The sequence below is a fragment of the Coregonus lavaretus genome (genome assembly GCF_964263955.1).
Source record: "Coregonus lavaretus genome assembly, chromosome: 16".
Lineage (NCBI taxonomy): Eukaryota > Metazoa > Chordata > Actinopteri > Salmoniformes > Salmonidae > Coregonus > Coregonus lavaretus.
The window spans coordinates 33781808-33853896 of record NC_140003.1 but is presented as its reverse complement, the minus strand read 5'-3'; the positions used below and the strand labels follow the sequence as shown (position 1 = coordinate 33853896).

At 43.9% G+C, this 72089-nt stretch overlaps 3 protein-coding genes across 3 annotated transcripts; 2 read left to right on the top strand and 1 right to left on the bottom strand.

Moving 5' to 3' along the window:
* Positions 1–36498: 36498 nt before the first annotated feature.
* LOC311143759 (F-box-like/WD repeat-containing protein TBL1X) lies at positions 36499–49399 on the top strand. The gene is made up of 14 exons (XM_084179637.1): positions 36499–36629; positions 39106–39251; positions 42376–42595; positions 43544–43676; positions 43857–43998; positions 44132–44195; positions 44304–44401; positions 44526–44586; positions 44697–44818; positions 45026–45100; positions 45243–45370; positions 46366–46531; positions 46812–46913; positions 47156–49399. The coding sequence occupies exons 1-14, from the start codon at positions 36572–36574 to the stop codon at positions 47180–47182; spliced, it is 1542 nt and encodes a 513-aa protein (XP_084035763.1). The 5' UTR covers positions 36499–36571; the 3' UTR covers positions 47183–49399.
* A 249-nt stretch (positions 49400–49648) lies between these two features.
* LOC311143455 (G-protein coupled receptor 143-like) lies at positions 49649–59722 on the bottom strand (the record flags this gene model as incomplete). The annotated part of the gene is made up of 9 exons (XM_084179272.1): positions 49649–50669; positions 52226–52493; positions 52654–52771; positions 53539–53647; positions 53991–54100; positions 54753–54845; positions 56122–56216; positions 57643–57752; positions 59464–59722. The coding sequence occupies 9 exons, from the start codon at positions 59720–59722 to the stop codon at positions 50566–50568; spliced, it is 1266 nt and encodes a 421-aa protein (XP_084035398.1). The 3' UTR covers positions 49649–50565.
* Positions 59723–62017: 2295 nt separating this feature from the next.
* Positions 62018–70988, top strand: LOC311143804 (ankyrin repeat and SOCS box protein 5-like; the record flags this gene model as incomplete). Its single annotated transcript, XM_084179684.1, has 5 exons — positions 62018–62086; positions 62809–62959; positions 68766–68900; positions 70340–70534; positions 70791–70988. 5 exons carry the CDS (start codon positions 62018–62020, stop codon positions 70916–70918), a joined length of 678 nt encoding a protein of 225 aa, XP_084035810.1. The 3' UTR covers positions 70919–70988.
* Between the last annotated feature and the right edge of the window lie 1101 nt (positions 70989–72089).

Here is a 72089-nt window from a genome sequence, read left to right as displayed (position 1 = left end):
TAAATCTGGCTCACCTTCCCATTTTCGCTTCTTGTTTTCCCCAAACTTTGTGTATGGTCTCAGACAGTACTATAGCCATTGTATGGTCTCAGACAGTACTATAGCCATTGCATGATATTCTATAGCCTATTCCACATAAAACAGCCAATTGACAAAAGAAAAAGACAGTTCCAATGCCTCCCATACAGAGAAAGACAAGAACATACAAGCAATACTGCTTTTATCGCTACAGGTGATCCCTTCTTCATCTAAGCATGTCATGATTGCACATTGACAATGTCTCTGAGATGATATTGAGATGTTGTATAAAGCTGCTCAAAAGCCAAACATAACAATGTCTCAAGGCATCATGAGTGCTAACACCTGGGATGACATCATTACAACAGATATACATCCATTTTCCAAGTGGAGACAAGTACGGCTGAAGTGGGGCCATTGAAAACACTGACACTGCAGTATATTAAATTGAATAACTGGTTACATCTAGAGCCAAGTCCCGAAATATCTCTCATTCTCGCGGTGGCGGTTTTATTTCCTACCACCAGGGGGAATCATTTGAGCGAATATATCTGGACTATTTTAAATATGCATTTATGACTCTGTTATCGAGTCCTTGCCAATATTACATACTTTAATCTTGGTTTATTGTACACCTTTTGCCATTGATGAAATGAGTGTATTTTTCACATGGCCAGATATTTAACCATGATAGTTATGGTGTTCTAATGAACTACTGGAGTATGCCACAATTTCAGTCTTATGAAATGACTACACTGGTCCCTCTCAATTTTGTACAGTAGCCTTTGTTTGTAATTCTAGAGTCTAGACTATGGACTCAATCGACAGTATGTATTCACAAGACTTTCCCGCATTCCCTGTGATAATATGTATCCTCTATAAGAGGTCGGAAAAACTGTTAAGTGTGGAAGACTTCTAAACATAGATGCCCTTGGAATATTGTTCTGACATTCACCACCACCTCCCTAAACAATCCTGCATTGTGCAGTACTGTAGGTACTGATATCAGTGGGCTGCTATTCTCAACTCTTTAAAGAGAACCATCGTGCTCTCCAAGAAGCTTGGCTGGTGCGTAAAACCCGCAAATTCAGAAAAACAAAGAGGTGTAATGGGTTCGCACTCAAAAAATATGTCACATAACATATTTTTGACATTGGTAAGCGAACCCATTACATCTCTTTGTCTGCTATTCTCAACTCTACCATCTCTACAAGGTTCCCAAAGTGGACAGTTCTATTAAGTTACTTTCCAATAACTGATCAATGTTCTTTAATGTGCTCAGTGTATTTTGATTGATGTGTGAGAGTCCCTGTGAGGCAGTTGGTCAGGTAATAAACTCCCTGTTTATTATTTTGCTGGGTGGGTTAACCTTGACTTTCCACTCTGTCTCTTTGCAATACCGTTAACGTGAGGTTACTGAACCCTCCATTCATTGAATATAACATTGAAAAGAAATGAACTTAGAAAAAAATAACAATTTTTCTGTACAGTATTAATGAACGTGAGGGGTACTATCAGAGCTGATGGGAACGAATGGCGCAGCGGTCTCAGTGCTTGAGGCGTCACTACAGACCCCCTGGTTCGATTCCAGACTGTATCACAACCGCCCGTGATTGGGAGTCCCATATGGCTGTGCACAATTGGCAAAGCGTCGTCCGGTGTAGGCTGTCATTGTAAATAAGAATTTGTTCTTAACTGACTTGCCTAGTTAAATAAAATAAATAAAAAAGATACAGTAGAGCGAAGGCATTTAGTGGCAACTAGATGGCAATGTTGCCGCATACAAACATGTGGGTGCTGAGTCCTCTGCTTGTTTAGTGGTTTGTTTTATTTGTAATAATTATTTCCAGGAGATGATCCAGCATTCATTCCAAACAATGGAGAATTCATTTTGTTTTTCTCGTCTGAGGAACATAATTATCAAAATTACATATATAATGGAAAATAGAACAGGTCTTTGATTCTTAATTTGTTTTGTTCTCTCTCTTTCTCTCTCTCACACACAAACACACACGTGCTCGCACCATTTGTATAATGGTTTTATTACCTATTTTGCTATATGATGTAATGACAGAACAATGCCAATCACTCTAATCTCACCTGGTAAAATATCTTTAGGAAGGGCCTCATATGAATGACCTTTATCATGACGTGATAAATACTGCTTGCTCTTTGCTCCAGTCCACATTACACAACACCTTTCCTCTGCCACATGCAAAACTCCCTGGCCCATAGCTCCTATACACGCAGTTGTAAATGAGAACTTGTTCACAACTGGCTTAACTGGTTAAATAAAGGTGAAATAAAATAAAAAATATTTAAAAAATGTGTCTTTATAGGGACTAGGGCAGCTCAGTAATTAAGTAGACCCAATGCATACAAACAATCCCATTAGTAAAGCCAGGTGATAGTTTGGGGTGATGGCTCACTCGGCTGTATTACTACTTTCATTGGCTGGCTGGGCTGAGTGGATGGCCCCATTACACAGCAAAATGCTGATATGACAAAGCACCAGGCTGAATCCACTGATTGCACAGCGGTAACTAGGCTATAGCCGACATGCCCCATCCTTCAAACAAACAATACATTGTCACTGTTAGACCACATCTCTAGTGAGATTTCTGTATAAATAACATTTTGTTTTAGATGTATCCAGGCTGTGAGGTGACGACCATGAACCATCTGGAGCATTTAGTGTCCCATTGGGGAGTGCTGTGGAAGTTATAAACTAGACATTTAATGTTAGTATGTGGTTTGCTTTAATTTTTTACCAAAATATGCAATTGATCTTACAAGGAGTTCTGTTTTATTGTCTGAACAGTGTGATGATGTAGAAATACAGTATCACCAAGGTCTATTAGCTTAGTAAAATAATTTTCCATTAAATGAAAAGCTTTTGGTCTTCTCAAAGGTGTTAGATTACATTGCGGTAATACACATTGGTTTTAATTATAAAGTGATAGATTAACAACTGAGCAAAAATGAGGGCAAACGATGGACGCTGGCAGCGGGGTCCGGGTGGAACGAGTGGGCCCTGATCAACCATTTCCGGTGCCATCTGTGGGAGGACGTCTGACGGGAGCTAGCCTGCCGAGACACCATGTTGTCCTTCAACAAACTGGTGGACATGGCCATTCGTTTGGACAACCTGCTGGCAGCCAGAGGACGTCCTGGTAGGGGTCTTCCCGTTTCCACCCCGGATGACTCGGATCCCGAGCCGATGGAGCTGGGTGGAGCCGCCGGCCGAGAGAGCGGAGGAGGACAGCAACAGTGCCACTCTGGTGGCACGAAGGGACAATACACCACACGTCGTAGTCAACGTTCTTTTGGGCCGGGAGGCGGCAGGCAGGGCACTCTCGCATCACCCCAGGTATCAAACACCCACACTCGTTCAGAGCCCTCTGCTGCGCACTGTAAAATACACATCTCCTTTCTTGAGCACATGGTAGTTCCCCAGTGTAAGGCGCTAGTCGATTCAGGCGCAGCTGGGAACTTTATGGACAGGGCATTCGCACACCGTATAGGCATTCTATTGATTCCCCGATCCATTCCACGCCCCATCAGAGCACTTGATAATCAACCATTAGGGTCAGGGTTGGTTAAGGAAGTTACTGCACCAGTCATGTCACACCCTGGCGCTGGGACTCTATATGTTGAGCCAGGGTGTGTTCGTTCTATGTGGTGTATTCTATGTTGGGAGTTCTAGTGTGTTTATTTCTATGTTGGCCTGAGTGACTCCCAATCAGAGGCAACGAGTGTCAGCTGTGGCTGGTTGTCTCTGATTGGGAGCCATATTTAAACTGTCTGTTTTTCCCTTTGTGTTTGTGGGTTCTTGTTCCGTGTTGGTCTATGTTACCTAGGACGTTACGAGTCGTTTGTTGTTTTTGTTTACTGTCCGTGTTTATCGCTAATGATAAATAAACATGTTCGTTCATCACGCTGCGCCTTGGTCCTCCTCTCTTAAAGACGTTCGTGACAGAAGAACCCACCATACAAGGACCAAGCAGCGTGTCCAGGAGCAGGCAGACTGGACATGGGAGGAAGCGCCGGGAAAGGAGATGGAGAGGTTGGCGATGGCCCAGGTGGGCAAATCGTGGTCCTGGGAGGACATGCTCGGGGGCAAAGGGCCATGGGCTAGGATTAAGGCCCTGGCGAGAGAGGAGCAGCGGCGTCAGCAGTGTCATCGTCGGACGGACGAGAGGCAACCCCAAAAAATGTTTAGGGGGGGGCACACGGCATGGGCGGCTGGGCAGCAGGAGGCTGCCACAGGGCGATTTGGAGAGGAGGCCACCGGGTTTGGGGGGCCAGAAGGCAGGTTGGCGGAGCCTGGATGGAGAGCGGAACCAACTTCCCGTACTCAGGCATGGCAGCATGGGACTGGGCAGGTTCCGCGGTATGCGGAGCGGCGTTCTGTGCCACGAGTGGTCCGACATAGTCCTGTACGTCCTGTGCGAGCACCCCGCACGTGTTGTGCGAAGGTGGGCATGCAGCCAGGACGGAGTGTGCCGGCTCAGCGCTCGTGGCCTCCAGTGCCTCTCCTCGGTCCCGGATATCCTGCGCCAGTGTCACGTGCTGTTATGCCAGTACGGGTACACAGCCCTGTACGTCCTGTGCTGATGCCTCACACAGAGTGTGTGAGGGTAGGCATTCAGCCAGGACGGGTTGTGGCAGCTCTTCACTCCAGGTCTCCTATCCGTCTCCACAGCCCGGCCCGGCCTGTCCCTGCTCCTCGCACCAAGCCTACGGTGTGCGTCGCCAGCCCGGTCCGGCCTGTCCCTGCTCCTCGCACCAAGCCTACGGTGTGCGTCGCCAGCCCGGTCCGGCCTGTCCCTGCTCCACGCACCAAGCCTACGGTGTGCGTCGCCAGCCCGGTCCGGCCTGTCCCTGCTCCACGCACCAAGCCTACGGTGTGCGTCGCCAGCCCGGTCCGGCCTGTCCCTGCTCCACGCACCAAGCCTACGGTGTGCGTCGCCAGCCCGGTCCGGCCTGTCCCTGCTCCTCGCACCAAGCCTACGGTGTGCGTCGCCAGCCCGGTCCGGCCTGTCCCTGCTCCTCGCACCAAGCCTACGGTGTGCGTCGCCAGCCCGGTCCGGCCTGTTCCTACTCCACGCACCAAGCCAGGGGTGCGCATCGTCAGCCCGGTCCGGCCCGTTCCTACTCCACGCACCAAGCCAGGGGTGCGAGTCGTCAGCCCGGTCCGGCCCGTTCCGGCTCCACGCACCAAGCCAGGGGTGCGCGTCGTCAGTCCAGCACAACCCGTGCCTGGGTCACCGGTGCCTGGTAAGGTACCGGTCAACTGCTCCACTACGGAGCTGAAGCTAACCGCTCCTGCTACGTCCAGTTCAGCTCCAGCCAGCGGGGCCAGACCGGACCAGGGGCGCTATGGGGGGTTTATTGGAGGGTGGTGGGCAAGGCCGGAGCCAGAACCGCCGCCGAGGAGGAATGCCCACCCAGCCCTCCCCTGTTTTGCTCTAGTTGAGGCGCGGTCGCAGTCCGCGCCTTTAGGGGGGGGTACTGTCACACCCTGGCGCTGGGACTCTATATGTTGAGCCAGGGTGTGTTCGTTCTATGTGGTGTATTCTATGTTGGGAGTTCTAGTGTGTTTATTTCTATGTTGGCCTGAGTGACTCCCAATCAGAGGCAACGAGTGTCAGCTGTGGCTGGTTGTCTCTGATTGGGAGCCATATTTAAACTGTCTGTTTTTCCCTTTGTGTTTGTGGGTTCTTGTTCCGTGTTGGTCTATGTTACCTAGGACGTTACGAGTCGTTTGTTGTTTTTGTTTACTGTCCGTGTTTATCGCTAATGATAAATAAACATGTTCGTTCATCACGCTGCGCCTTGGTCCTCCTCTCTTAACGACGTTCGTGACAAGTCACCATGATTACCCAGGAGACTCTTTGTGAGCAGGTTACTTTTTCCATTATTGAGTCTCCTGGTTTCCCTGTGGTATTAGGTATCCCTTGGCTAGCACTCCACAACCCCACCTTCTCATGGCCGCAGAGGGTTCTCACAGGGTGGTCGCTAGAGTGTCAGGGTAGGTGTCTAGGTGTTTCCGTTGGTGCAACCACGGTGGGAAGTCCAGACAGTACCTCCACCGTGCGCATTCCCCCTGAATACCTCGATCTGGCGCAAGCGTTCTCTAAAACGCAGGCGACTAAATTACCACCTCATCGGGCGGGGGATTGCGCGATAAACCTCCGGGTAGACGCTGTACCTCCCAGGAGTCATATATACCCCATATCACAGAGTCCCTGCGCCAGGGCTATATACGTCCCTCCACTTCACCTGCCTCCTCGAGTTCCTTCTTTGTGAAGAAGAAGGACGGAGGTCTGCGCCCATGCATTGATTATCGACCACTGAACAAGGAGACGATAAGATTTAGTTATCCTCTCCCCGGCATTCCTTCAGTGATTGAATCAATGCATGGGGCGTGCTTCTTCACCAAATTAGATCTCAGGAGTGCATACAACCTGGTGCGTATCTGAGAGGGAGATGAGTGGAAGACAGCATTCAGCACAACCACGGGGCATTATGAATACCTGGTGATGCCCTATGGTTTGATGAATGCTCCCTCAGTTTTCCAGTCCTTTGTGAGCGAGGTGTTTCGGGACATGCTTGGTTGTGGCGTAGTGGTCTACATCGATGACATCCTGGTGTATTCCGCTACGCGCGCCGAGCATGTGTTCCTGATTCGCAAGGTGCTGGCCCGACTGTTGGAAAATGACCTTTATGCTAAGGCAGAGAAGTGTATGTTTTTCCAGCAGTCCGTCTCCTTCCTTGGATACCGCATTTCCACCTCAGGTGTGGAGATGGAGTGAGATCACATTTCAGCCGTGTGTAATTGGCCGATTCCAACCACGGTTAAGGAGGTGCAGCACTTCCTTGGCTTTGCCAACTATTATCAGAGGTTTATCCGGGGCTTTGGCAAGGTCGCAGCTCCCATTACCTCCCTGTTGAAGGGTGGGCCGTCCCGGCTCCGCTGGTCTGCTGAGGCTGACCTGGCCTTCAGCAAACTGCGGGGTCTGTTCTCCTCAGCCCCAGTACTGGCCCACCCCGATCCATCACTACCGTTCGTAGTGGAGGTGGATGCGTCCGAGGTTGGGATAGAAGCTGTCCTGTCTCAACGCTTGGGTACGCCACCCAAGCTGGAGGCATTGGCTCGAGGGGGCAAAACACCCTTTCCTCGTCTGGACGGACCACCGTAACCTGGAGTACATCCGGGCAGCGAGGAGGCTGAATCCTCGCCAGGCCAGGTGGGCCCTATTCTTCACCCGGTTTGATATCACTCTATCATACATCCCGGGTACGAAGAACGTGAAGGCAGACGCGCTGTCCCGGCTGTATGACACAGAGGAGAGGCCCAGAGACAACACTCCCATACTGCGGGCCTCCTGCATTGTGGCGCCGGTAGTATGGGCGATGGACGCGGATATAGAGCAGGCATTATGCACGGATCCCTCTCCACCTCAGTGTCCAGATGGGCTTCAGTACGTGCCTGCTCTTATCCGTGATCGTCTGCTCTACTGGGCACACACGTCACCCTCCTCTGGTCACCCAGGTATCGGCCGTACAGTGCGCTGCCTGACCGGAAAATACTGGTGGCCTACCTTGGCTGAGGACGTGAGGGTGTATGTCTCCTCCTGCTCAGTGTGCGCCCAGAGTAAGGCACCTAGGCACCTCCCAGCAGGTAAGTTACAACCTTTACCAGTTCCACAACGACCATGGTCTCACCTAAGTGTTGATTTTCTAACTGATCTTCCCCTCTCCCAAGGTAACACCACCATCCTGGTCTTGTGGAACGCTTTTCTAAAGCCTGCTGCCTCCTTCCTCTGCCCGGTTTACACACGTCTTCCGGCACTACGGGGTACCAGAGGATATAGTGTCTGACCGAGGTCCCCAGTTCACGTCCAAGGTCTGAAAGGCGTTCATGGAATGTCTGGGTGGTTTCGGTCAGCCTGACCTCTGAGTAATGGGCAGGTGGAACGGGTAAATCAGGACGTGGGTAGGTTCCTGCGGTCCTACTGCCAGGACCGGCCGGGGGAGTGGTCGGTGTTCTTGCCATGGGCAGAATATGCGCAGAACACTCTCCGCCACTCCTCCACTAACCTAACGCCTTTCCAGTGTATTCTAGGTTACCAACCGGTTCTGGCACCGTGGCACCAGACCCAGACTGAGGCTCCTGCGGTGGATGACTGGTTTCGGCGCGCAGAGGAGATGTGGGATGCTGCCCACGTTCACCTCCAACGCGCCGTGCGTCGTCAGAAGGCCAACGCTGACTGCCACTGCAGTGAGGCCCCCGTCTTTGTACCGGGGGATCGGGTCTGGCTCTCGACCCGGAATCTGCCCCACCGCCTGCCCTGCTGGAAGCTAAGCCCGCAGTTTGTGGGGCCGTTCAAAGTCCTGAGGAGAGTCAACGAGGTCACTTATAGGTTCCCCCTGATTACCGTATTAACCCCTCGTTTCATGTGTCTCTCCTCAGGTCGGTGGTAGCTGGTCCGCTCCAGGAGTCTGAGGTGCGGGAGGTCCCTCCACCTCCTCTGGATATCGAGGGGGCCCTGGCGTACTCTGTCTGTTCCATCCTGGATTCGAGGCGTCGGGTGGGGGGCCTTCAGTACCTCGTGGAGTGGGAGGGGTACGGTCCGGAGGAACAGTGCTGGGTTCCGGTGAGGGATATCCTCGATCCCTCCATGTTACGGGATTTCCACCGTCGCCATCCGGCTCACCCTGCTCCGCGTCCTCCTGGCCGTCCCCGAGGCTTGGGTCGGCGCGCTGCTGGAGCCGCGCGTCAAGGGGGGGGTACTGTCACGACTTCTGCCGAGGCTGCCTCCCCTCCTTGTTCGGGCAGGTTTCGGCATTCGGCGTCACTGGCTTACTAGCTACTGCCGATCCATTTGTCTTGTCTTCAATCACACACACCTGGTCCTTATTCCCTCATTAGTCATGGTATACGTGTTCCCTCTGCTTCCTTGTCTGTGTGGGTGAATGTTTGTTTGTTTGTGGAGGTTAGTGAAGCTCGGTGGAGCTTGTGTATTGTGTATCGATGGGAGTATTTTCCAGTGCGCCTGTTTTGTGCCCTGGAGTGTGTTTGACGCATTTCTGCGTAAACCTGTATTTTGCGGATTAAAGCCTGTTATTCTGTGATTTACCCTCCTGTGCCTGACTCCTTCATCACCACCTCATCACACCCTGTACAGTGAGGGAATAAAGTATTTGATCCCCTGCTGATTTTGTACGTTTGCCCACTGACAAAGACATGATCAGTCTATAATTTTAGTGGTAGGTTTATTTGAACAGTGAGAGACAGAATAACAACAAAAAAATCCAGAAAAACGCATGTCGAAAATGTCTGAATTGATTTGCATTTTAATGAGGGAAATAAGTATTTGACCCCCTCTCAATCAGAATGATTTCTGGCTCCCAGGTGTCTTTTATACAGGTAACGAGCTGAGATTAGGAGCACACTCTTAAAGGAAGTGCTCCTAATCTCAGTTTGTTACCTGTATAAAAGACACCTGTCCACAGAAGCAATCAATCAATCTGATTCCAAACTCTCCACCATGGCCAAGACCAAAGAGCTCTCCAAGGATGTCAGGGACAAGATTGTAGACCTACACAAGGCTGGAATGGGCTACAAGACCATCGCCAAGCAGCTTGGTGAGAAGGTGACAACAGTTGGTGCGATTATTCGCAAATGGAAGAAACACAAAAGACCTGTCAATCTCCCTCGGCCTGGGGCTCCATGCAAGATCTAACCTCGTGGAGTTGCAATGATCATGAGAACGGTGAGGAATCAGCCCAGAACTGCACGGGAGGATCTTGTCAATGATCTCAAGGCAGCTGGGACCATAGTCACCAAGAAAACAATTGGTAACACACTACGCCGTGAAGGACTGAAATCCTGCAGCGCCCGCAAGGTCCCCCTGCTCAAAAAATCACATATACAGGGCCGTCTGAAGTTTGCCAATGAACATCTGAATGATTCAGAGGAGAACTGGGTGAAAGTGTTGTGGTCAGATGAGACCAAAATCGAGCTCTTTGGCATCAACTCAACTCGCCGTGTTTGGAGGAGGAGGAATGCTGCCTATGACCCCAAGAACACCATTCCCACCGTCAAACATGGAGGTGGAAACATTATGCTTTGGGGGTGTTTTTCTGCTAAGGGGACAGGACAACTTCACCGCATCAAAGGGACGATGGACGGGGCCATGTACCGTCAAATCTTGGGTGAGAACCTCCTTCCCTCAGCCAGGGCATTGAAAATGGGTTGTGGATGGGTATTCCAGCATGACAATGACCCAAAACACACGGCCAAGGCAACAAAGGAGTGGCTCAAGAAGAAGCACATTAAGGTCCTGGAGTGGCCTAGCCAGTCTCCAGACCTTAATCCCATAGAAAATAAGTGGAGAGAGCTGAAGGTTCGAGTTGCCAAACGTCAGCCTCGAAACCTTAATGACTTGGAGAAGATCTGCAAAGAAGAGTGGAACAAAATCCCTCCTGAGATGTGTGCAAACCTGGTGGCCAACTACAAGAAACGTCTGACCTCTGATTGCCAACAAGGGTTTTGCCACCAAGTACTAAGTCATGTTTTGCAGAGGGGTCAAATACTTATTTCCCTCATTAAAATGCAAATCAATTTATAACATTTTTGACATGCGTTTTTCTGGATTTTTTTGTTGTTATTCTGTCTCTCACTGTTCAAATAAATCTACCATGAAAATTATAGACTGATCATTTCTTTGTCAGTGGGCAAACGTACAAAATCAGCAGGGGATCAAATACTTTTTTCCCCTCACTGTATATAGCCTCGCTATTGTTATTTTTACTGCTGCTCTTTATTTATTTGTTACTTTTATTTTGTATTATTTTATATTGTATTATTTTTTGGTATTCTTACTTAAAACTGCATTGTTGGTTAAAGGCTTGTAAGTAAGCATTTCACTGTAAGGTCTACACCTGTTGTTTTCGGCGCATGTGACAAATAAAATTTGATTTGAAAAGGATCTTTAATATTGACATTTTAGTAATTTAGCAGACACGCTTATCCAGAGCGACTTACAGTAGTGAGTGCATACATTTTCATACTGGTCCCCTACGGGAATCGAACCCACAACCCTGGTGATGCAAGTGACATGCTCTACCAAGTGAGTCACACGGGACTATAATATTAATTTAGATTACATTCTAAAAGCTTTCATATGTTTACTTTCCTGCAAGAGTATGTATATAAAATAAATGTTCACGTTTACTATAAATGAGAGTTGTAACAGTCAATAACATTATAATTATTGGGGTTCATTTTGCGTTTCGGACATTTTCTTAACAAAAAAATATTGAGCGGTATTAGATGGGCCTTGATTATGTGTAAACATATTGCAGTTTGGATACAGATTGTTCTAGTAATAGAGACAAATCAAGATTGATTTTCTATAAGAGAACTAACTTCTCAATCATGAAAGGAATCAAGTTGCTTCTCATCCTCAGATATTCCCTGTATAGTCTATTGCACATTCCCAGTACATTAGAATATAAAACCTCCGAGAGACATCAACTGTCATGTCATTCTGTAGCACTTACTGTTTGAGTACTTGGAGGAGGAAGGAAGAGATGGAAGGGGGAGAGGAGAAGCAGCAGGATCCACAGGTCATCAACCCTTGACCCCTGACCTCAGCCCTTGAATCTCTGGCATATGTCTGCTTGTCACACCTCTCCTTTCCCCTCCCTCCCACCGGAATCTGACTATAGCTGAGAAAGAATGCACTGCAGTAACCCTTTAAGAAGCATTCCTCAACGTGTGAACTGCCCCTCCCTCCCTTCAGGCTATGTTCAACCACTACACCCAACCCGAGCACTTCGTTCTGCCACCTCTGGTCTCTTGGCCCTCCCACCCCTTTCATGAACACTCACACTTGACTTTTCCCCCTCTTACTAGCTCCGACTTTGCTGATAGCTACTTTATTGAGGAAAAATGTACTTACTATGACTGTGATATGTGGTTGTCTCACCTATCTATTTTAAGATTAATGCACTAACTGTAAGTCGCTCTGGATAAGTGTGTCTGCTAAATGACTCAAATGTAATGTAAAATGTGAACATGGTAATATATTTCCTCCAGATAAACATCTCAGCAGACATCATAGATCTACGTGAGAAGGTCAAATACAGTACACATTTGCAGCAAAAAGTGTAGTCATATAAAAAGTATATTCCCTCTGAGAAGTGAAATTTCACAAAGGTAAACACTCAAACCCTGTGGCTGAAAATAGCTTTATTTTTCTTGTATGCTGTGTTGCTCTGTCTGGAAAATGGGTCTGTATGACATAACAGCACCATAGAAACCCTCATGCGTCTCTCGCCTGTGCGGCTGCTTGCAGTGGGGGATGGGAAGGACGGAAGTGGGGGGAGGGGTGGTACAGTGTTACTGAGTACACAAAGCCTTCCCTCACTCACACGGACGCGCTCACAGAGGCATACACATAGGCGCCGACTCGCACACACACCCTAACACAAACACACAGATGCGAGCGCACACAAACACGTGCATAAACACTAGCACACACACAATCAATCAATCCAATTTTATTGGTCACATACACAAATTTAGCAGATGTTATTGCGGGTGTAGCGAAATGCTTGTGTTCCTAGCTCCAACAGTGCAGTAATATCTAACAATTCACAACAATACACAAATCTAAAAGTAAAATAATGGAATTAAGAAATATATAAATATGAGGACACACACACCCACACATACACAGTAGGCTTCTGTGTTGGTGGGTGGATTGTCTTGGCCCTGCAAGATTGACTCACACTCTGCCTGTGCTCATATTCTCTTTATGGCATGAATAAAGCATGAGGGCTCGGGAGCTAAATCCAATATGTCGATGGGTACTGCAGCACAGTGAGTAACAGAGACACAGCTGGATAAAGCCCTGCTACAGGCTATGCTTCCCAGACCTAATAACAGCCCAACAAGAGTAGTGTGACTATCGGCACCCTTCCCCCACATCAACATATTACCATCCCCACTCTGTGCTGTCTAGAAAGGTCATGTGACCCTCATCAGTCTCCCGGGTTGGGGGAGGGGAAGCAGATTGAACCTGTTCTTTGTTAGGAGGTCAGCCCCAGCTCCATGGCAGGAAGAGTTCTTACCACACATACACTAATAGCCGTACACTTACAGGCTACAAATGAAGCCCAGTTCAAATAATTAACATAGGCCCTACTTCAGAGCAGAAAACACTAGCCACACTGGCCATGTGTCTCAGAACACAAAATCACCAGAGGCCTGGAAAGTGTGGTTACAAGTGCATATTGGAAAAGGCCATGTTTTCGCCAGTTTGACCCCCTAAATAAGGGGGTAATATTGCAATAAGACAATGTGATTATGTTGAATATGATCAAACCCTTGAATCTGTTTCTACAGCCAATATATATAATTAATCAGAATAAAGTAGAAAATAGATTGCTTTTACCATAAAATCAATTGCAGAGGGAAGGAGAAAGCTACATCCTACATCCAAGGATGCAGCAACTTTACTTTCAAGAATGATTTATATAGTTTGATGTAAAACTATATAATGTATTCGGATGGTTTTACTGTCACAGTTACATCTTAATTGATCTAAATTCCATTGAAATTCAATTTTGACTATGAATGATGCTTTTGATATACAGTTACATTTAGCAGTTCTGAATCCACATTTTACTAGGCTACAGTAGTACACAGTCGGTATCACTATCATTGGTGAAATACATTGTGGAAACGGTGACAGTGATTACTAAAGTACTATGCAATACTATGTAATAAGAGTTAATAACAATGTTATTACATAGGTATGCGTCTGCTAAATAATGTAAATGTAAATGTTTGAATCTATTGCTATCTTTTTCAAACGTGCGCATGGTACTCTGACCTACTGTATGATGATGAATTGCATAATTCTTTAGTGTTTTGTGCGCAAATATTCATGCTCATACGGTAACCAAAGGAATGTGTCACACCAATGTAAAGCAGTAACGATGTCAACTTGTTATTTACTTTCCAAATCTGAATGACTGAGCAAGGCGAAAGGAGAATTAATCAACCACTATGTGACCCTACAGGCGAAAAATACAGAACAGTGGGGGAGGGGAATCAACTCAGAGGCCAGATACATCATGCCAGGATTACTACTGTAGCCCATTTACCAGATCCAACCAACCCAAGGTCTTTGGCATTTGTGCATTAGAAACATTAGTAATTTTCTAACAAAGCTAAGATTACAATGATTGCAATTCTTCAAGCTTGGAATTCTGATCCACTTCAAATATATATTACAGTGTATCTTATTCTTGATTGATGTAGATGTTTAATCAAACAACATAATTTTACCATATAAAGTGATACATAGGCCTACTTTAAAATAATATCACACAATATGTTTTGTAAGGGTAACAATATAATTAATCAATAATCATTGTTATCACTCAATTTATATTTGTCTTTTAAAATAGTAAAATGCAATGTAAAAATGACAAGCAGGCTTCCAAAGACAATACATGAATCTAGCTACAATGCTCTTTGGTTGTAGTTTTGCAGTGGCCATGTTTTGAGACCACATGTAGCCTACATGTACAAGAAATTAACTTGAGGCAATAAGGGCTAATAACCATACTTTTTAAATGGCACAATAGAGGAAATCATTGAAGAGAGGTCAAACAATGCCATTCACGTGCATTATAATTCACATGCATTAGAATTGACTCTATCTATAAAGAACATGACTTGTAGGCAAAATAACAACATCATGGTCATTTAGTTACAATTTAGGCTACTGGAAGGAATTTAATGTTTTGAATAAGCAGGTTCAAGGTCAGGTGCTGATTTTTTCATTGTAGGTCACGACAGTCTCTCTCTATCTCTCTCTCACCCCTCTTTCTCTATGCCGATGAGTGCTTGCTGCTGTCTCTTTACGTTCTATTCTCAGAAACGCTGAAAACTCAATTGCATACATCCCCTGCTTTAGACCTCACGCTTCTTTAAACTTTACATGCCACACAATCAATCGCCAGGAATAGATATTTTAGACCGTTTCTGTTACCTTCGGAACGCTGTTACAGATAGCACCGGTGGTCAGAACTTGAAGTATGATAAGCAAAATGGGAGGAAAGTCGTCGCTTGCTTATTGAGTTGCAGGCTCTCCTTGAGGAAGTGGAAGAGGTGGCGGCAACACTACGAGCTCACTCTCTGAGAAAGGTAAGTTAGAACTTTTGTTCAAGTTTCATTAATTGTAACATTGTATTTCCATGAATGATACATTGTTGCATGTAAATACTTGCTGAACTGAATAACACTGTTTATTATGACACGTTTACTGGATCACGCTCTTTACATGTGTAGAAATGTCTCCCTAATGAACATTTTTATTTCTTAGTTAATAGTAGTCTAATTTAAACGTTGCCTTTTATTTTAACATAATACTTTAACTATTGTATATTTGGACATAAATAAAATTCTCTTTTGAGTTACAGTACATCAAATGTAGCAACTTTTGGTGGGAGTTGTTTCCCTCCTGAGTTATAACCCTGACTTTTAGATGAAAGAGTAAATGAAAAAGAACACTTATGATGCCACTTAACATACTCAAACTGAAAAATAAACTGTAATATTGGCCACATTTAAAAGGTATTGCCCATGCTGATAGTTAGGAAGCGCAGGAGTGGGGGGAGGGGAAGTAGAGTCAACTCCACCAGACAGACATTGGTTTCATAGTAGCCTAGCCTGCTGACCGGGTTACTTGTTGTTACATTATCAGTAAGAATTGTGACATTTAGCCCATGTATAAAAGCAACATTCACCCTCCAGCCCATTCAATAAATTAGTTAAAATTCTAATTTGGCATTAGATGTTAGAGTTGGTGTATTTCCTTATGTTTACACATGAAATTAGATTAGTCTTTCTAGCTATGACTGTGCTTTCTGAATGTTATTGGCGAAGCTTGTGGATAGGTCACTGGGAGGCTTGAAAGAGGCATCATCACATGGAATGTAGCCTAGGCTTATCCCACTGGGAAAAACCGGTTGAATCAACGTTGTTTCAGTCAATTTTTCACGCAACCTTTAACCTAAATCTAATGTCATGGTGACATTTTTTTGTTGACTTCACGTTAGTTGACAACTCAACCAAATGTAAATAAAAAATAAACATTTAACTGACGTCTGTGCCCAGTGGGATGGCACCACCTCTATCACCTGTTGATCTGGTCTCTAACTGTGATTTTTCTAGTTCTAGGTCCTTACTTTAGACACAGAACACCGTGATATAAATACTATTTAGGCTCTATGTTAACGTAAAGTCATTTCCATCCTCCCACTTACATGTATGGGATAATGTGCAATCATATAAAACTTGACAACACCCACCAACATTCTTCAATGTATGGCAAGAGTTTACCAGTACAGTGACACTGGAATTATCGTGCTCTAACTCCTATGATGATCCTCCATTACCAAGGAATCTAAACTAATAAAGGTATAGAATACCAACAACAAAAACAGAGCTAGTAGTGCCTGTGTCCACTGGTTTGGTTGTAGAGTGAAACCAAATGAAAGCCATAAGAACAACTGGTTTAGTGCCATCTATTAAAAGAACAATGGGGGTTTATTATAGCTTAATTGCTGGTCCTGGATGACTCAAGGATTTTCCATTTGTGGAAATCTACATGCTATTAGAGAGTGGTAATTTAGAAAGCCATTAGTAAGCTATGACTGTGAACCTTGGCCCCATTTTGGAGATGGAGTGGAATCAGTGGTAACAGCAACGCTAAGCCTTAATGCAGCATTTCCCGAACTCTGTGCACTTTTTCTTTCTCCCCTAACACTACACAGCTGATTCAAATGATCAACGCTTAATGATTAGTTGATGATTTGAGTCAGCTGTGTAGTGCTGGGCAAAAACACAAACATGCATCCTTTAGGGTCCCGAGGACCGAGTTTGGGAAAACCTGCAATGATATTGTCAAGACTTTGAATTGGTTTATGCCTCAGTGAACATTCTGTTCTGGGAAATTATATAGTTGTTTTTCTACCGATGAGCTGTGTTTCAGAAGACCCAGATTGTTTACACTTGAATGTCTCAGCTTTCTAGGGGGCCTAGATGGATAATATTGTTGGCCATGTGTTTGTATGTCTATTGAAGGTTCAGTGATCTGATTTGGCCTTTGGCTTTAGTGGTGAGTGGTGACTGTGTGTGTTCAGGTTAGAAATGAGTACCAGGGCGATGATAGTTTATAAAAAATAAATACAAAATTGTTCACATACAATGTGTTGTTTTACAGCAGGGTAGGCAACCCTGGTCCTGGAGTGCCGCAGGCCCTTCATGTTTTTCATTGAACTGACCTGGAAGATCAGGTGTGTTGAATTTAGGCAATCACTGAACTGATCAATTAGCTCAGTTGGTCAGGGCTGCGAACGTAATTGAATGGAAGCTGTACTGTACTAAACGACCAGTTGAAAAACGGGGAAGGGTTGGGTTGTGGGTTCAGAATGCACCGCTGCCCTTTAAATATGTCACTCGTTGCGTCAAGCCACACCCCGGCACACCCACTGAACGGCGCAAACGTATCTCAAAGTCTGTTCAATAATGTTTTGGGAAAATGTGTCATTCAGTACAAACCGTTCCGCAATGTAGCAAATGTTCAAGCGAACTGAATGCACCCCTTGTTTAGGGCCGGCCTAGTTAGAACAAAACCCTGCAGTACCTGAGGCACTCCAGGAACAGGGTTGCCTACCCCTAGCCATAGTAGTACGGCGCTCCTGGAGCAAATTAGGGTCCTTTTTAATTTTTTTATACCTTGTCTGCTCAGGTATTCGAGCCAGCGACCTTTCACTGGACCAATGCTCTAACCGCTAGGCTACCTACCGCCCTTTCAGATGGTCTCTTTGCCCTCAGTCAGGTTGTAGTCTTTTTTTAATATTACAGTTTTCATTTTTCAAATAGACATGTTTTACATACAACAAAGACATTAATTGACTGAAAAAATCAAGTAGCGTAAAACAGAAAAGGTAACCTATTTCCCTCCATGAACCAATAACACAACCCTACCAGTCTCCAATGTCCCACTATAGGCTAATGGCCATTTAGACATTCTCCTTCAGTCAGTAGTTTGTTTTATTTGGGTATACATTTGTTATTTAGATAGATTTGTGAAAGTTACCCCTTTGTGCAGGAGATGAAGAGATGTTACAAATAGAGGGTGTTTTGTGTGGAACTCCCATTTGTTCACAGCAGTGCTTCAATTCCCATTCACCAGCAGTACCTGAAGTTAGCCCCAGATACAGAAACCCCATGTGACAACAACCGCTCTCGAACTATGCATTTGTCCAAATATTTATGCAGCAATATTTATTTCTAATAGAACATGGGAGGAGACATGGCAGGCAAAAGGGGCTTACGGTTCACGTGGGCCACCAGCCAGTTGGCATGCCAATACTTTACTCAGAAATAACACCCATTGTATTACAGCCTTGTTCAAGACTACATCTATTTATTTGGGATCTGGGGTGGTTGTGTTTGTTGTTGTGTCTGGCTGTGCCCTCATGACTTTATAATTGTGTTTATGCCATACATGTAAAGACAAGTTGGAGGCCTGTCGAGAGTGTACTGGAGGCCACAACCGAAACCTCAGTGTACATGTTGTTACGGCTACTGCTCGCTGCAGCTGCAAATCAATCTCTATTCTCAGACCTACACTGTAATCATTGCTAGTGCCCTTGTTTGAATTGTATAGATTCCAGACAGACCCCATTCTGCTCCTTTATAAAGCAGAACAGTAATTGAGGCATGTCTAATCAGCTGTCCTATGAATTGTGTAACACAGGAAATAGTGGTGTCATGTTTGTGACGTGCCATTAAAAAGGATAGCGAGAGATTCTAAGTGAGGGAAGTACAGGAGAATACACATTCACCTTTAAACCCTTAGGCCTACTGTTTATTGAAAGTTGTAAAAATAAAAGTAATTGTGAAAATAATGATGTAGATTTATCTGATGGTTCAGCCAATTTTTTCCATTTATGATTTCACAATATCACAGTGTAATTGGGGGTCATTTACTGGGAACCCATCAAACAACATCAGAAAGGAATTCCCAATACGTGTGACAATGAGTTGTGAAGTTGTTTTTAGTTTGACAAAGAAAACCTGTAGTGCGTCCCTTCTCTGGAGTTCTATTGCTGTATTTCTTCCGGAGAATATTTTGTTTGTTGTGAATATTAACTGTTGAATCATTAGCCTACTGTAAGTCAGCTGTTCGGCATGGCTACCACTAGTGGGGAAAACAATCAATACAGTTACACATCGCAATATTATATCGATATTTGACTCCAAGCATCGATTTGTTAAAATAATATATACATTTATATTTTTTGCTAGATATCATTTGCCAGCGCTAGTCAGCTTTACCTGGACCAAAACTCCGGTATTTTTCATCCTATAGCTTGGCCTCAATATTATTTTTTTATAGTGAACCAACGTGTTTTGACTGATCAAAACTCATTTTCTCATGCACAGGTAAGATTGGCATTCCTGAAACATTATTTTGTTGAAATTGTATTTTATCTCTGAGAAATTAAGCTAATTGGTTGCATCCAAATTGGCCATGTAAATATATAGGATTCAGATAATACCAAACTTCTTCCTACCAATGAGTAAGAAATGAGGAATCCCCCACCCCCCATGCTAATCGCACCCCAACAACCAGTATACATTATCAGTTCACTGTTTGACAAGAGGTATGAAGCTGCAGGTTGTAGTATTGTTTCTCCATACTGTGTAATGTATTCCCTGTGAATCTGGTGATTTGTTTTTTTTCCCCTGTTCAGAGAAATTAGTAATTTAAGTCGCTTGCATAATTTACCATAATGTAGTGTGAAAGTACCAGGTTTTGACCACTAGTTTTGGCATAGGATGTGGCGGGTCTGTGGGTGGCTTTTGACATTTTGGGGGGGATTCCTCGTCTTACTCATTGGTAGGAAGAAGTTTGGTCCAAATCGGAAGTTGGGTACTATATTTATTGAAACGATTTCAGAACAATCTGAGATGGTGGGTGTCGAAATCCTCTTTCTTGTGCTTTCTGTGGTGGAACGACCCAGTATCGAATTGCAATATATATAGAATCGTGAGAATTGCAATGCATATCGTATTGGTACCTAACACGCAAACCACACCGGCCGTGTTGTGTACACATACAGTTGAAGTCTGAAGTTTACATAAACCTTAGCCAAATACATTTAAACTCAGTTTTTCACAATTCCTGACATTTAATCCTAGTAAAGATTCCCTGTCTTAGTTCAGTTAGGATCACCACTTTATTTTAAGAATGTGAAATGTCAGAATAATAGTAGAGAGAATGATTTATTTCAGCTTTTATTTATTCCATCACATTCCCAGTGGGTCAGAAGTTTACATACACTCAATTAGTATTTGATAACATTGCCTTTAAATAGTTTAACTTGGGTCAAACGTTTCAGGTAGCCTTCCACAAGCTTCCCACAATAAGTTGGGTGAATTTTGGCCCATTCCTCGTGACAGAGCTGGTGTAACTGAGTCAGGTTTGTAGGCCTCCTTGCTCGCACACGCTTTTTCAGTTCTGCCCTACAAATTGTCTATAGGATTGAGGTCAGGGCTTTGTGATGGCCACTCCAATACCTTGACTTTGTTGTCCTTAAGCCATTTTGCCACAACTTTGGAAGTATGCTTGGGGTCATTGTCCATTTGGAAGACCCATTTGCGACCAAGCTTTAACTTCCTGACTGATGTCTTGAGATGTTGCTTCAATATATCCACATAATTTTCCTTCCTCATGATGCCATCTATTTTGTGAATTGCACCTGTCGCTCCTGCAGCAAAGCACCCCCACAGCATGATGCTACCACCCCCATGCTTCACGGTTGGGATGGTGTTCTTCGGGTTACAAGCAACCCCCTTTTTCCTCCAAACATAACGATGGTCATTATGGCCAAACAGTTCTATTTTTGTTTCATCAGACCAGAGGACATTTCTCCAAAAAGTACGATCTTTGTCCCCATGTGCAGTTGCAAACCGTAGTCTGTCTTTTTATGGCGGTTTTGGAGCAGTGGCTTCTTCCTTGCTGAGCGGCCTTTCAGGTTATATCGATATAGGACTTGTTTTACTGTGCATATAGATACTTTTGTACCTGTTTCCTCCAGCATCTTCACAAGGTCCTTTGCTGTTGTTCTGGGATTGATTTGCACTTTTTGCACCAAAGTACGTTCATCTCTAGTAGACAGAACGCGTCTCCTTCCAGAGCGGTATGACTGCTGCGTGGTCCCATGGTGTTTATACTTGCGTACTATTGTTTGTACAGATGAATGTGGTACCTTCATGCATTTGGAAATTGCTCCCAAGGATGAACCAGACTTGGAGGTCTACAATTTCTTTTTGGCTGATTTCTTTTGATTTTCCCATGATGTCAAGCAAAGAGGCACTGAGTTTGAAGGTAGGCCTTGAAATACATCCACAGCTACACCTCCAATTGACTCAAATGATGTCAATTAGCCTATCAGAAGCTTCTAAAGCCATGACATCATTTTCTGGAATTTTCCAAGCTGTTTAAAGGCACAGTCAGCTTAGTGTATGTAAACTTCTGACCCACTGGAATTGTGATACAGTGAATTATAAGTGAAATAATCTGTCTGTAAAGAATTGTTGGAAAAATTACTTGTGTAATGCACAAAGTAGATGTCCTAACCGACTTGCCAAAACGATAGTTTGTTAACAAGACATTTGTGGAGTGGTTGAAAAACGAGTTTTAATGACTCCAACCTAAGTGTATGTAAACTTCGACTTCAACTGTACATTTATTCAATCATTTCACCCACACCGCTTGCGTGAACGAGCGTCTGCGTAGCCAAGTCCTGATATCCGTATTGGATATCAGGAAGATACAAACTCACGTGGATGCTTGAAAGACAAACGAGGCGAGATTAATAGCAGATAATTAACTTAAAAACAAACTAGGTTTCCCTTTATATCTGTGGATTAATCGTTGGTGTAGAGAAACACCTGATTTTGTATGACTCTGGGCCAAAATTCTACAAAGAACTAGCCAAAAAGAGGACCATATGCATGTCAGGTAAAATAACAACTCAATGTTCATCTCCCAAGACAAACTAGCTAGCAACAGCTAGCTAAATGTCCAATAATGTTTCATGTATGTTTCGACCTGCCCCGAAAAACTTGTAGTGTACATGCTGACTGCGTGTCTGCGCCATCGTGCGCATGTTGATTTACAGTTGATTTTGGTATTTTAACCTGCGTGTCATGATCGTGTCTGGTGGGGAAATCAACATGCGCACGATGGCGCAGACACGCAGTCAGCATGTACACTACCAGTCAAAGGTTTGGACACACCTACTCATTCAAGGGTTTTTCTTTATTTTTACTATTTTCTACATTGTAGAATAATAGTGAAGACATCAAAACTATGAAATAACATGTACGGAATCATGTAGTAACCAAAAAAGTGTTAAACAATTCAAAATATATTTTATATTTGAGATTCTTCAAATAGCCACCCTTTGCCTTGATGACAGCTTTGCAAACTCTTGGCATTGAAGAGTACCGTTAACCAAAGTCGAAACAGTATATCTTTTTCTAGAAATGGGACATATGGTCACGGCAGTTAAAATAAAATAACACTGAAGTTAATCATTAATGGTGGTAGTTGTAAAGACTTCTGCTGCTCGCAGTATGTTTGTGTGGGCCATCTGTCTTGTCAGGTGTGCAGCCTTGACCATGGCCTCTCTCTGTTCAGGTTATCTGGTTTCCAGGATAACCCTGTCCATGAATATTGGCTCTTAGAACACAGCTCTGGAATGGATACCAAACCAACAAGTATAGGATGCCAGCGAAAGATTGATGTCTGCCTTAGCCTTTATCTCTGCCATTTACTGCCGTTTGTACTTTGCAACACTCACCCATACGCTGTCATAGTGATACCACTGTCTGGAGGTTCTAAGAGGTTGACTAACACACTGTGACAAGTAATGCAGACTTTGGCTTGGGTGGTACACCGTATATACTGTATACCGGGGTATTTTGAAATACCAACACTATGATTTTCAATACCTATTTGGCACCCTACGACACTTCTTATAAGTTAATTATCTAAAATGTGAAAAATAAATTATCTCCAGCTCAGGGCTCAAGCTAAGAATTTGGTTTTCTAACTTGCTAGTAGCTAAGTAGCTAGCTTAACTTTGCAATAATTTTGCTTGACATACATTTTAAAGTGAAATTCTGAGTCTCAGCATCAGTTTGTTACCGTGGAATAGCCTAGGTGGCACTGAATTATATTGGTGTCAGTTTTCATGGTTGAAAATGCTTGACATTTAATTTTCTATTCTCTTAATCAGTATTTGTAAATATAGAGAGTTAATTGAATCAAGCTATTGGCGCCGTACAATCAATACAATCAATAGCCTACTCATGGACTGAGGTTTCTGTTGTCAATCATTAGAATCATGGAGATGTGTAGTGTAGAACAGGCTGGTTCTGTCAGACAGCTCCTTCTCTATTGAATGTTTGGGGGATATGATAGACACTGCAGTGAGGAATTTCTTCTCTGTTGTCATATCTGCATGCATGGATTTACATGCTATGAAATAGTTTAAGCTTGTGATATACAGTAGCCTGGATGGTATGGTTGGCTGTCATTATATAGCCAAGCCATCTTACATTGAAACTTTAACTTGAAGGGCCTATTAAGAAATATTGGGTTCTACTTTGTCTTCAGTTAAAAAAAGTATTATAATAAAAAAATAAAAAAATCGAAATAAAAGACGCCTGGCTTGCTTTGTTACCCAATATATTGAATGAACTAAGTTGGAGAGAGGTGGCTGCATTAGTTTGGTAATTAATTAATGTGTTGCAGTGAGAATTACTGAGCACAGATTGAGAAATATCTATTCTCTGTTCAACCAGCCCCCACAGTCCACTCCGCAGAGTCTTAGATCCACACAGCCCATATAGAGGATGATGGATACAAATTACAAGGGTTATTCCACAACGCTGTAATTGCACTGGTGGTTCTGCTGTCGGAACCATTCTACTATTCTTGATCGTCCTCGGTTTCTCTGGTAAATGCGCCAGATTTGTTTTTATTGTCACCGGTAGACCTATACCTATATGTAGATTTTCACATAATTCACATCTTGTCATAAGGTGAATGATAATGGAAAGGAGACGTAATCAACATTTTAAAATAAATAGATTTGGTAGACAGTTTCATTATTTTGACCTCCCCAGCCACATTATAATTAGTAGAAGAAGTGTAAACTCTAACATAACTATTAGCTAGAAAGGTAACTCCAAATACATTTTCGCAAAGAGCAGCTGTTTAAACAAAGGTTAGCCATGTGTTGGCAAAAATATATGTCCAAGTCAAGAAAGCTTACTTGCAGCCAGTGGCACTTGCCTCACTGGTGCTTTTTCAAAGCATATGTCAGATAATCCAGTGAGTATAATTTGCTCAATATTAGGCGTTGAGAAACAAAGTGGACATCATTAGAAAGAAGATATTCTTCTCTTTTTTACTGTAGGTATGTAATTCAAAAGGTGTTTATTCTGTTGTTGCTAGCAATATTCATAACATTTAAATAAAAAAATATAAAATCCACTTAAATATACATTTTTGCAGACCCCCGGTTGAATACCCATGGTGTAGTGGATCATAGGTCGTGCTCATAATGGTAAGTCATGATGAAGCCCTTCAATTAGCCTAAGTATCTTATCCCTTTCATACTAAGATGTTTTCCCACCAACTATACCATACCGGCAACATTTTTCCGCCTTTTCCTTATCTGAAAGGTATTGCCTGTTGTTACGTTCCCCAGCAAGAAAACCAAAAATGTCGCTCAAACAGAAGGGGAACTAACAAAGAGTCACTGACCACAACCAAGACTAAACAGGTGGGGTTTTAGGAGGGGTTCTGAAAGACATTCATTGGGGTGTCTATTGAACGTTGACTAGCAACAACAACTGGGACCTAAAAGACACCTATCATGAGTGCACACTAAATTGGGCCAAGAAGAGGCAAACAAAAGAAAAACCCACACCAAACATAGACAGGAAGCAAACCAAAAAGGTGTAGCAAAATTAAATCAGGGAAATTGGATAAAGGATTTGTTTGTCTAGAAATCAAAAATAGGGAGCGCCAACTAAAGGTGTTAACCCTCCGCGTCAAGACAACTAGAGCGCTGGGCCAGCTACTCTTAAATATCACCTGGGCCAGCACAGGTGAAACACCTTCCCACTAACGAGATGGCAACCAGCACAGGTGTAACACATACTGACTAATGAGGTGAGACCAATCGGTGCACCCTACGTGCTAATGAGCTATACGTGCTAAAGTCCAACCTCAAAACATAAATTACATGGAAAAACCAAAAACCTGTAACAATCAAATCCGAAACCTTTATTTCCGCCTAACGACCTAGTAATCATTTAGGTACATTTCTGCCTATGGGTGAGTAGGAAACGTAGCTGTAATGCTGAGGCGGTATTGGCACGCAATACGCTCTTAAACTCTTGATGGTTGCTAGGCAGTACCAGTTAACCATCCTCCTGCCAGTTCTAAACTTTGGGAGGCATGTCTCTTCTCCCATCTCTTCACATAGCCCACCACTAAGCATGCACTGTTTTCTTAACCACAACAGGATGGATCCATAAAGAGTTACTGTGGGAATAAATATCACTGAATGATGAAAATATTGGAATAAAGTAGGCTAATGCTATTGAAGGCATGTATCAAATTGTTGCTTACTGAAACTCCCAAAGTCATCCAATCATTGTAAAAAATTTGAAGCATGTGGTCAACTAGATAATTTCAGCACCATTTTGATTGGGACAGCGCCACCGCGCTGCTTTGAGACCAGCATGGGGACTTGTCTTGATAAATCAATTGTCCGATTTTTGTTTTCACTGAATCTTTGTTTGGATATTGGTTAGGCTATAATTAGGCTGGGGAAATGTTAGCTAAGTTGAGGTGAATGCTGTTCACGATCATCTTGTCTAGTTGGCTCATTTATTAGAACATTTTAAAATCAAATCAAATCAAATTTTATTTGCCACATGCGCCGAATACAACAGGTGTAGACATTACCGTGAAATGCTTACTTACAGCCCTTAACCAACAATGCATTTATTTCTTAATAAAAAAGTAAAGTTAAACAACAGTTTTGAGAAAAAAAGAGCAGAAGTAAAATAAAATAACAGTAGGGAGGCTATATACAGGGGGGTCCCCGCACATTGACTCTGTACCGGTGCCCCCGCACATTGACTCTGTACCGGTGCCCCCGCACATTGACTCTGTACCGGTGCCCCCGCACATTGACTCTGTACCGGTACCCCCGCACATTGACTCTGTACCAGTGCCCCCACACATTGACTCTGTACCAGTGCCCCCGCACATTGACTCTGTACCGGTACCCCCCGCACATTGACTCTGTACCGGTGCCCCCCGCACATTGACTCTGTACCGGTACCCCCCGCACATTGACTCTGTACCGGTACCCCCTGCACATTGACTCTGTACCGGTACCCCCTGTATATAGCCTCCCTACTGTTATTTTATTTTACTGCTGCTCTTTAATTATTAGCTATTTTTAATTTTTGACGTATCTATTTTTTGTTTTGTTTACTGCATTGTTGGTTAAGGGCTTGTAAGTAAGCATTTCACTGTAAGGTCTACACCTGTTGTATTCGGCGCATGTGGCAAATACAATTTGATTTGATTTGAATGTGTTTTGTTTACAGGCAAAATACTGTAAATCCTATGTGAAAGCAGTGTCTGTGTCTATCCCATGTATTCTCCAGGGAACCCTAGAATAAAGGTTATAGATGACTCAGGGATATGGCGTTAGATGTGTCCATCCATCTGATTGGCTGGCAACACTGTACATAACCCTTGAGACAACTGGCTCCCATGTTATTTGCCATTTTGTCATGTCATTTGTGAATTATATAATGATAATAAAAATGTAGGGCATACATGCTGAATTGATGTCAATGGTCGATATGCATGAAAGTTCAAGCGAGGCGTGTGCATGGGTTCTATCTGGTCCTGTGTGATGGTGGTGGTGTAGGACGGGGCAGAACTGGGGGAAAAGTTAGTCACCGGATCAGTAGTTGAAAAGCCGCTAGCTGCAATGATGCTTTGATATTGCTATTCACTGTAGTACTCAATAAATGACTCCCTGATGTGGACCTACTACAGTGAGGGAAAAAAGTATTTGATCCCCTGCTGATTTTGTACGTTTGCCCACTGACAAAGAAATGATCAGTCTATAATTTTAATGGTAGATTTATTTGAACAGTGAGAGACAGAATAACAACAACAAAATCCAGAAAAACGCATGTCAAAAATGTTATAAATTGATTTGCATTTTAATGAGGGAAATAAGTATTTGACCCCTCTGCAAAACATTACTTAGTACTTGGTGGCAAAACCCTTGTTGGCAATCACAGGGGTCAGATGTTTCTTGTAGTTGGCCACCAGGTTTGCACACATCTCAGGAGGGATTTTGTTCCACTCCTCTTTGCAGATCTTCTCCAAGTCATTAAGGTTTCGAGGCTGACGTTTGGCAACTCGAACCTTCAGCTCCCTCCACAGATTTTCTATGGGATTAAGGTCTGGAAACTGGCTAGGCCACTCCAGGACCTTAATGTGCTTCTTCTTGAGCCACTCCTTTGTTGCCTTGGCTGTGTGTTTTGGGTCATTGTCATGCTGGAATACCCATCCACGACCCATTTTCAATGCCCTGGCTGAGGGAAGGAGGTTCTCACCCAAGATTTGACGGTACATGGCCCCGTCCATCATCCCTTTGATGCAGTGAAGTTGTCCTGTCCCCTTAGCAGAAAAACACCCCCAAAGCATAATGTTTCCACCTCCATGTTTGACGGTGGGGATGGTGTTCTTGGGGTCATAGGCAGCATTCCTCCTCCTCCAAACACGGCGAGTTGAGTTGATGCCAAAGAGCTCGATTTTGGTCTCATCTGACCACAACACTTTCACCCAGTTCTCCTCTGAATCATTCAGATGTTCATTGGCAAACTTCAGACGGCCCTGTATATGTGATTTCTTGAGCAGGGAGACCTTGCAGGCGCTGGAGGATTTCAGTCCTTCACGGCGTAGTGTGTTACCAATTGTTTTCTTGGTGACTATGGTCCCAGCTGCCTTGAGATCATTGACAAGATCCTCCCGTGTAGTTCTGGGCTGATTCCTCACCGTTCTCGTGATCATTGCAACTCCACGAGGTGAGATCTTGCATGGAGCCCCAGGCCGAGGGAGATTGACAGGTCTTTTGTGTTTCTTCCATTTGCGAATAATCGCACCAACTGTTGTCACCTTCTCACCAAGCTGCTTGGCGATGGTCTGGTAGCCCATTCCAGCCTTGTGTAGGTCTACAATCGTGTCCCTGACATCCTTGGAGAGCTCTTTGGTCTTGGCCATGGTGGAGAGTTTGGAATCTGATTGATTGATTGCTTCTGTGGACAGGTGTCTTTTATACAGGTAACAAGATGAGATTAGGAGCACTCCCTTTAAGAGTGTGCTCCTAATCTCAGCTCGTTACCTGTATATAAGACACCTGGGAGCCAGAAATCTTTCTGATTGAGAGGGGGTCAAATACTTATTTCCCTCATTAAAATGCAAATCAATTTATAAAGTGTTTGACATGCGTTTTTCTGGATTTCTTTGTTGTTATTCTGTCTCTTACTGTTCAAATAAATCTACCATTAAAATTATAGACTGATCATTTCTTTGTCAGTGGGCAAACGTACAAAATCAGCATGGGATCAAATACTTTTTTTCCCTCACTGTACAGCCGTTGGATTTGACAGCCAATGTAACCCTTCAATATTAAAACTACAGAAACACAGTGTAATCTTCAAACTGTTGTCAGTCAGTCAGTCACCTCTATCCAGGCAGGCAGGCAGGCGTGGAAGAAGTGGTTTCCCCTAGATACTGTAGTGCTACCATCCCACAGTTTCCCTCCCACCCCACACCACCTGTCGCTGCGTGAGTTATTGAGAAAGGCAGACAATAATGCACAAATAGTTGTTGTGTCTACCTGATTGCGGCATCATTAGTTATCCTCCCCATTCCCCTCTCTGCTTCCCCCTCTCTCTCCCTTCCCCCAATGGTCAGTCTAACCAATGGCAGGTTATACTCAGCAGAGCCGTTCAAGAGAAAATGGCTGCTGTTTCCAGGTCTTGTTTGCACATCTATCAGGAGGTGACTGCACAGGATAAAATGGGGTCCTCCTCTGCAATTTAGGGTAGAATGTGCCTTCCTGTGTTTTTTGTAAACTTTTGTTTGTTTGTTGTGTCCTGTTTTTCTACATCAATCACCTTCAAAACCTACACACTTAAATGCCTGGCTGTAGAGTTTTTCTTAGCTTTACTGTCTCAGGGTATTTTGATAGCATGTTGTCTTCTTGAAGCCTATGTCATGATTTGTAATATTTTATTTTACGCTTCATTTATCTTCATATTGAATACTATTTGTTGTGGTTAATGATTAGAAACGTATGTAAATAAGAAAGGATACATTTGTACTGTAATTTGCTAGGGTTTTGTGTGTTTTCTCTGCAGTGTATGGACATGGTTGTGTTTTCTCTTTCCTCTCTATATCCAAGAAGTAGATGCTAATAGACTTCTCTAATCTGGGAGAGCACACTGCTTTGTCCTTGAGTTCCAAACCCAAACCATCCACATATATTTTTTGGGCAGATTACCCAGCAAAAATCAGCATTTGTGACAGATTTTTTTCTCTGTAGTTACATCCCCCGTAGTGACCTTATCAGGAAGATTTATCACAGCTTCCCCTGCTTGTAGGTTGTCTGTACTTCTGTACTGTCTGTAGATCTAGGAGTATAGTTAAGCAGTTTATATTTTTACAGTATGAATTTACAGTAAGCGGCTGCCATTTCTGTTTGTAGTGCCCCAGAGTGCTTATCTACCATCAGTTGACCCTTCCCCAAATGTTTAACCTCACAGTTAGAGGGAAAAAATATCTGACCTTAGATCAACGTTTAAAGGGCAACTTCATCCTAGAGCAACTAATCCATGGCTACTCTGGAAAGACTGGACGTGTTTGTGGAAACATGGTGAATGCAGCACTAAATGATGTTTTGAATGGGCTCGAACACTCATGAAATGCTTACATGACAGCAACAACATTTTGGCTTGAGTCCTGAGATCCTTTTGGTTAAGCCATTTCACCTTCTGCAATAAGTGTTTGTACTTACGTGGACGTTCAACCTGATATGGTGCTCTTTCCAATTAGTTTCTAATGGCTCAGGCAGCTACTATAGTTGTCATTTGGTTCATAACAACTAACAGAAAATTGGACATCCAGTTAGATTGTGTTGTGCTTTCACCACAGCCTTAGGCATAACACTCAGTTGAAACCTAAACACCGTAGCCTGGGTGAATGGCTGGAATCTACTTTACTGTGCAGTAAACATGCTAATGATTTCCCTAATGAGTCACAGGGCTGACCACTGCTGGGAAGCTCATCACTGCCCAGTGGTATTTCCATTTGTCTTCTGCTGCAATCAGTCAACTCCTGGGATATGCTATATGGAGGCTAAATGCAATTGCTTGGGACCGTTGTGAATGCATGCACCAAACAATGACAACAATTTGGAGCAAGACAAATAATGTATTTGAAATGGGTCTGATGAATGGCACTGCACTATGATGAAGATTATAATGTGTACCGAAAGATTACATTAGGCAGATATGTTCTTCCAATGATATCATAACTGATACTCAAGTCCGAATTATAATATTCAACGGATAACATTTGTGGCGTAGAGTAGAGTTGGTCGGTATCCAGATTTTCATACCGTCATACCTTTTCTGTACCATACCGGGATATACAGTATTACCGGAGGTGCACACAAGGGGCGCTATTTAGAAAACAAAAACAATTTAGGCAACAGGGATCTTGATCCAGGAGGGGATTGGATGTCTCTAGTCTGGGTAATAGTATTTTTAGCTAACATTCCACTCCTTGCCACTCCATGTCATTGCCAAAGAGACTGGCCTTTCGGCAATTTCAACGTTCAATATGCAGCTGGATTTACGGCGGAGTTGCTAAATGGTTGTTGGTAATAACATTTATATTTTCCATGACAACATGTGGAGCCTAGAAAATTTTATTAGGATTATAACAAAGCCAAAAACAAACATTTAGCTGTTAGCTAGTCAAGTTGTTCTATTTTGAGGCTTAAAATCAAAGCAAAGAGGTTTTGTGGTTGGAATTGCAGTAGGTATTTAGTTTGAGAATTTAGACACGAGCTAGCAACTTTTGACAGACTGGTTTCGTCTGGACAAAAAAAAAAACGGTTAGCAACCGGATACCAACGTGTTCTGTGCAGAGAGAAAGAAAGGTGATAGTTCCAATATTTTGATAATTGTTGTGATTGGAGGATAGCTGTGAGGGTTATCGAATCAGGTTATCAAATCAGGATCAACTCCTCTGTTCTCCTCAAGCTCATTAATAATATAATATTTATATTTGAAGATTGCATAAAGGCCAGTCTCTTTGGCAATGACAAGGTAGGGCAAGGAGTGGAATGTTAGCTAAAGAGACTGGTACCCAGGCTAGAATGTCTGCTGTAAAAAAATAATAAGCTTGAGCTTGACATTTAGCTACTTATCTACTAGCAAGTTAGCAAACCAAATGCAAAGCTGGAACCCTTAGCTGGATATAATTTATTTGACACATCTTATGTTTCTTATAGTTATACTGACCTTTAAAAACGGTATTGAAAATCAGACCGTCAGTATTTCAAAATATCCCGGTATACGCTATAAACGGTATATCGCCCAAGCCTAGCATAGAGTATGTGTTTGATGTGGAAGCATACAGTACCGGGCAATTCCAAGGTAACAGAGTGATGCAGAGACTAAGATTTTCACTTTACAATGTATGTCAAACAAAAACAAATGATTGTAAAGTTAAACAAACCATACAACTCTATGCACAAGGACAATTTCCGCAGAAGATATTACAAAAACACATGTACTTAAAGAACAGTGCAGATGCAAAGTTTGGTGACAGAATGACGGCACAAGTTTGGCAACAGAATGACGGTTTGTGCCATCATTCTGTCACCAAACTTTGCATCTGCATTAACTTTGCAATCATTGGTTTTTGTTTTGGCATACCCAAAGTAACAAATCTGAGTCTCAGCATCACTCTGTTACTGTGGAATTGCTCTTCAGACAGTGTCAATATCACCAATGTTCTCAATCCAGCAACTCAATTTTTCCTCACCATACCTATATCACTCAAGAGATCACAACTTCAAAGTGCTCTTGCCAGTTGCCACAGCACAAAGCAAATGCCTAGGTAAGCATTTGTGTCAGAATCCCTGGAAGAAGAGAATAGGCTGTGTTGTGTCGAGGGAAGCCTAGATGCCCAGGGAGCTCTGTAATGGATGATGCCGTCATGTGCCCATCTGATATATGGATTAGTGCTGCCCCCCCCCCCCCCCCCCCCCGACCCGTTGGGACATTTGCCCCTTAGGGCTTCGCCTGCTAATTATGTTTCCAGTTGTTTATGGTGGCGATGGCGGCCATGGGAGCAGTGGCTGGCGATTTTGATGCCGATAGCCCTTCCCTTCCAGCCCCGCTTGTTATCTAATTAGCCCAAAGAGAAGTAGTGTGTTGGGTTGGCTCTGAGTTTTGCAGCCCACCCAGACTATGACACAAAGGCTTAGCTAGATAAAATGGGACTTGCTTCCAGCATTGGTGTTTATGTTGTAATTTCTTTCATGTGTAATAAATTATTGATCAGATTATTAATTGCGTTTTTGGTTTCATATGACACTCTAAATCAAGCGATGGCTCTCATTCAATAATGTGGTGGTGTGATTTATGTAATCATGGAACGCTAGTGTGAATCCACACAAGGAGAATGTGTATCAGCATGAGATTGATTTTCACACCAGCTCCAAATCATACCACCATCTGTTATTGTTGGCGAAAATTCATGTGAACATTCACACTCAGCCAATATCAGGGGTTATTTAATTTGAGCGCTGCATGTCTGCTGTGCGGTGCAATAAAGCCAGAGAGAGTCCATTTGAAAGAATATCCCAGTGTAATCGGTGTGAAATGGCTAGCTAGTTAGCGGTGCACGCTAGTAACGTTCCAATCGGTGACATCACTCGCTCTGAGACCTTGAAGTAGTTGTTTCCCATGCGCTGCAAAGACGACAGCTTTTGTGGAGCGATAGGTAACGATGCTTCGTGGGAGGCAGTTGTTGATGTGTTCAGAGGGTCCCTGGTTCAAGCCCAGGTTGGGGTGAGGAGAGGGACGGAGGCAACGCTGTTACTCCAAGGTGAAGACTGGCATTATTCATGTTGAGTAACATGTTCGACCTGGCTGGCACAGAGCCCAGTGGTAATTGGAACAGCACTATTCTGTGTCTATTTTGCGCCGGTTCCTGCTTGTTGCTATGCTACCAAAAGGGAACTCTTTAGAGTGAGTTGAGCTCTGTGTGGTGTGGTATGGATGTTACAGAGGCCTGCATTTCTTACTGACTGGCTCTACTCTGATTCTGATCTGGAAAGAAGTTTGTCCCTCTTGTCCAGTTCTACCCCTCAGACTAGGCTGAAAGCACAAGAAGTAACAATGGCCATGATCCAGCTTTCTAAAGTTCAGTTCTAGGATCAAGTTCAAATGTATTGTTAATCTCTGAGGAAGTCTTAACCTCTTGTGGGGGTGAAGGTTCTTTATGATGGATAACTGGCTGTTTTTAGAGAGGTAAATGATTGGAGCTGCCAACATGAATAGGAAGCATTTTACAATGTATTGTTGTCTACATGGTCTTGACTACAGTATGTGTGATATATCACATACAGTGAGCTCCAAAAGTATTGGGACAGTGACTCATTTTTTGTTGTTTTGGCTCTGTACTCCATCACGTTGGACTGTCAGCTTTAATTTGAGTGTATTTTCATCCATATCGGGTGAACCGTTTAGAAATTACAGCACTTTATGGACATAGTCCCCCCATTTTAGGGGACCAAAAGTATTGTGACAAATTCACTTATGTGTATTGAAGTAGTCAAAAGTTTAGTATTTGGTCCCAAATTCCTAGCATGTAATGATTACATCAAGCTTGTGACTACAACTTGTTGGATACATTTGCTGTTTGTTTTGGTTGTGATTCAGATTATTTTGTGCCGAATAGAAATGAATGTAATAATGTATTGTGTCATTTTGGAGTCACTTTTATTGTAAATAAGAATAGAATATGTTTCTAAACACTTCTATATTAATCCAATCAAATCAAATTTATTGGTCACATACACATGGTTAGCAGATGTTATTGCGAGTGTAGCGAAATGCTTGTGCTTCTAGTTCCGACAGTGCAGTAATATCTAGCAAGTAATATCTAACAGTTCTACAACAAATACCTAATACACACAGATCTAAGTAAAGGATTGGAATAAGAATATATAAATATATGGATGAGCAATGTCATTGTCAGAGCGACATAGGCTAAGATGCAATAGATGGTATAGAATACAGTATATACATATGAGATGGGTAATGCAAGATATGTAAACATTATTTCATGCTACCATGATTACGGATAGTCTTGAATGAAACATGAATAATGCTAACCTCCCCTGTTATTGTAATGGTGAGAGGTTAGCATGTCTTGGGGGTATGATATTTGTGCGTCTAACTTTCTCACTCATTATTATTCACGATTCATGCATGACTATCCGTAATCATGGTAGCATCCACATTTTGTAAAAGTGTTTCGAAACATATTCTATTCTTATTTACAATAAAAGTGACTCCAAAATGACATAATACATTATTTACCATTCATTTCTATTCGGCACAAAATAATCTGAAACGCAACTAAAACAAACAGCAAATGCATCCAACAAGTTTGTAAAGTCACAAGCTTGATGTAATCATTGTGTGCTAGGAATATGGGACCAAATACTACACTTTTGACTACTTTAATATACATGTAAGTGAATTTGTCCCAATTATTTTGGTCCCCTAAAATGGGGGGACTATGTACAGAAAGTGCTGTAATTTCTAAACCGTTCACCCAATATGGATAAAAATACCCTCAAATTAAATCAGACAGTCTGCACTTTAACCTTATATTCATTGTATAATTTCATATCTAAAGTGCTAAAGTGCTGGAGTACAGAGCCAAAACAAAACAAAAATGTGTCACTGTCCCAATACTTTGGTAGCTCACTGTATTTGTTTGCTTTGTCTTCAGTTTGAGATTTCGCTTTACTCGTCAACAGATACATTGGGCTTTGATACAAAATAAAGTTGATTATTGCAGTGCTTAAGGGTATTTCGCACAACCTGGTTGCACCTACAGTTTCAGGATTTTGAGGATTTTTTCTCTCTCGGGGCTCCCGAGTGGCGCAGCGGTCTAAGGCACTGCATCTCAGTGCTTGAGGCGTCACTACAGACCCCCTGGTTCGATTCCAGGCTGTATCACAACCGGCCGTGATTGGGAGTCCCATAGGGCGGTGCATAATTGGCCCAGCGTTGTCCGGTGTGGGCTGTCATTGTAAATAAGAATTTGTTCTTAACTGACTTGCCTAGTTAAATAAAATAAAGGTAATGTTCCAGTCTCACCTTCATATTTCCTACCCTATTATGCATAATATACTGTGTACTGACAATGAATTGATATATTGTTGGAAAATGATGAATCATTCTTTGTAGCAAAGCGCTCATTAGCCTGAAGGCTGTTATCAGTGGGAACAATAAAAACTAAATCGCTATGATTCTAAAGGGCTCAGTTTTGAGGTTTTTCTTCAGCTCCCTGTAGTTTTGAAAGAATACCAAATTGAAATGTTCACCCAGGCGCCGAGAAAGCGATAATGATGTGAATGTTGCACAATTTTAACAGTAATTAGCCCTACGCAGTGTGCTGAGTTCTCCTCTGCAGTTTACTAGATAGTGACAGTAGGCATTTAATGCCATGTCCTGCTTTATTAGGCTTCTCTACCCATCTAGATCAGTGGCCAGGTCACTAATGGTAGACAGTTGCCACTTTCCCCTGCAAGCCAAATGGAAATGGACGCCGCAGTCGGGTCACAGTAGAGCGATGGGGGGAATACTTAGCCTGGGAAGTAGAGATGGAGTAACTGGCTAAGTGACCTGGTCGTTGACATTCTCAATGCGTGTGTGTGTGTGCATGTGGGAAGTACATGACTGCACTATGGTCTTGCTTTATCTTTGTATGTGAGGACATGGTAGCTGTCAAGTCATTTGGTAATAATGATTGGGGACCTAACTAGATATAACCTACATTGTCCCACTCATCTTGTGAAATGATGTAGCTAGCTGTGTAATGAATCTAAAACTCAAAATTTCTTCCTCTCTCTTTTTCTTTCCTAGAGTGGGCCGATCCTTACTAGATACAGTACCTCCTCCATCGAGGTGGGATAAGATACAGTACCTCCTCCATCGAGGTGGGATAAGATGAGTATAACCAGTGATGAAGTGAACTTCTTGGTGTACAGATATCTTCAGGAGTCAGGTATGTATGACTGCCAACCTCCCTGTAACACACTTGTCCTGTCTCTGTCTGTCTGTCTGCTGAAATGATTATTATACTTCTGCTTTAGATCTTTCTTGTGTATTTGTTTGTGTGGTAATGTAGGAATTGAGAATGGCTTTGTAGTTGACCTTGTGGATTATGTTGTCATGGATTAGACTACATTGACTCTTTCTAAACCACGTGTCAAACTCATTCCATGGAGGGCTGAGTGTCTGCAGGTTTTCACGCCTCCCTTGTACTTGATTGAGGAATTAAGGTCACTGATTAGTAAGGAACTCACCTCACCTGGTTGTTTAGGTCTTAATTGAAAGGAAAAACTAAAAACCAGCAGACACTAGGCCCTCAATGGAATGAGTTTTACACCCCTGATCTAAACCATCCCTAAAGGTTTGGGAATTTTGGCACACATTTTACAAATGGCTACTTCAATACATTCACCAAAAACACTATGAAAAGCTTGAGAGAGAGTGCAGGAATAGGAAAGTAGAGGTGTCATTAAATCCAGAAACTACAGTTAGTGGAAACCAAGCCTATTCTACCTGTCTGTTGGCCGTTCAGAATATCGCTTTCCCTTCATATGTACAGTTGAAGTCGGAAGTTTACATACACCTTAGCAAATACATTTAAACTCTGTTTTTCACAATTCCTGACATTTAGTCCTAGTAAAAATTCCCTGTCTTAGTTCAGTTAGGATCACCACTTTATTTTAAGAATGTGAAATGTCAGAATAATAGTAGAGAGAATTATTTATTTCAGCTTTATTTCTTTCATCACATTCCCGGTGGGTCAGAAGTTTACATACACTCAATTAGTATTTGGTAGCTTTGCCTTTAAATTGTTTAACTTGGGTCAAACGTTTCAGGTAGCCTTCCAGGGCTTTGTGATGGTCACTCCAATACCTTTACTTTGTTGTCCTTCAGCCATTTTGCCACAACTTTGGACGTATGCTTGGGGTCATTATCCATTTGGAAGACCCATTTGCGACCAAGCTTGAACTTCCTGACTGATGTCTTGAGATGTTGCTTCAATATATCCACATAATTTTCCTTCCTCATGATGCCATCTATTTTGTGAAGTGCACCAGTCGCTCCTGCAGCAAAGCACCCCCAAAGCATGATGCTACCACCCCCGTGCTTCACGGTTGGGATGGTGTTCTTCGAGTTGCAAGAACCCCCTTTTTCCTCCAAACATAACGATGGTCATCATGGCCAAACAGTTACATTTTTGTTTCATCAGACCAGAGGACATTTCTCCAAAAAGTATGATCTTTGTCCCCATGTGCAGTTGCAAACCGTAGTCTTGCTTTTTTATGGCGGTTTTGGAGCAGTGGCTTCTTCCTTGCTGAGCGGCCTTTCAGGTTATGTTGATATAGGACTCATTTTACTGTGGATATAGATAATTTTGTAACTGTTTCCTCCAGCATCTTGACAAGGTCCTTTGCTGTTGTTCTGGGATTGATTTGCACTTTTCGCACCAAAGTACGTTAATCTCTAGTAGACAGAACGCGTCTCCTTCCTGAGCGGTATGACGGCTGCGTGGTCCCATGGTGTTTGTACAGATGAACGTGGTACCTTCAGGCGTTTGGAAATTGCTCCCAAGGATGAACCAGACTTGTGGAGGTCAGCCATTCTTTTCTGAGGTCTTTTCTGAGGGGCTGATTTCTTTTGATTTTCCCATGATGTCAAGCAAAGAGGCACTGAGTTTGAAGGTAGGCCTTGAAATACATCCACAGGTAAACCTCCAATTGACTCACATGATGTCAATTAGCCTATCAGAAGCTTCTAAAGCCATTACATCATTTTCTGGAATTTTCCAAGCTGTTTAAAGGCACAGTCAACTTAGTGTATGTAAACTTTTGACCCACTGGAATTGTGATACATTGAATTATAAGTGAAATAATCTGTCTGTAAACAATTGTTGGAAAAATTACTTGTGTCATTCACAAAGTAGATGTCCTAACCGACTTGCCATAACTATAGTTTGTTAACAAGAAATTTGTGGAGTGATTGAAAAACAAGTTTTAATGACTCCAACCTAAGTGTATGTAAACTTCCGACTTCAACTGTACCTGTGTCAACATGCCATTCATACTACCCTATTTTTCACAGGGTGAATGAATTATTGAGATCCTAGCCGCTGTATTTGATTACTGTTGGGGCTTTCTTTGAAGCCAGACATTGGATAAATGCTTGATAGCTCTGGAATGTTAACATTTATATAGCTGAAAAAGTTGACGTGGAACGAATGATTGACTCGCTTCGCTGTCTGCGTACCCTTTAATTTTTTGGTTTACATAACATTGATATAAAAAGTTAGAAATAACACCTCAGACATGGCAGATGTCTGTAGATATGTATATGTTGGAGTGAGAGGTTTGTGTTTGCAGGGTCTCTGGTGCTAAAATGTAAATGTGTTGTCGTTGTACTGACTGTGTTCTCTGTGTGTCCGTTTCCAGGTTTCTCCCACTCAGCGTTCACCTTTGGCATTGAGAGCCACATCAGCCAGTCCAACATCAATGGAACACTAGTGCCCCCTGCTGCCCTCATCTCCATCCTGCAGAAAGGCCTCCAGTATGTGGACGCAGAGATCAGCATCAACGAGGTGAGCCAAGGGGCTCCAGTCCAGGCTGCCTTCTAGTGCTGCCTTGGGTCGCATTAATTAGTGCATACCGTAGCAAAACATTTAGCAAAAGAACACAAAAACTATATATATATATATATATATACAGTACCAGTCAAAAGTTTGGACACACCTACTCATTCAAGGGTTTTTCTTTATTTGTACTATTTTCTACATTGTAGAATAATCGTGAAGACATCAAAACTATGAAATAACACATATGCTTTACAGTGGGAACTACACATGCGGAGATCATCCGTTCACCCTTCACCGCATTTCACAAAGACATGGTGATTGGAACCAAAAATCTCCAATTTGGATTGCAGACCAAAGGACACATTTCCACCGGTCTAATGTCCATTGCTCGTGTTTCTTGGCCCAAGCAGGTCTCTTCTTCTTATTGGTGTCCTTTAGTAGTGGTTTCTTTGGAGCAATTTGACCATGAAGGCCTGATTCACACAGTCCCCTCTGAACAGTTGATGTTGAGATGTGTCTGTGACTTGAACTCTGTGAAGCATTTGGGTAACTCTAATGAACTTATCCTCTGCAGCAGAGGTAACTCTGGGTCTTCCATTCCTGTGGTGGTCCTCATGAGAGCCAGTTTCATCATAGCGCTTGATGGTTTTTGCGACTGCACTTGAAAAAACGTTCAAAGTTCTTGAAATGTTCCGTATTGACTGTCCTTCATGTCTTAAAGTAATGATGGACTGTTGTTTCTCTTAGCTTATTTGAGTTGTTCTTGCCATAATATGGACTTGGTCTTTTACCAAATAGGGCTATCTTCTGTATACCCCCCCTACCTTGTCACAACACAACTGATTGGCCTAAACACATTAAGAAGGAAAGAAATTCCACAAATGAACTTTTTAAGAAGGCACACCTGTTAATTGAAATGCATTCTAGGTGACTACCTCATGAAGCTGGTTGAGAGAATGCCAAGAGTGTGCAAAGCTGTCATCAAGGCAAAGGGTGGCTATTTGAAGAATCTCAAATATAAAATATATTTTGATTTGTGTAACACTTTTTTGGTTACTACACGATTCCATATGTGTTATTTCATAGTTTTGATTTCTTCACTATTATTGTACAATGTAAAAAAAAATAGTAAAAATAAAGAAAAACCCTTGAATGAGTAGGTGTGTCCAAACTTTTGACTGGTAGTGTATATACAGTGGGGAGAACAAGTATTTGATACACTGCTGATTTTGCAGGTTTTCCTACTTACAAAGCATGTAGAGGTCTGTAATTTTTATCATAGGTACACTTCAACTGTGAGAGACGGAATCTAAAACAAGAATCCAGAAAATCACATTGTATGATTTTTAAGTAATTAATTTGCATTTTATTGCATGACATAAGTATTTGATACATCAGAAAAGCAGAACTTAATATTTGGTACAGAAACCTTTGTTTGCAATTACAGAGATCATACGTTTCCTGTAGGTCTTGACCAGGTTTGCACACACTGCAGCAGGGATTTTGGCCCACTCCTCCATACAGACCTTCTCCAGATTCTTCAGGTTTCGGGGCTGTCGCTGGGCATTACGGACTTTCAGCTCCCTCCAAAGATTTTCTATTGGGTTCAGGTCTGGAGACTGGCTAGGCCACTCCAGGACCTTGAGATGCTTCTTACGGAGCCACTCCTTAGTTGCCCTGGCTGTGTGTTTCGGGTCATTGTCATGCTGGAAGACCCAGCCACGACCCATCTTCAATGCTCTTACTGAGGGAAAGAGGTTGTTGGCCAAGATCTCGCGATACATGGCCCCATCCATCCTCCCCTCAATACGGTGCAGTCGTCCTGTCCCCTTTGCAGAAAAGCATCCCCAAAGAATGATGTTTCCACCTCCATGCTTCACGGTTGGGATGGTGTTCTTGGGGTTGTACTCATCCTTCTTCTTCCCCCAAACACGGCGAGTGGAGTTTAGACCAAAAAGCTCTATTTTTGTCTCATCAGACCACATGACCTTCTCCCATTCCTCCTCTGGATCATCCAGATGGTCATTGGCAAACTTCAGACGGGCCTGGACATGCGCTGGCTTGAGCAGGGGGACCTTGCGTGCGCTGCAGGATTTTAATCCATAACGGCGTAGTGTGTTACTAATGGTTTTCTTTGAGACTGTGGTCCCAGCTCTCTTCAGGTCATTGACCAGGTCCTGCCGTGTAGTTCTGGGTAGATCCCTCACCTTCCTCATGATCATTGATGCCCCACGAGGTGAGATCTTGCATGGAGCCCCAGACCGAGGGTGATTGACCGTCATCTTGAACTTCTTCAATTTTCTAATAATTGCGCCAACAGTTGTTGCCTTCTCACCAAGCTGCTTGCCTATTGTCCTGTAGCCCATCCCAGCCTTGTGCAGGTCTACAATTTTATCCCTGATGTCCTTACACAGCTCTCTGGTCTTGGCCATTGTGGAGAGGTTGGAGTCTGTTTGATTGAGTGTGTGGACAGGTGTCTTTTATACAGGTAACGAGTTCAAACAGGTGCAGTTAATACAGGTAATGAGGAGGGCTTCTTAAAGAAAAACTAACAGGGCTGTGAGAGCCGGAATTCTTACTGGTTGGTAGGTGATCAAATACTTATGTCATGCAATAAAATGCAAATTAATTACTTAAAAATCATACAATGTGACTTTCTGGATTTTTGTCTTAGATTCCGTCTCTCACAGTTGAAGTGTACCTTTGATAAAAATTACAGACCTCTACATGCTTTGTAAGTAGGAAAACCTGCAAAATCGGCAGTGTATCAAATACTTGTTCTCCCCACTGTATATATATATATAATTTTTTAAGGTTATTTTTCTATCTGTTTTCTTCCTTTTGGTGCCTAGAGAATATGACCCTGGCCTGGACTACCACACTCTCCATGTAAATCAATGGGGTTATTTATTTAAGACTGCCCTCACTAATACAGATCAATACTTAGCTCAGCACTCATTTGTATGCAAAGTAAGTTTATCGAAATCCTAATTCTCCAACAATACCAAAATCAATACACTATTGTACTTGGCGAATTAAAAATGTAAATCATACAGTTGGAATGTATTGTCCATCAGTGCACTATACATCGAATGGGGTAAACATGGCATGTTTGGTGTTGTGTTGGTAGGATGGCACGGTGTTTGATGGGCGGCCCATCGAGTCTCTGTCACTCATCGACGCGGTGATGCCAGACGTGGTGCAGACGCGGCAGCAGGCCTTCCGCGACAAGCTAGCCCAGCAACAGGCGGCCTGCGCCATTGCAGCCACCGCCACAAGCAACCAAGCCAACGCACCAAAGAACGGAGAGGCCACCGTAAACGGAGAGGAGAACGGCACACACACCATGTGTAAGAACGACTTAGCCGTAACTTAGCAAATGATAGCTATGTATTTTTCCCACATTATCTTGATAGTTACTATGTGAGACTTACTACGTCAAGCAGCATGTGTGTGTGATACTCTAGAGCCATGTGATTTTCACTGAATGTGAGGTCATTAGTGACATGGCATTGAGTGTTGGTGAATTTGACCCTGCATGCATTCACCTTCATTGTGCCTCCCTAACAGCTGCTTCTAGAGTTCAGCCAGTGAAACCAGAGAGGTATGGATCGGGTGAAGCATTAGACTAGGGAGAAACTGATAGCGGATGTTGTGGATGTTTGTGTCAGCCGATCCCACTGGAGTTAGTCTAATGTGTGTGTGGGTGGGTGGCAGAACATCAGCAAAGACTATCTTAGTTGAAGTAATGCTTGTCTGAACAGACAGGGATGCTGCAGCCCCGTAGGATTGCTCTTCAGCAAAAACTATTCTGAAAGAACACATTTTATCAATATTGCAGGCAGGATATGAAGATGATTACTGGATTATCTCTTAGCTCATGTCCCAAATGGTTGAGCTTTGATCCTGTACAGATTGCACTTTCAGCTTCAATTGGGTCAACAAGTACGTTTGATGTGGTAGTTGCAATTCTTAGATAACACTGTTATTTAAGACTTAGTAACTGTCTCTGGTTCTTGGCTCTTTGCCGGTAGTTGGTTGGAACTAGCCTAATTGAAAGTCTCTGTGATCTTAAATGGTTATGATTTGAAAGGGGAGAGGTTAAACACCTCAAATGTTTGTCAGAAACCAACTTAATATAGAGAAACAGTCCAGATAGTTCAAGTTTTTGCAGCTGAATATGGCTCTGGATGAGAAGGAAATTTAGCTATATTTTCAATGTATTTGATCTCCTGTATAGTAGGTACTGGGATTCATGTATGTGTCTGTAACAGAGTGTGGATGTGATCTGATTACAGATAACCACAGTGAGCCCATGGAGATGGATGTGGACATGGAGATCCCAGCCAGCAAGGCCACGGTCCTCCGAGGCCACGAGTCAGAGGTGTTCATCTGTGCCTGGAACCCTGTCAGCGACCTGCTGGCCTCAGGGTGAGTCTCACTGGGGAGGGGGCAGGGGTAGGGTGGGGGGCACAGGGATGGGTCAGCACTGGGTTGAGCTTTTCAGGGACTTGAGAGGCTAGAGCAGATCTCTCTCTCTCCTCTCTCCTCTCTCCTCTCTCTCCGTGTGTATTGACTTCTCTTTTGTATTCTGCCTGTGTGTGTGTCCAGGTCGGGAGACTCGACAGCCCGGATCTGGAACCTGAATGAGAACAGCAACAGCAGCTCCACCCAGCTGGTGCTCAGACACTGCATCAGGGAGGGAGGCCAGGACGTCCCCAGCAACAAAGATGTCACCTCACTAGACTGGAATGTGAGTTCTCAATGGTCCATTTCATCCATCATCTACTGTATCAATTCTCACTTGACTGAAATGGTCTGGAACGGAACATTAGAAGTTCTCTATACTGAGGACAGTTAAATAACTGTTCTATTTGACCCCATAGAGCGACGGGACACTCTTAGCAACAGGATCTTATGATGGATTTGCAAGGATATGGACAAAAGATGGTCTGTTGAGTTTTGTTGCATTTTAATTCAATTATCTTACAGTGCCCAATCCCCATTCTGAATCATATTGTCATCTGTGCAGATACATTAAATTATTGCCTTTCACAGGTAATCTGGCTAGCACCTTGGGGCAACACAAAGGGCCCATATTTGCACTTAAGTGGAACAAGAAAGGAAACTCTATCCTCAGTGCTGGTGTAGATAAGGTATTTAAAAAAATATAAATCATGTTTTTATTTTATATATATCTTTAATCGAATAAATCAAGTAACTCCAGTAGCAATCAATTATCCCTGCAGTATTTGCTATGTATCTGTTGTCATTTTCCAGACGACAATCATTTGGGACGCACATACAGGAGAGGCAAAGCAGCAGTTCCCCTTCCACTCAGGTAAGCCCCCTGTGTCCCGAACAGAAAGATGTAGGACTTCAGCTGCTCGGCTGATGTGAGTTAACCCTTTGAATACTGTCCTGTCCCTGTGTGTTGCCTCCTACCTACAGCTCCAGCGCTGGACGTGGACTGGCAGAACAACACAACGTTTGCCTCCTGTAGCACAGATATGTGCATCCACGTGTGTCGAATGGGCAGCGACCGGCCGCTCAAAACCTTCCAAGGCCACACGGTAAACAAACAGCATCTCTGTTCTAACCTCTACATCTCACACCACTGAGGACATAGTCACACTTAGGATTTCTCTACCTACTGTATTTTCCCAAACTTCTGAAGGTCTGTAAACAGGATTATGTTGTAACTAGTGAAAGGATAAGCATGATGTCTTGTTGGTCCTCTACAAGTCTACATGATGTCTGTCTGCCCATGTGTGTTTCAGAATGAAGTCAATGCTATCAAGTGGGACCCGTCAGGGATGCTACTAGCCTCCTGCTCTGATGACATGACTTTAAAGGTAAGGCCAGCACTTCTACTTCAGGCAAGATTTTGGACACACAATGAATTCCACCTCTTTCCTATGACCATGATCTCTATATGTCAATATAATAATGTAATGATTACACAGTGTGTTTGAAGTGTGCTGTCCTCTTTCACAGATCTGGAGTATGAAGCAGGACTCGTGGGTCCATGACCTCCAGGCCCACAGTAAAGAGATCTACACTATCAAGTGGAGCCCCACCGGCCCCGGCACCAGCAACCCCAACTTCAACATCATGCTGGCTAGGTGGGACACACACACACTCACAGCACCTAGACTTGTTCTGGGACAGTGTTGTGATTTATGAGTTGAGAATGGGAAGTGTGTGTGCCAGTGAAGGGGTCTCTTGTCAAAAAGTGTCCCAGACATTCTCCCAGGGCTAGTAACTGTCAGTGGCCCAGGAACATAAAGCCTATGACCCAGACATGCTTCCATGTGTAAATGTTACTGTTCAAATACCACAGGCATTTACAACCTCTTCTGAAATCCCCTGAGATGGGCCTATATTTCACTCTGGATGTAAAACTGCCATTACTGCTCTGACCTGTGAGGAACTTGATAGTGATCTGAGGTAAACGCAGCTATTGTACACCAAGATACAGCTCATGTCTGATCCTGTGATTTATTCGGTTCTTTCCCAACTTCTGTTTATTCATTTAGTTTTAATCTCACAATTCTTTCCTGTGTCCTTGTAAAGTGAGATTTGGAACCTAGCCAGGGGCATCCCCAGAAGACTTGGCTTACACTACCTAATAATACAATTTTGATGAGAAAGTGTTAATGAACGTCAGCTCCTCTTTTCATTAACACATGCTCTCAACCATGTCTCTCCTTTTGTGGTGAAAGATGTTCACACCATCACCATCTCAACGATTCTACAACATCACACATCTCGTTTTGGCTCTGTGGATCAGCATTTTGAATGAGAGTTTGCGTCGAGCACCAAAGCCAACTTATTGACATATTTCTTACATTTCATATCCTTCTTTCTATGTAGTGTTGTTGACAACATGAAGCTGGAAGAACTACCCGGTTGCTACTTTATTATAAAGGTGTTAACTCTCCTGTCAAACCCTGTAAATTACCATTAGTACTGAAAGATCAGTAATGGCTTGTTGATATGAACATAAACTTGAACAAAGTTTGGGCTTCAGTTACAGTACGTATTTGCATTTAGCAGATAGATGTAGATAACAGTGAGTAGATAGAGAACTGACCGTGTGCTCTGTCCTACCCCGCAGTGCCTCGTTTGACTCGACGGTGCGTCTGTGGGACGTGGAGCGAGGTGTGTGTATCCACACCCTGACCAAACACCAGGAGCCCGTCTACAGTGTGGCCTTCAGCCCCGACGGGAAGCACCTGGCCAGCGGCTCCTTCGACAAGTGTGTACACATCTGGAACACCATGGTGAGTCACCCTGGAGGTTATAACTCAGTTATAACAGTTTATAACAGGTTGTAACAGCTTTTAGCAGCTTAACAGGTTGTAACAGTTTAACAGGTTATTATAGCTTATAACAGGTTATAGCGTCTTATAACAGTTAGTTAGTAGGACCTGTGGTCAGTTAAACCACCTGGCCCTATGTTTAATACAGGCTGTGACATTGTTGTTAGGTCAAGCAGGCAACTATGGTCATCAAGCAGTCCTCACCAGAGTTGGTTGTGATTTGGTTGTGTTGTGGTTGCAGTCTGGAGCCTTGGTGCATAGCTACAGGGGGACCGGTGGGATTTTTGAGGTGTGCTGGAACAGCACAGGAGACAAAGTTGGTGCTAGCGCTTCAGATGGATCGGTATGTTGTGTTGATACGATTATCTTTTGTGTTTGAAGATGTATATAATTTGTATTGATGTGTTTTTATTTATTTATGCATGTACTACTATCACTCATTTTTGTACGTTAAACTAAAGCGATAACAAGCAAAGCCCCTAAAGCTTTAGTCTCAGGATCAATGCTTTCAGAAGTGCATGGAGAGAAACCAAAATATTCTGAAGCATAATATGTATTATTAATCATGCTATCTTTGCCCTCCAGGTATGTGTTCTCGAGCTCCGAAAATAGCATCCTGGCAGTGACTTTGAAGATGGACCCTGGAATGTGCGGAAAAAATGCCTTCTGCCAGCAGCAAACACACTCTCATAGTTCAAAGCAGGACTGGCAACGTGGAGGACAACCTCATAGGGTGGACACAGGAGACCAACAAAATACTTTTTAACTGGCACAACCTACTGAATGGCAGTTTGTGGATTTGTGTCTCCTGTTTGAGACCACAAAGAAAATCTGCAGGGTTAATTAATCCACAGGACTGGACTAAATCCAATAAATGTTGTTCAGCCATGTTTTAAAACGGGCCTAAAGAGGAAGTGAAAGGACCACCTGCCCCTGCTGTTATTTGGCTAGGGCCTGAATCATGAGGAAGAAGGTTTGCAGAGGGAGAGGTCGGTGTGAGGAGAGACAGACCAGTGTTTGGGGTCAAATTGTGAGAGAAAGGTTGTGTTTTAGAACTTATCTAAGCACATGTTAACCCTGTGGTGTCCTGAGTTGAGAAACAATGTGGGAGACATGAGTTAGTGCTGCACTGGCCTCCTCAAATGATGTGATGTTTAAGTGGTCCTGAGTGGAAAAGGGTTTCTGTTTCAAGAGCACTTCTTGCTGACTTTTCTCAAATGGACTTTTGAGAGTCAGAGTAACAAAAGGGCCCGCTATGAGGTAGTTCTGTTCTCACATTTAATAACACCATTTCAACAGAAAAAAACAGTTTAACTTTTAATGATGTTTAATTCACATGAGGAAAAAACAAAAACTTTACAAGATGCAAAAAGTGGTGTATAAGTATTCTCCCTTCTGGATGTAAATTTTATGAATGTAAAGATATGTAAATTTGATGAATACACAGACGTATATACTGTGTATATATGTTTATATACAGTACACTTTGACGTCATCCTCTAGATGCTCAATACTGGCTATAGATATTGCCTTGTTTCTATGCTGATACTCAGTTCCAAGACCCTGATTCAGTTTAATGCATGTCAGATAGATTCTCTGTTGTTGTCACCATGTATGTTCTTTTATTCTGCCAATTATGTCAGGTTGGTTTGTCAAGTCAGGTGGCGCTGAGGTGGACTGTAGTCATTTCACTGATGGCGCTTAACACTTTAAGCCATGGAGCTCTGTGCCTCAACATAACCATGTGGACCATGGGTAGTGATGAACATGCTAAAGGTGGGATGTTCAATTCTGTACGGTCTACCTGTTTTGTCATGGTTCCCCCTGGCTCAGGTCTGGGAGGTGAAACAGGACATGTGTCGGTGAACTTAGTCTGTATTCAGCCCTAATGACAACCAATGAAATGGAGATCAGAACAGACAGAGAACATGATGACTGACTAGGAGAAGGAGAGGTGGCTGTGAACGTTTTTATTGTGTTGTCTCAATGTTGCTTTAGTAGCAAACTGTCATCACTAGTCATCTATTGATCTTTTCTAACAGTACTCCTCTGTTTGGCACCGCAAGCGATCTGGCGGAAACCGAGCTTACACTCTGACCGATCAACCAGGCTCTGATTGGTCAAGCGAAAGTCTTGCTGTAGCTTCTAAGCTGTGATTGGTTGAGTTGGGTTGAGGTCCTGATGTCTCCACTGCCTGATCTAATTGGTCAGATTTGACTTCTGATTTGAGATGCCTGTATAATGGGTTTAGCTTTAAATGGGCAAGTTCGTTTTACATGGCCCGTTTTAGACCTCTCCACTGGTCCTTAAGTGAAATCACCTGGGGCACCGGGCCATGCAAGACGCACTTGCCCATTTGAATGCAGTATGTCTACTTGTACTCACCGTGGTCTAACGTGATATTAGTCTCTTCAAACTAACAAGCCGTGACTTTGACAATGCCTTTTTACTGGACCCTTTTCTCTCTTTCAGTCAAGATCATTTTAAGAGCAATGTGTGACGGTAGGATCAGCTTTTGTTTGGATTTCTGATGAAAGGGGAAAGGCAGCATTTTATTTTTTGTTTTTTTACGACATAATCGGGCGTTGATGGATGGATGGGTCATTGTCAGACTTTTTTTGTTGTTGCTGAGAGCCATTATTGTCTGTGTCAGACTGAGAATCGGACTGTGGTTGGTGGCCATCTTGGCATGCTGAGAAGCCCAGTGTGGAATAAAGTGCTGTGACTGATCTCTCTCCCCCACCCCGTCTAGGGTATGGTCATCTGTTTCCAAGACTAAACAATGAAGTCACACTATGTCTCAAATAAATCACTCTATTTTGATATTAGAAAACACTTTCCTTGTCTTGTATTGTTGGGTTCTTGTCATTTCCCTTTAATTATGGCTTGTGCGGCAGAATGTATAGCATTATTATGATGATGTGCATATGGTGAGTTAGATATTTGATGTGTCAGTGTAGCACTTTGAGATATTTAATGTGATCATTTAGCTCATGATGACACATCAAACTTGAAAGAAATTACAAAATGCTTACCCTCCTTCAATTTGGGTTAAAGATAACACTATCACAAAACCTCAACAATTGCACAATGTTTAATACTGTATAAAATAGAACCAAAGTACAAGGTTAACAATGTAACGTTCAAAACCCTATCTACAAATCGTTTACCTATAAACAGCATCTCAGGTAAAGAGGATTTATATTCCCGTTCTTTTATGCTTTTGGGGGCTAATTATGTGCACAAGGCATACATGCATACGTACAGTACACTGTGGATCTGCTGATGTGTTGCATTGAATACGTTTCTGGAGTAATAAGGCACATTTTAAAAGGCAGCCTCTAGGTTCATCATCAATAAGAAATGTCAGGTTTGTACTATTGCCTATCTGAATTGAACATGAGACACCGTGAGGTAGCCTTGGGGACTATTCCATTACTGTACAGTTGATAGTTCAATAACGTAACACCACACTGTCTTTAGCCAATGGTGATTAGGAGGGCGGTGTGTTCAGTGCTGAGGCAAATTAACTGGCAAACCCTTTGGGGCCTGTCATATATGGACACCAGAGATATGAGAAGCAGACGGACGGCCAAGTGTGTCATGTTGTTCTTTGATAACATCAAACCTTTCTTAACTATGCTACAGTAGTAATGAAATGGCAATCCTAAAGAGAAAATAACTGAAATGGAACAGGTAGACAGACAATTTTTAACACTGCTGGTGGATCTAGAGACGTGTCTATGGGTTCATGGTTTTCCAACAGAGATCAGGGACAGGGTCTAACTCTGCATCCCAAATGGCACCCTATTCCCTATAAAGTGCACTACTTTTGACCAGAACCCTATGGCCCATGGTCAAAGTAGTGCACTATATAGGGAATAGGGTGCCATTTAGGATGCGGCCTAAAAGACAGGGGAGTTACTCAATGGGAGTTAGACAAAGACGAGGTGCAGAGAGTGGAAGCTGGCAGCAGGTGATGCAGGTGGCTCCAGCTAGTGCCTTGCAGAGCTCCCCAACGATTCTCCATCTGCGTCTATCTCCTCATAGTCTCGGTGCTCAGTGGAAATGTGGATTTCAATTGTACTAGACTCTGAACCTAGCAAGACAAAATAGGGAATAGGGGAGATGACTGAGTTAAGGCGGGTATATATATCCCTTCTCTTACACTTCAAATCAAAACTCCCAAATGTCTAAAATGCCTCTGCTGCAGCTCTCTTCATTCAAGGCATGCACAACACCTTCATACAAGTAGCATATCTCTTACCATTGGGATTTTTTGAATAGTTTAGACAAGACTGTATTTACATGTGTTGTTATGGGTTCAAATATATGTTTGGATCCTCTTGTTAAACCCAAAAAACAACAAGCCAACTCTATATTGAAACTGAATTCCCATGGGATAATATACGATCCTTGAGAGCCATAATACAGGGCCAAATTCATAAACAAGAAACACTAAAGCCTTGAAAGTTGTTCTTTATTTCATGAGGGGTTTTCATTAAAAAGTCAGGATCACTGTCAGAGATCCTGAACATCAATCAAAAACATTAAATATTTGTGTACATTATCTTGAAATTGTGCACCGAAACGACTCACTAAGGGCTAGATTCTATCAGATCCGAACTAGCTGACACCTGCATAGCGGTTGTATTGGCTGTGTCGGAGGAGGAACTGCGTTAGAGCTGTCAAATCCAAAAGCGGCTCCTTGCGTTAGCTTATCGCGCACACTGCCATTGGATGCAACCAAACCAGACAACTTTATAATCCTAACAAATCCCATGCAGCCGTGTTACAAGTTCAAACACTCGAATGCGTGATTTTCTAATGTCTACACCTCGATTAGACTGATAGGCTATAAATGAACATGAAACCATGCATTAGTCTACACTTCCCAGCAACGGTTTGAACTTCTAATGCGCTAGGGATAATAAGGAGTGGTTTGTGACACTAGAGCAGCCGCTGAAATGTGTCAGCTCATACCACAGTTACACCTCCAACATCGCCAAAACATCTGCTATGCGGATGTCTGCCAATGCGGGTTAACGCTCGATCTGATTGAATCAAGGCCTAAGTCTGCTTAAATAGTAGAACACTTTTAAAAAACTACCAACAAAAACATACATTTCTCCCAAAATACATGTTATATTTTTGTCCTCGTGTGTGAGAGCATAAATATTTGACATTATGGAGTTAAAAGATGCAGCAGCAAATCGCAGTTCAATACATGTTCTACTACACTACACAAACAGTACATGTCATTTCATGAGGAGAACAAAAGCCTTCTTTCCCTGGTCATTTCTCCTGGCTCAGACCATCATCCTCTACAATACATCATCTAAGCTGGTCCTGGGGGACAATCTCTGACAGTATTATTATATCAAAACTGGATTTACTAAGGAAACCTTTGCCCAGTGAGTGAGGCACATTCCCTATTGGTCTGAAGTCATCTATAACTTTATAATATAAAACCAAACCCATACTTGCTGGTATGATATGAAACAAACTGAGTGCAGCTTTATTGGCAGCACCATGCACTGTAGAATGTAACGTTAGATGATGCCCAGCGTGTGTACAACAGGTTTCACCAGCCTTGATACACTGGGGAGTTACCATTGCCATTCTCCCCGCTCTGCAGCCACACATGCCCATTACCTTCTGATAGGACGCTGATGGCGTCGGAGGCCGGCTGCCCGTTGCCTGTCATGTTCTTGCCTGTCATGTTCTTGGCCTCCTGGACATGGCTCTGGTAGAGCAGGGTGGAGCCCACGATGGGGTTGTAGCCCCCCGCGTTAGCCGCAGAGGTGGAAGCTGAGTCCCAGGCCAGCTCCCTCCTCCTCTGCAGGCTGCAGTCCACTTTGAAGCCCGTCCAGCCATGGAAGGCCAGCGTGTTGAGGAAGCCTGACATGGGGTTCAAGATCCCCTGGAAACAGTAGAACACAACACAGAGACCTTCAGATATGAACAAACCTGAGCCTTCAGTATAACACACTAACATTGGTGCTGGACACGTTTGCTGCACAAACGAAAACTTCTGGCCAAGATCGTTTACTATAAAGTAAATGTATTGACAGTGAACCCACCATGATAAACCATGTGATGAGGGCTGCGTTTCGTATATTCTTCAGGTCACCAGCTTTTATATCGGTCTGCATCTCCAGGTAAAACAGCAGGCTCTCATTGATGATGTTGGGAAGCCAGCTGAAAAGTGGGATAATGTATGATAAAGGTATCGTACATTAATCTCAGGAAAGCATACTGAATTTCAATACTTTTTTATAATGAAGCTTATTTTTTATTATAAAAATTAGTTAACTTCCTTTGCTGACTAGACAGATTCACCCAGGGCTACCTACAATATGCCAAATTAGGTCTCTATGGCTGAGTTGACACAGGCAGCCCGATTCTGATATGTATTCCACTAATTGGTCTTTTGACCAATCACATCAGATCTTTTCAAAAGACCAATTAGTGAAAAAAAAGATCAGAATTGGGCTGCTTGTGTAAACACAGCCTTAAAGTAATTGATAAAAAGTGTAGTAAAAAATCAGTTGAAGTGCCAGTTATTCAATTTGGAAACTTGGATCTTAGAATTCAAGGGCCTCTGCAGCTCTCCATAATGTTCTGAAAGTGCTTTTTAGAAATAAATGGATTTACACTACAGCATTATAAGTATGACCTCTTTAAGGAAGGTCATGGACTTTATGAAAGAAGCTCAAACATAAGCCATTCTCCAGCATTGCCAGGAAGGACAGTTGCCTTAACTTAATCAAATTTAAGTTGACTTTGTTCCCAGGAGCTGTAATATAGATTCCTCCATAACCCATTTACTTGCCGTCAAGCTTTGTATGCTGTTTGGCTAACACAATACAATAGAAGACAGGATAAATGTTACAGACTGCATACTGTGTATACCACAATGAAATGCAATATTCTGGTTTATTCTAAGATAAAGAGAAGTTTCTTACCAAATAAAGAAGACCAGCATGATTTTGAAGAAGCGTATTTTTATCTCTGTTCCCAGGCGTCTCTCGTTTTCTGTGTAGATCCCTTGTCGTCCCTTCAATAATGATGTCACTGAATGGAAAAAACAAACGTTCACTTTCTTTCTTTCTTTCTTTCTTTCTTTCTGGTTTTACAATAATCACAGAATGTTTATTTTGAAAAAGAATAGCTATAAAAGAATGAACCCATTTAAACACATTTCTGTAGGCCTATACATGTAAATACAATAGAGCTGTTAGTATTTATCTCTGTATGGAATATCTGATATGAGTGTGCCTGTGGATGCGGCCTGTGGTCCCTGGTCAAAAGTAGTGCACTAAATAGCGAATAGGGTGCCATTTGGGATGCATTTTGCCTGTCTAGTGCTCTGTATCATAAACAGCTAGCCAGCACCAGAGGGGCAGTTTGAACTGACCTGCAGACACAGTCCTGGCGAACAGCGTAGGGTTGACTATTAGCACCAGCAGTAGAGGAGCGTAGGTAGTGATGTAGTGAGGAATGGCATGCTGCAGGCCATTCTCACAGCTGCAACACGAGAGAGCACACTGAGAGAAACGCACTGCACATCACACGACCATATATGTATCCTCCAGGCATGGGGGAAGGATCACAGGAGAAGCAGTTCAGAGACATGTTGGGTTTACACACCACAATCCTCAGTCATTTAAAGGGGTAGTTCTGGATTTTGACAGTGAAGCCCTTTATCTACTTTTCAAAATCAGATGAACTGGTGGATTCAATTTTTATGTAATTGCATCTACCTTCCTTCATACTGGACGCAGATACAGTACATATAAATGTTATCCACAAGTTAATTTGACTCTGGGGAAGTAGATAAAGGGTCTCATTGGCAAAATCCTACAATTGGGCTATTGACTGTCAGTGTACAGCACAGGTCTTGGAATGCACTGGTCTAACATCAAGGATAAAAGCAAAACATGTTATTCACGTTATTCTCCCTGCACAGAAAATACAAAAACACACCTGTCAGCACAATGTTATAATCATACATCCCTAATCATCATGTATCCTAAGACAATGTTCACTCATCCAAGTATGTTGACAGTCAGCAGTACATAAATGGTGTCACAACTTCACAAGCCTACATTGTCAGTGTGATTCACGACAACACAAACTTGATGTCACAGACACAGCCAATGGCGAGCTGTTGACATACCTGGAGATGGATGGGTAGTAGAGCATGGCCACACCCTCCACACACAGCAACACGGCCAGACCCCATGTGATCATGTGATACAGGATGATGGTACTGACGGAACAACAAGACATCACATGTCATGGGGCCCTATGTTTTGGTTAATCATGTCACAGGACCTGGATTTGAATCTTTATTTAAAGCTTTTTCATCAATCTGTCCCCTTTTCTTTTTATGTCAGATGGTCCAGCACATTCTTTAGACAATTGCTTTCATTTTTTGTGTATTTCTAATTTCTGGAAAAGGCTTAAAATAGAGGTTAGAATCCAGGTCATGTGACATTATTTACTAAAACACAGGGCCCCAGTCATGATTCATGAGCCAGGCAAAGCTTTCAACACATAAACATACACTAAATGTACAAAACATTAAGGACACCATCCAAATATTGAGTTGCACCCTCCCACAGAACAGCCTCAATCCGTCGGGCATGGACTCTACAAGGTGTCGAAAGTGTTCCACAGGGATGCTGGCCCATGTTGACTCCAATGCTTCCCACAGTTGTGTCAAGTTGGCTGGATGTCCTTTGGGTGGGTTCTTGATACACACGGGAAACTGTTGAGCGTGAAAAACCCAGCAGTGTTGCAGTTCTTGACACAAACCTGTGCGCCTAGCAACTACTACCATACCCCCATCAAAGACACTTCAATATTTTGTCTCAAAAATCCTTCTTTAACCTGCTCCCCTTCATCTACACTGATTGAAGTGGATTTAACAAGTGACATCAATAAGGGATCATAGCTTTCACCTGGATTCACCTGGTCAGGCTACATATGAGATACACGGTAAAGCCCAGAGAGAAGTGGTATCAGAACTGAAGAGCAGATTTTCACATTCTCTGCCTAATGGAAGTGGCATATCATTAGTACAGTATGAATAATTAAACACAATATTTGTTTTTGCGCTACATCAGACTATCAGTCGCAGTGGTCCTTTTCCCCATCTGGAAAGACACAGGAGTTTTATATTGAGGAGTTGTAGCTATATTATATTGCGAGTTACTGATGTTATATTGATGAGAGCGCACATCAGAGGCAGTGGTACTTTTTCCCAGCTGGAGACATAGCCAAGAGTATATTGAGAGCAGAGGAGGCTAGTGGGGGGGGGTGGCTCATAATAATGAATGGAAGTATATCAAACACATAGAAACCATGGAAACCAGGTGTTTGATGTGTTTGAGACCATTCTATTTATTCCGTTCCAGCTATTACTATGAGCCCATCCTCTCCATTTAAAGTGACACCAGCCACCACTGATTGAGAGAAAACACATTTGATATAGAAGTGATATTGCAGAATGTGATTGATAGCAGGAGGAGAGTATAGCATACCTGATTCCTGCAGATCTTTTGACCACAAGGAAGACGTCCACAGCGTAACAGAAGGTCCACCAGAAGGATGCACTGAAGAACAGCTGGATCCACATCTGGGGAACACAAACCAGACTCAACATCAGAACAACCCACTGTATATAAACCATACTGCAACAAGCATCATACAGGAGGATAATATACATGGTGCAGAATCTCTCCTTGATAAGTAACGGATAGCTTTTTAATGTAACTAAATCTAATCTAGGTCTAATCTCTTTTATTTCAAATAGGCCTATGTACGTGGCTCTGCATGCATAACGATCACAGGGTGAGAGTTGCAACTAGGTATGACCATCTCTGTGTGTCAGTGTGTCCAAGACCCAAAAACGGGATCACGGTTGTTAAATGCTTCATGCAGAGTAATTTACTTACTCAGGGAATTTCAAATTCTCTAAATAAAGGTGTTGGTTCAACACTCCTGACTTCCCTCAACATTCTCTGCTGTGTGCAGTGAGATGTGTTTTTTTATGGTTCTTCGCAACAATAACTCCTTTAAGCACCATGTTGTCATGCAAGTGACTGTATTTTTTATTTGTTTGTACTTTTACCCCTTTTCGTGATATCCAATTGGTAGTTACAGTCTTGTCCCATCGCTGCAACTCCCCTATGGACTCGGGAGAGGCGAAGGTCGAGAGCCATGTGTCCTCCGAAACACAACCCTGCCAAGCCGCACTGCTTCTTGACACACTGCTCGCTTAACCCGGAAGCCAGCCGCACCAATGTGTCGGAGGAAACACCCTCCAGCTGGCGACCGAAGTCAGCTTGCAGCACCCGGCCTGCCACAAGGAGTTGCTAGAGCGCGATGGGACAAGGAAATCCCGGCCGGCCAAACTCTCCCCTAACCCGGACAACACTGGGCGAATTGGGTGCCGCCTCATGGGTCTCCCGGTCACAGCTGGCTGTGACACAGCCTGGGATCGAATCCGAAGCTGTAGTGACACCTCAAGCACTGAGATTAAATTAAACAATTATGCCAATTAGCAGACGCTTTTATCCAAAGCAACTTACAGTCACGTGTGCATACATTTTTACGTATGGGTGGTCCCGGGGATCGAACCCACTACCCTGGCGTTACAAGCACCATGCTCTACCAATTGAGTTACAGAGGACCACATGAAGTGCCTTAGACTGCTGCGCCACTCGGGAGGCCCACAAGACTGTTTCTAATGTAAAATATAATCTACTAGCCCGGTCCTCTCAGTACTGTATATTTGCTGAGCTCCTTTTTGTCATTTAGTAGACGCTCTTATCCAGAGTGACTTACAGGAACAATTAGGGTTAAGTGCCTTGCTCAAGGGCACATTGACAGATTTTTCACCTAGTCAGCTCAGAGATTCAAACCAGCAACCTTTCGGTTACAGGCCCAACGCTCTTAACCGCTAGGCTACCTGCCGTAACTCTTCTTCTGCCAGGTCAGGAGTTTCTCCTGGTCAGGTCACATGGTCAGGAAAAAGTCCTAGACGTTGGTATCATACGTACTGCACTGCCGACGCAGAACACCTCTGGCCACACGTCGCTGTTGTTGGCCACATTGATCCCTTTGACGAGGTTGGGCAGGCCCAGCCAGATGGATGACCTCACTATGATACCTGGAGGAGACAAACACAACAAGACATCTCAAGACATCTCATGAAGATCTGTTTTATAAGGCTCCTGACTGTATGGAGGTCAATGAGTCTCCATTGATGATACATTCAATAGACCTAAAAGAAGTGAACGGTCAAACAAATGCAACATGACTCAGATCACAGAAACTAAATAGAAATAGAGAGTGATTTTTAAACATCTGTCCGTTAAACTGTCATCTTTGTGAGGTGGACGGAAATCACCATAGCATCATACACACATTACAGGGTATTATACTGGAGTTAAATAATGGCTTTAATTAACACTGGAAACAGATAATGAAGCTGTTGCTTATTTGGCTCATGTTATTATACACCTTGTTAATGTGATTCTGTCATGGAATCCTTCTTATTGTGGTTACAAGTGTAATGGAAATACTAGAGGCCTCCCAGCGTTCATAAGGGCCTTTCCGCTTCCTGCATCCGATAGGGCTGCCCTGCTGCACTGTGCTGTGACGCTGGGAAACGTGTGAGTATACTTCAGTAACTTAACGTGATGTACTTGATGCTCTAGTGTGCTTTGGCTGAAATGTGGCATGATGAACTTATTAAAGTTTTTTTATTTGCTGTGGGAAAACAACCTTGCTGGGAGAAACTGGAACCACATACTATTCAGCTTAATTAGATTATTCTTTGACACCTTTTGTAGAAGCAAAATAACAAAGAAAGACGTACTTTTGTGGGTAGAGAATGTCAAATGTATCATTTCTCACTACCAATTGATTTAACTTGTTGAATCATTGTGTTCTTATGTCATTTTCCCAGTAGACAATGACATATGTTTTCATTTAAACAAATATATCAGCATACTAACTTAAATGAAGAATAGAATTGATCAGTCCATCAGTATTATTCTCACAAAAGGACAGCAGTCCTCAGTCAGCTCTTCTTCTCTCCATTAGTGTCTTATCTCACTACTAGACCTTCTAGTAAAGGCCATGACTCAACTTAAAGTGCTTTGATTTAGCATGCTATCATTTTGTGTGACAAATGTCCATTTTGTGACTATTTCAGAGAGGGCTTCGACGCCATAAAATGTCACCAGTGAACAATTCAAGCATTGTAAGCTGACTAGACTACACCTCTCACATTAGTCTAATTCTAATATTACTATATCAAGGCATTATCCAGCTCATATTCTCATTTCAAACAGTTGCCTAGGTGATGTTAAGAAACTGAAACTACATTCCTACTATAGTAGCTAGGCCTATAAATTGCCTCATTTAGACACTGCCAGGAGACAAATCAGTCCAAGGGTAGGCTTGTGGCACTATACTGTATTTTCTTCATTGTGTATAATTTAGTGGCCGTTATGAAAACAAGCTGGTAAGAGTCCATTCTTTCACAATGCTGAAATGGTTTATAACAACTTGAAAATGTTGGCTCATGCGTCATCATAACTAGGCTTAGCTACATGATGTGCCATGAGTGGATTTCCATGTGAGACTGAGAGCTGTTACAAAATGAGCAAATTGAGCAATATGCCCTATTGCATATGATAAGAACTGGTGTTTCACTAGCTACAATATTTGATTCCATTGTCATAGGCTATGATGAACAATTAAAAAGTTCACAGTAAAGTAGGCTGACACAATTATAATCTTTGAGTAAACTCTCCATCGTATCGGCAGTGACATGGAAAGTGTTGATGAAAAGTAACGGGATATTTCCTTACCTGCACATCCCAGTATATCACATATGCTGATGATAAACAATATTCTCGACGAAGACGCTGGTTTAGGAAGAGGGTACTGTCCAAGGCGTCTGTAACCCCTACGTTTGGGCAAAAGTTGTAATATAGAAAATATCAAACTTAAACCTGCGCTACCGATGCAAATGGCGCTAAAGAAGAGGGGTTGAAAAGTAATGACAAATTCGGTCGATGCGTCTCTGTTTGGGCAGCAGAACGTCTCAAGCCTTGGGGATGCCATCATGGACTAGATGCAGAAAAGCAGGCTACGGTGTCAGGGGAGAAAATAAAGGGAAATTCATTCATTTAGTCGTGGTATGAGCTGCTCCTAGTGAAAATCACGGGTTGAATCATCATGTGCTTCTATTTAATATTTCCAGTCAGGGTTTAACTGCCCAACATTGGTAAGAGCCTACAAAAGAATGTTGCTCTGACATTTGGAGTGTAAAGGCTTACTCTTTGTTCAGTTAAATTTTTCCAACAAGTTGTCCATGCCTCTACAATATTAAATATAGATTGCATTAAGAGTGTATGAAAAATAAGTGTATCAATGTGTGTTCAGGAAGAGACTGTGACTCACCTTTAATAAATAGCAGGGGCTGTAGTCCTAGTGGAAAATAGGAAATGCACAGTATGCAAACGTTTACATTTTCTACTACAACAATTGACCCAACTATACAAGAACGTGATACTATGCAGTCGTTTAGAGTGATTTTAATGTAGGTAGGCTACATTCGAAAGTTGAAATACAGTAGGAAAGTTACTAGGCCCTACCCTGTCCAGACAGATAGATTATGAACACCCTAATGCGCAGCACCGTGACCTGAGTAGGTAGGGAGCTTCTGCATTCCAACTCTAAGAACCAGAAAAGCAGGTGCGGAAAGGATTTGTGGAACGAAACAAAGGAGCTATGAATATGCATTGATTACAGAGAGGGCATTCAGTGGGTTTATGCAATGGTAAACTATTCTAATCCATGCACCTTCTATGACAAGGCACAAAGTAATTTGTGTGTTAGGTTTACAGTGGCAGGGATTTAATCGACATAATTTACTCCTGAGGTACTGACCTGTTGTACCCTCTACAACCCTGCTGGTCATCTATGAACATTTGAACATCTTGAAGAACAATTTGGCCTTAATGGCCATGTACTCTTATAATCTCCAACCGGCACAGCCAGAAGAGGACTGGCCACCCCTCAGAGCCTGGTTCCTCTCTAGGTTTCTTCCTAGGTTTCTGCCTTTCTAGGGAGTTTTTGCTAGCCACTGTGCTTCTACATCTGCATTGCTTGCTGTTTGGGGTTTGCTGCTGATGTAAAAAGGGCTTTATAAATACATTTGATTGATTGATAGTAGGCTATTTGATTTTGCAGCACCCCCTGGAGCGCTCTCTCTCTCTTCTCTCTCTGTCTCGTTCTCTCTCTGAACAAACCTCTCTCTGCTACTGTCATCTGATGGTGGATAAAATAACTTCTAAAGAATGTTTTCATCTGGACTGTCCTTGGGATAGAGAATCACCTCGTTGCATCCATGAAGAGTGCATGTCACAGAATGTGTATAAGGAGTGCCTTGTCATGTTTTCTCACTGTCACGTGTTTGCCTCTCGATAATGTCAATGAGGGGTAGCAAATTTGGGGTATTTAAAAATCAACTAATTTATGTGGATGATTAGTTTATTATCATAGCGGATCTGCTTTGGGCAGTGTCAGTGGTTGATGATGCCAGTGTACCTATCACAGGTGGCTGGTGGCACCTTAATTGGGGAGGACATTATTTCCATGTGTTTGATACCATTACATTTACTCCATTCCAGCCATTATTGTGAGCCGTCCTCCCATCACCAGCTTCCTGTGGTACCTATGTCTAATCTTGGTTAACCCAGAACTAAAGTCTCACGTAACTGGTCGGATGCTCGATTTATGTTTACATAGTCTGTCCACGAAAGATGAACCTATGCCAGACAATGCAGTAAGTAAGTAAGACTTTCTGGTGTATTTCCTCTCTAAGACAACATTGTATCCTCCAAATGGAAAAAGTAGGGAGCATAAATTGGTTTCTGGCAAATTTCTCTCTCTGGCAAATCTCTGTGAGCTTTGAATTCCTCCTTGTAAAATGTAGGCATTTAAAAGCCTATCCAGCCAGCTATTTGAACTGCATTTCTTTCCAATAACACACAGGATTTTTCCTATGTGTCTTTCCAGCCCCAACTCTCTCTTCCTCCACTTCCCCCTCTCCCCCCTCTATATTTCTTTATCAAGCCCTCTCCTTCCCTCTCTCCCTCCTTCTTATACTGGACCCGTCTTATAAGTGTTAAATGTTCATCTTGTCATTATTGTACTGCCGTATATAGTTTATATGGTCTGTCTTTGAGTGGACTGTTTGTGATGACAGTGTCAAGTTACAGACCTGCTCAACAGGCTTCCACTCACTCTCTCTGCCCCACCATTGGTTCTTAATGAGCACCATGTGCACTGTAAAAACCAGCCCAGTAGGGCATTCAAACCCACTTCCTGCATAGCAGACTCTGAGTCTGAGGGGAAATGACATCACAAGCTCTGAGTTGGGACCTGATGCCAAAAACACCCCAAAAACAGTTCAGGAACAGATGGGTACAGATATATATTGACACCAGCGACAGGTCACAGTCCAGTTGCTGATGTTACAAAACCGATGGTGCAAGACAGACTACTAGACTGCTGTCTGATTTGAGGAACTCTATAGGTCAACAATGAGACAGGCCACAGGACACAGCAGTGACAACCAGAGCAACAATGCAACTCAGACTGGATCTGTTGTTTTTCTCTCCAACCCTTTGATGAGTGGTGAGTAATAGACTGCTTGGTGCGATACACTAAAAGTATCCACTTGTCTATATCCATGCTTTGGCTAATTAATGTATGTATATTTGAATTATCTTATGCATGTTGTTCTTCTCTTGTAAGATATTGAGTCAGATTGGTCCCCCATTCATGATAGGGGGCTCTGTCATAGCCGGCCGCGACCGGGAGACCAATGGGGCGACGCGCAATTGGCCCAGCGTCGTCCAGGGTAGGGGAGGGAATGGCCTGCAGGGATGTAGCTCAGTTGATAGAGCATGGTGTTTACAACGCCAGGGTTGTGGGTTTGATTCCCACAGGGGGTATGAAAAAAATAAAAAATAAATATGATTACAATGTGACAGACAGAGGAGTGTTAACCTTCTCAGCAGGCTATAACAAGTACTTTTGTTGGTTTTGATAGGATGGTAGAGGGATGTGGCAAGATGTATTGGATGTAAGATAAGAGCTGTTCAGTAGAGCTGATGAGTGCATGTTGTTGTCTGTGGTACCAGGTGAACGTCCCCACATTGGAGCGGACCACCCCCCTGTCAGAGGCCTGTGCACAGGGCCACGCGGTCTGTGTGACCCTGCTCCTCCAGCACGGAGCCTCACCCCAAGGATCCAGCCTCTCAGCCTCCCACATCCACCAGGCCACAGCCAAAGGTCAGGGTTCACATTCTGAAGGACGTACTGCTAATAGATAGATAGATCCTCTGTGGTTAGTGTCAGGAGTGCTGTATGTGGAAGGTGCGGGAATCAGGCGCAGGACACAGAAGCTTCGTTCAACACAGTCTTTAGTAGATCAATACGAGCAAAAGTGCCCGGAGACGAGCGATACGCACACAGGCGTAAACTAACAGGAAAAATACTAACGCGCACAACAAGTGCGAAAACCTCTCCTAAAACACAAGGAGGGAAAACCAATACAGACACGAAGACAGGAAGCTCAATAACACATAACACATGACTAAGAAAACGAGAACTTATAGGACACATAATCAACGCTAACTAACCACAGGTGTACAACAATCAGACAAAAGCAAACGAACATAGAAACATACAACGGTGGTAGCTAGTACTCCGGGGACGACGACCGCCGAAACCTGCCCGAGCAAGGAGGAGGAGCAGCCTCGGCAGATTCCGTGACAGTACCCCCCCCTTGACGCGTGGCTCCAGCCGTGCGCCGACCCCGGCCTCGGGGACGACCAGGAGGACGCGCGTAGGGTGACTACGGTGGAACTCAGTCAGGAGAGACGGGTCTAGGATGTCCCTCCTCGGCACCCAGCACCGCTCCTCCGGGCCGTACCCCTCCCACTCCACAAGATATTGGAGACCCCCCATCCGACATCTCGAATCCAAGATGGACCGAACTGTGTACGCCGGAGCCCCCTCGATGTCCAATGGGGGCGGAGGAGTCTCTGCTATCTCACCTTCCTGGAGTGGACCAGCTACCACCGGCCTGAGAAGAGACACATGGAACGAGGGGTTAATATTCTTATACTCAATAGGTAGTAGTAACCTGTAACACACCTCGTTCAATCTCCTCAGGACTTTAAAGGGCCCTACAAACCGTCGACCCAGCTTCCGGCAGGGCAGGCGGAGGGGTAGGTTTCTGGTCGAGAGCCAGACTCGATCTCCAGGTGCGTACACCGGCCCCTCACTGCGGTGGAGATCGGCGCTCGCTTTTTGTCGACGGATGGCCCGCTGCAGATGGACGTGTGCAGCGTTCCACGTCTCCTCCGAGCGCCCTACCCACTCATCCACCGCAGGGGCCTCGATCTGGCTCTGATGCCACGGTGCCAGAACCGGCTGGTAACCTAACACACATTGGAAAGGGGTTAGGTTGGTGGAGGAGTGGCGAAGAGAATTCTGGGACATCTCTGCCCAGGGAATATACCTCGCCCACTCCTCCGGCCGGCCCTGGCAATACGACCTCAGAAACCTACCCACATCCTGGTTCACACGTTCTACCTGCCCATTACTCTCCGGGTGGTACCCCGAGGTAAGGCTCACCGAGACCCCCAGGCGCTCCATGAACGCTCTCCAGACTCGGGAGGTGAACTGGGGACCTCGATCAGACACTATATTCTCGGGTACCCCGTAATGCCGGAAGACGTGGGTGAATAGTGCCTCAGCGGTCTGCAAGGCAGTGGGAAGACCTGGCATTGGGAGAAGACGACAGGCTTTAGAGAACCGATCCACAACGACCAGTATGGTGGTATTCCCCTGAGAGGGGGGAAGGTCTGTAACAAAGTCCACCGAGAGGTGAGACAAGGGTTGTTGTGGAACGGGCAGGGGTTGTAACTTACCCCTGGGCAGATGTCTGGGCGCCTTACACTGGGCGCACACCGAACAGGAGGAGACATAAACCCTCACATCCCTGGCTAACGTTGGCCACCAGTACTTAGCGCTAAGGCAGTGCACAGTCCGGCCAATACCTGGATGTCCAGAGGAGGGTGACGTGTGAGCCCAATAAATAAGTCGATCCCGAACCTCGAGCGGAACGTACGTCCGACCCACCGGGCACTGTGGAGGACTAGGGTCGGTACGCAACGCCCGCTCGATTTCAGCATCGACCTCCCACACTACCGGTGCCACTAGACAAGACTCCGGCAGTATGGAAGTGGGCTCAACGGACCTCTCCTCTGTGTCATACCGCCGGGACAGGGCGTCTGCCTTACCGTTCTGGGACCCAGGGATGTACGTGATTTTAAATACAAACCGGGTTAGAAACATGTTCCACCGAGCCTGGCGAGGGTTCAGTCTCCTAGCTGCCCGAATGTACTCCAGGTTACGGTGGTCAGTCAAAATGAGAAAAGGGTGTTGAGCCCCCTCAAGCCAATGTCTCCACACCTTTAGGGCTTGAACCACGGCTAACAGCTCCCTGTCTCCTACATCATAATTACGCTCCGCCGGGCTGAGCTTTTTAGAGTAGAAAGCACAGGGGCGGAGTTTAGGTGCCGTGCCGGACCGTTGTGATAGCACGGCCCCTATACCGGCCTCAGACGCGTCCACCTCTACCTGAAATGGTAAGGCGGGATCCGGATGCGCAAGCACTGGAGCCGAGGTAAACAGGGCCTTCAGTCTCCCAAATGCCCTGTCCGCCTCCGCTGACCACTGCAATCGCACCGGACCCCCCTTCAGAAGAGACGTTATGGGAGCTGCCACCTGTCCAAAACCCCGGATAAACCTCCGGTAGTAATTCGCAAAACCCAATAACTGCTGCACCTCTTTCACGGTGGTTGGGGTTTGCCAATTACGCACGGCTGATACCCGGTCAACCTCCATCTTCACCCCTGACGCGGATAACTGATAACCCAGAAAGGAGACCGACTCCTGGAAAAACAGACATTTCTCTGCCTTGACATACAGGTCGTGCTCCAACAGCCTACCCAACACACGATGCACCAGGGCTACATGCTCGTCTCGGGTAGGCGAGTAAACCAGGATGTCATCTATGTACACGACCACACCCTGCCCCTGCCCCTGCATGTCCCTGAAAATCTCATCCACGAAGGATTGGAAGACTGAAGGAGCATTCATCATACTCGTAATGACCCGAGGTGGTACTAAATGCCGTTTTCCATTCATCGCCCTCCCTAATGCACACCAAGTTATATGCGCTCCTGAGATCCAGTTTCGTGAAGAAACGGGCTCCGTGCAAAGACTCAGTCATAGTCGCAATCAGAGGGAGTGGATAACTGTACTTCACAGTGATCTGATTGAGACTACGGTAATCTATGCAAGGGCGCAACCCTCCATCCTTTTTCTTCACAAAAAAGAAGCTCGAGGACGCATGGGAAAATGGAGGGCCGTATGTATCCTTGTCTTAGAGATTCGGCTATGTAAGTTTCCATAGCCCTCTTCTCCTCTTGGGACAGAGGATACACATGGCTCCGCGGAAGCGCTGCTCCTGCCTGGAGGTCTATCGCACAATCCCCCTGTCTATGAGGAGGCAAACGCGTCGCCCTCGATTTACTAAACACAAGTGCCAAATCCTCATACTCAGTGGGAATGCGCAGTGAGGACACCTGGTTTGGACTCTCCACCGAGGTCGCCCCCACGGAAACACCCAAACATCTCCTCTCACACTGGGCAGACCTACTCCTTAAGAGCCCTCTCTTGCCACGAAATAGAAGGATCATGGGTACTCAACCAGGGAATTCCCAGCACCACCGGATACGCAGGAGAGTCGATAAGATATAGCTGGATAGTCTCCTCATGACCCCCCTGCGTACACATCCTAAGTGGCGCTGTGACTTCCCTGATCAACCCCGATCCCAACGGACGGCTATCTAGGGCATGAACAGGAAATGGGATGTCAACAGGAAGTAGGGGAATCCCTAATTCTAAACAAAATTTACGATCAACAAAATTCCCAGCTGCGCCTGAATCTACTAGCGCCTTATGCTGGGAATGAGGTGCAACCTGTGGAAATCGCACAGGTATACAGAAGTGCACAACAGAGAGCTCTGGGTAAGTGGGACGCCTACTCACCTGGAAGGACTCCCCAGTGCAGGGCCTGCCGTCCTCTCCCCTAGGAGACCCTCCCCAACACCTGGCCGCGGTGTGTCCTCCACGGCCACAGTTGGTGCAGGGGATGGCCCCCCTCGTGCTCCTTCCCCTCTTCTCTCTAGCGCCAGCACCCCCGAGCTCCATAGGGCTCGGCTCGGAGGTGCTGGAGGGTGGAATGGACGAACCCCACTCGGAACGTCCGCGGGTGGCCAGCAGGGTGTCCAGCCGGACGGACATGTCCACCAACTGGTCGAACGTGAGACTGGTATCCCTGCAGGCCAGCTCTCGACGGACGTCCTCCCGAAGACTACAACGATAATGATCGATGAGGGCCCGCTCATTCCACCCTGTGTCAGCCGCTAGAGTCCGGAACTCCAGTGCAAATTCCTGGGCGCTCCTCCTCCCCTGCCGGAGGTAGAATAGACGCTCCCCCGCCGCTTTCCCCTCAGGTGGATGGTCGAACACAGCCCTGAAGCGGCGGGAGAACTCCGCGTATGTGATCGTGGCGGCGTCTATCCTCCTCCATTCGGCGTTGGCCCACTCCAACGCCTTGCCGGTGAGACAGGAGATGAGGGCGGAAACGCTCTCGTGTCCCGAGGGCGCCGGGTGTACGGTGGCCAGGTATAGTTCCACCTGCAGGAGGAACCCCAGACACCCGGCAGTGGTACCATCATACGCCCTCGGGAGCGAGAGCCGAATCCCACTGGGTTCCGGAGCTTGGATGGGCGGACTGGCCGATGGTGATGGCAAGGTAGGGGGAGATGTGGGTGCCCCTCTGTTCTCCCATCGGTGCAGTGTTTATAACGTCCTGAAGGGCGGTCCCGATGCGGTTGATCTGGTCGTTCTGCTCGCGGACGCGCTCCTCCAGGGACTCGGATGCTAGTGCTGTTTCCGCTGATTCCATCTTGGTGTGTTATTCTGTCAGGAGTGCTGTATGTGGAAGGTGCGGGAATCAGGCGCAGGACACAGAAGCTTCGTTCAACAGTCTTTAGTAGATCAATACGAGCAAAAGTGCCCGGAGACGAGCGATACGCACACAGGCGTAAACTAACAGGAAAAATACTAACGCGCACAACAAGTGCGAAAACCTCTCCTAAAACACAAGGAGGGAAAACCAATACAGACACGAAGACAGGAAGCTCAATAACACACAACACATGACTAACAAAATGAGAACTTATAGGACACATAATCAACGCTAACTAACCACAGGTGTACAACAATCAGACAAAAGCAAACGAACATAGAAACATACAACGGTGGTAGCTAGTACTCCGGGGACGACGACCGCCGAAACCTGCCCGAGCAAGGAGGAGGAGCAGCCTCGGCAGATTCCGTGGCAGTTAGGGTTGCAAAATTCTGGGAACGTTCAATAAATTCCCTGGTTTTCTAGAAATCCTGGTTGGAGGGTAACAGATTTTCCTGCTTAATCCCTCCTGACACCGGGAATCCTCCAACCGGGATTTGGGGAAAACCAGAGAATTTATTGAAAGTTCCTGGAATTTTGCAACCCTATCCGTGGTGCATCAGCCAAGGCAGTAGCCACGTGATTCACTGAAGACTGCACTGCAGCTTGTGCCAAAGTAGTAAAGGGAAAATCCCTGTAGGGATGACAAAATGTTGGAGAAAATAGCATTATGAAGGGATCATGATGCATTACTTTTTTCTCTCTCAAAGGTTAATATACAGTAGCTACAGCACTTTGACAAAGATGAAAGTCAAAACGTGTCAGCTTTTATAAAATAAAAAAGGGCACCATTACCTAAAAACGTACTGTTGTTGAAGCATTTTATGGGAGATGCTGCCACCATTTGTTAAACCATGGTCACGTTGATTTATTTTGTTATGATAAGTGTCATGAAATGTATCATTCCCTAGATTTAGATACTGTAAGCACTTTTTCAAAGCAGATCCCACACACTGTTCTTTATTCCTTGATGATATCGCTGTCCAGGTCACCCAGAGTGCATTGAGTCTCTGGTTCATCACGGGGCAGATGTCAATCAACACACTGACCAATCAGGCTCCCCACTCTACACTGCCTGCACCAATCAGCATCTGAGCACTGTGAAGAAATTGGTTCAGCTAGGTATGAAAGTGGATTCTCTTCCTTTTGTTATTATTACACAGATACTGTAGAATCTGCACTAGACATTGACCAGTGTGCTTCTATCACAAGGTTCTGCAGTATATAATACATTTTACCAAGGCACATTACATACACTACATGACCAAAAGTATGTGGACACCTGGTTGTCGAACATCTCATTCCAAAATCATGGGTATTAATATGGAGTTGGTCCCCCCTTTGCTGTTATAACAGCCTCCACTCTTCTGGGAAGGCTTTCCACTAGATGTTGGAACATTACTGCGGGGACTTGCTTCCATTCAGCCACAATAGTATTAGTGAGATCGGGCACTGATGTTGGGCGAATAGGCCTGGCTCACAGTCTGCGTTCCAATTCAACCCAAAGGTGTTTGATGGGGTTGAGGTCAAGGTTCTGTGCAGGCCAGTCAAGTTCTTCCACACCAATCTCGACAAACTATTTCTGTATGGACCTCACTTTGTGCATGGGGGCATTGTCATGCTGAAACAGGAAAGTGCCTTCCCCAAACTGTTACCACAAAGTTGGAAGCACAGAATCGTCTAGAATGTCATTGTATGCTGTAGCATTAACATTTCCCTTCACTGGGACTAAGGGGCCTAGCCCAAACAATGAAAAGCAGCCCCAGACCATTATTCCTCCTCCACCAAACTTTACAATTGGCACTATGCATTGGTACACGTAAAGTTCTTCTGGCATCCACCAAACCGTCGGACTGTCAGATGGTGAAGCGTGATTCATCACTCCAGAGAATGCGTTTCCTCTGCTCCAGAGTCTAATGGCGATGAGCTTTACAGCACTCCAGCCGACGCTTGGCACTGAGCATGGTGATCTTAGGCTTGTGTGTGGCTGCTCGGCCATGGAAACCCATTTCAAGAAGCTCCTGGCGAACAGTTCTTGTGCTGACGTTGCTTCCAGAGGCAGTTTGGAACTCGGTAGTGAGTGTTGCAACCGAGGACAGAAGATTTTCACGCGCTGCGCACTTCAGCACTCGGTGGTTCCATTCTGTGAGCTTGTGTGGCCTACCACTAAGCGGCTGAGCCGTTGTTGCTCCTAGACGTTTCCACTTCATAATAACAGCACTTACATTTGACCGGGGCAGCTCTAGCAGGGCAGAAATTTGACAAACTGACTTGTTGGAAAGGTGGCATCCTATGACGGTACCACGTTGAAAGTCACTGAGCTCTTCAGTAAGGCCATTCTACTGCCAATGTTTGTCTATGGAGATTGCATGGCTGTGCACTCGATTTTATACACCTGTCAGGAATAGCTGAATCCACTAATTTGAAAGGGTATCCACATACTTTTGTATATATAGTGTAGGTTGAGGCTGATTCACCTGGCACTGTTATATGACATTTACTGTACATACAAAATCCATACATTTTCCACACAATATCCATAAATATACACTCTCGGTCAGGTGCTAGTGTGAACAGCAGTAAGGATGGGGATTCTCCTTTGCACGTGGCAGCCCGTCTGTCCAACCCTGAGCTGATGTCTGTTCTGCTGGAGCATGGGGCTGACTGCAGCAGCAGAGACACACAGGGCAAACGGCCCCTGGACCTGGCCTCTCCCAACAGCCCCGTGGAGAAACTAGTGCTGGGCCACAGAGCAGGTAGCTAGTCCCCCAATGGATCTATCTGATACACAAGATTTTGGTGGTGTTTTGAACTGCTTGTATACTTGAAATTAAACCTATCATACATATGCTGGTGTTTGTGAAAGGGTTATTGGTTCTTGCAATGTGATACCATGATATAGTAATAGATTTTGATACTATTTACACTGTTCTTGTATCATTTAAAACATCTAACCCTGAAAATGTATTTCTGTCGTTCTAAATTATGATTTCTTCTTGGATGCCTGGCCAGGAGTGTCTCGTCTGATGCAGCTGTGCCAACTGTCCATCAGGAAGATTTTGGGAAAGGCCAGACTTAGTTCAATCCATGGTCTCCAGATCCCCACAGAACTGAAACAATACCTTCTGCACCAATCATAAAATGATTTTTGTTTTTTATATCTCAATGCATTTCTACTTTCAGTCAATAGGTGGCGCCCTAACACCAGCATCTTTGGACAGAGGACCTAAACACTCATTTGAATGTTGATTAGAGGGATTTTTTGTGCCATATCTTGAAAAATGAAAGACATGAGAAAGAAGAGAGAACTTAAAATGTTATGCATTAATTTGTGCATAAATAAATGAATATATCTACTGTCACTTGAAGAACAGGAACTGTGGACACATAGACTTTGTCATGTAAAAAGGAGAGCAGGGTTCATTGTCTATTACATTTTAGTCATTTAGCAGATGCTCTTATTCAGAGCGAATTACAGTTAGTGAGTGCATACATTTTCATACTGGTCCCCCGTGGGAATCGAACCCAAAACCCTGGCGTTGCAAGCGCCATGCTCTACCAACTGAGCTACACGGGACTATATCTAGATATTGATGAAGTGGTGTGACTATATCTCAGCATAAGATCATTAAGGTTTACCAAATGAATGCCGAATAAACATAATTATTTTTGTTCAAACAATGTTCATGGATATTGTAACAAGCTTTGAATGTAAGTATCCATTCATGATACGTACACCCATTAATGCGTTCATCTATCCATACAATTATGTAAATATATAAGTAAATACATAGGTACACACACTTTATGTAGTTATGTCCTTGTGCTGTACTTGTCTATTATTATGTATTATAAACTGGGTGGTTCGAGCCCTGAATGCTGATTGGCTGACAGCCGTTTTATATTAGACCGTATACCACAGGTATCACAAAACATTTATTTTTACTGCTCTAATTACATTGGTATCCAGTTTATAATAGCAATAAGGCACCTCGGAGGTTTGTGGTATACAGTGGGGAAAAAAAGTATTTAGTCAGCCACCAATTGTGCAAGTTCTCCCACTTTAAAAGATGAGAGAGGCCTGTAATTTTCATCAAAGGTACACGTCAACTATGACAGACAAAATGAGAAAAGAAAATCCAGAAAATCACATTGTAGGATTTTGTACTGTCATGTACTGGCTTAAGCAGGGGGACACGTCTTGCACTGCAGGATTTGAGTCCCTGGCGGCGTAGTGTGTTACTGATGGTAGGCTTTGTTACTTTGGTCCCAGCTCTCTGCAGGTCATTCACTAGGTCCCCCCGTGTGGTT

Bases quoted from the DNA above. Each gene is read 5' to 3' on its own strand.
- LOC311143759 (XM_084179637.1), top strand. From the start codon at position 36,572: ATGAGTATAACCAGTGATGAAGTGAACTTCTTGGTGTACAGATATCTT. The intron at 36,630-39,105 runs GTATGTATGACT...GTCCGTTTCCAG, and splicing joins CAGATATCTTCAGGAGTCAG to GTTTCTCCCACTCAGCGTTC. The intron at 39,252-42,375 runs GTGAGCCAAGGG...TTGTGTTGGTAG, and splicing joins CAGAGATCAGCATCAACGAG to GATGGCACGGTGTTTGATGG.